This window comes from Zea mays, chromosome 7 (assembly GCF_902167145.1).
Source record: "Zea mays cultivar B73 chromosome 7, Zm-B73-REFERENCE-NAM-5.0, whole genome shotgun sequence".
In the NCBI taxonomy this organism is placed as follows: Eukaryota; Viridiplantae; Streptophyta; class Magnoliopsida; order Poales; family Poaceae; genus Zea; species Zea mays.
Genome location: NC_050102.1, coordinates 40,700,699 through 40,772,787, shown reverse-complemented (window position 1 = coordinate 40,772,787; position 72,089 = coordinate 40,700,699). Strand labels below are relative to the sequence as shown.

Here is a 72,089-nt window from a genome sequence, read left to right as displayed (position 1 = left end):
TTTCCACTTCTCAACTACTTACAATAGCTCTAGCATTCAATTCTAGACACACCAAAGAGATCAAATCCTCTCCAAATTCCACACAACGCCCTAGTGATTAGAGAGAGAGATTTGCTTGTGTTCTTTCGAGCTCTTGCGCTTGGATCGCTTTCTTCTTTCTTGATTCTTTCTTGTGATCAAACACTCACTTGTAATTGAGGCAAGAGACACCAATCGTGTGGTGGTCCTTGCGGGAAGTTTGTTTCCCAAGTGATTTGAGAAAGAGAAGCTCACTCGGTTCGAGGGACCGTTTGAGAGAGGGAAGGGTTGAAAGAGACCCGACCTTTGTGGCCTCCTCAACGGGGAGTAGGTTTGAGAGAACCGAACCTCGGTAAAACAAATCCGCGTGTCACACTTCTTATTCGCCTACGATTTGTTTTCCGCCCTCTCTCGCGGACTCGATTATATTTCTAACGCTAACCCGGCTTGTAGTTGTGATTATTTTTGAGAATTTCAGTTTCGCCCTATTCACCCCCCTCTAGGCGACTTTCACCTTGCCAAAACGTTCTCGGATAATAAAGCCAAACTCCTTCCAAGACACTCTAGAAAGTTTATGTTCAACTGGCTGTACCAATCGAGCAGTAGAACCAGAGAAATTCATGGTCGCCACCTAAATGCAAACAACTGGATCTACCTCATACATGAGGAATAGTTTTTGCATCGAGACAACCACAATTTAGGATGCTCAACATCAAATCCAGGGAAATTTAGTTTAGGTAATTGCCCCAAATACCCACTAAACCGAGTACCATATGCATGACCCCCAAAAGGAGCAGAGGCGGGTGGTAACTATGGTCATGCACACCAGGAGGTTGATAATCGAGCAAGGAATTGAGATCGACAAGCTCTCGTGGTTGTGAGTTGATGCAGTGCCCCATTGGGTCGTTGACATTCCTCGCGGTGGTAGATGGGCGCCCCACCGTCGACTAGTGCTGGCCAAGGATGCCCGTCGACTATGGAGAGGTCGACAACGCCCCACTCTCCAGTAAGCACGACACCTTGGAGACGTCCACGCATGACGTCGACTAAATTCTAGATGCCATGAACTGTGGACTCAATCCGGGGATGCCAAGATTCAAAGATGGAGGTGATGTTTTCCAGCACGACCATGCAAGTGGTTGTGTCCGCAGTGAAGGTGTCCAGACGGTCCCACCCCTAGCCTCCATCGTGGAGACATGTGTGTCAAGGTGCTCTGCTAGGGAATGACTTAGATCTGCGTGGAAAGCGTCGATCTCCCCATCATCCAACTTAGACTGGATTGCGGCGATGTCATTGATATGAGTGACCACTTTCACCTTCAACAAGCCCTGTTGGTCCTGTGCTTCTCGCCATACACAGAGTTGTTGGAGAAGCTTCAACTGCTCCTACAAGACCACCAACTCATTTAGTCATTTGCAAAGGTTTTCACTTTGGCCATTTTAAACCAATTAATATAAATACAGTCTGAATTTAGTGGTGAAAGTCGCCTAGAGGGGGGGGTGAATAGGCAAATCTGAAATTTATAAAGTTTAAGCACAACTACAAGCCGGGGTTAGCGTTAGAAATATAATCGAGTCCGAAAGAGAGAGTGAAAACAAATCACAAGCGAATAAGAGCGGATGACACGGTGATTTGTTTTACCGAGGTTCGATTTTTGCAAACTTACTCCCCGTTGAGGTGGTCACAAAGCCTGGGTCTCTTTCAACCCTTTCCCTCTCTCAAACGGTCACTTAGACCGAGTGAGCTTCCTTTCTTGATTTCCCGGGTCACTTAGACCCCGCAAGGACCACCACACAATTGGTGTCTCTTGCTTTGCTTACAAGGCTTTGAGAGTAAGAATGAGAGAAAGAAGAAAGCCAACCAAGCAACAAGAACAACAAAGGAACACAAGTCAATCTTCTCACAAGTCCTAAAAACTAGAGTTGAATTATGGACTTCGATTTGATCGGAGGCTTTGATTTGTGTCTTGGAGTGTTGTGTATTGCTCTTGTATTGAATGAGTAGTGAATGCTTGGATACCTTGAAGAGTGGTGGTTGGGGGGTATTTATAGCCCCAACCACCAAAATGGCCGTTGGGGAAGTCTGCTGTTGACGAGCGCACCGGATAGTCCGGTGCGCCACCGGACACTGTTCGGTGCGCCAGCCACGTCACCCAACCGTTAGGGTTCGACTGTTGGAGCTTCTGACATGTGGGCCACCGGACAGTCCGGTGGTGCACCAGACAGGTCCTGTTCACTGTTCGGTGCGCCTTCTGGCGCCTGCTCTGACTTTTGCGCACGCAGTTGCATTGTTCACTGTTCGCTGTAGACTTTTGCAGACGACCGTTGGCGTAGTTAGCCGTTGCTCCGCTGGCACACCGGACAGTCCGGTGAATTATAGCGGAGAGGCAATCCCAGAAACCCAAAGGTGGCAAGTTCGGAGTTGATCTCCCTGGTGCACCGGACACTGTCCGGTGGCACACCGGACTGTCCGGTGCGCCAGACCAGGGCAGCCTTTGGTTGTCTTTTGCTCTTTTTATTTGAACCCTTTCTTGAACTTTTTATTGGTTTGTGTTGAACCTTTGGCACCTGTAGAACTTATAATCTAGAGCAAACTAGTTAGTGCAATTATTTGTGTTGGGCAATTCAACCACCAAAATTATTTAGGAAAAGGTGTGAGCCTATTTCCCTTTCAGTCTCCCCCTTTTTGGTGATTGATGCCAACACAAACCAAAGCAAATATATAAGTGCAAAATTGAACTAGTTTGCATAAGGTACGTGCAAAGGTTACTTGGAATTAAACTAATATACATTTTATAAGATATGCATGGATGCTTTCTTTTAATTTAACATTTTGGACCACGCTTGCACCACTTATTTTGTTTTTGCAAACTATTTTGGAAATTCTTTTCAAAGTCTTTTGCAAATAGTCAAAAGTATAAGAATAAGATTTTGAGAAGCATTTTCAAGATTTGAAATTTTCTCCCCCTGTTTCAAATGCTTTTCCTTTGACTAAACAAAACTCCCCCTCAATGAAATTCTCCTCTTAGTGTTCAAGAGGGTTTTAGATATTGTTTTTGAAAGGGGTCATACCAATTTAAAATTATATCAAAAATAAGATATCAATTGGAAAACTTCTTTAATACAAATTGAAAGACTACATTTTTGAAATTGGTGGTGGTGCGGTCCTTTTGCTTTGGGCTAATACTTTCTCCCCCTTTGGCATGAATCGCCAAAAATGGATACTTGTGAGTGAAATATAAGCCCTTTGTAAACTTTCTCCCCCAATGGCAAATAATAAGTGGGTGAAGATTATACCAGAGCGGAGAGGTGCGGAGTTACGGCGAAGGATGAATAATTCGATGGAGTGGAGTGGAAGCCTTGTCTTCGTCGAAGACTCCATTTCCCTTTCAATCTATGACTTAGCATGAAATACACTTGAAGAACACATTAGTCATAGCACATGAAAGAGATATGATCAAAGGTATAAAAATGAGCTATGTGTGCAAAATATCAATCAAAATTCCTAGAATCAAGAATGTTTAGCTCATGCCTAAGTTTGGTAAAAGTTTTCTCATCTAATGGCTTGGTAAAGATATCGGGCTAATTGTTCTTTGGTGCTAACATATGCAATCTCGATATCCCCCCTTTGTTGGTGATCCCTTAAAAAGTGATACCGAATGGCTATGTGCTTAGTGCGGCTGTGCTCAATGGGATTATCCGCCATGCGGATTGCACTCTCATTATCACATAGGAGAGGGACTTTGGTTAATTTGTAACCATAGTCCCTAAGGGTTTGCCTCATCCAAAGCAATTGCGCACAACAGTGGCCTGCGACAATGTACTCGGCTTTGGCGGTTGAAAGAGCTATAGAATTTTGTTTCTTTGAAGCCCAAGACACCAGGGATCTTCCCAAGAACTTACAAGTCCCTGATGTGCTCTTCCTATCAATCTTACACCCTGCCAATCAGCATCTGAATATCCAATTAAATCAAAAGTGGATCCCTTGGGGTAGCAAAGACCAAACTTAGGAGTATGAACTAAATATCTCAAGATTCGTTTTATAGCCCTAAGGTGAACTTCCTTAGGATCGGCTTGGAATCTTGCACACTTGCATACGGAAAACATAATATCTGGTCGAGATGCACATAAATAGAGTAAAGATCCTATCATCGACCGGTATACCTTTTGATCTATGGATTTACCTCCCGTGTCGAGGTCGAGATGCCCATTGGTTCCCATGGGTGTTTTGATGGGTTTGGTATCCTTCATCCCAAACTTGGTGAGTATGTCTTGAATGTACTTCGTTTGGCTGATGAAGGTGCCCTCTTGGAGTTGCTTGACTTGAAATCCTAAGAAATACTTCAACTCCCCCATCATTGACATCTCGAATTTTTGAACCATTATCCTACTAAACTCTTCACAAGTAGATTTGTTAGTAGACCCAAATATGATATCATCAACATAAATTTGGCATACAAACAAATCATTTGAAATTGTTTTAGTAAAGAGAGTAGGATCAGCTTTTCCGACTTTGAAGCCATTAGCGATAAGAAAATCTCTTAGGCATTCATACCATGCTCTTGGGGCTTGCTTGAGCCCATAAAGCGCCTTAGAGAGTTTATAGACATGGTTAGGGTACTCACTATCTTCAAAGTCGGGAGGTTGCTCAACATAGACCTCCTCCTTGATTGGTCCATTGAGAAAGGCACTCTTCACGTCCATTTGATAAAGCTTGAAGCCATGGTAAGTAGCATAGGCAAGTAATATGCGAATTGACTCAAGCCTAGCTACGGGTGCATAGGTTTCACCGAAATCCAAACTTTTGACTTGTGAATATCCCTTGGCCACAAGTCGGGCTTTGTTCCTTGTCACCACACCATGCTCATCTTGCTTGTTGCGGAAGACCCACTTGGTTCCTACAACATTTTGGTTAGGACGTGGAACTAAATGCCATACCTCATTCCTTGTGAAGTTGTTGAGTTCCTCTTGCATTGCCAACACCCAATCCGAATGTCTTAATGCGTCTTCCACCCTGTATGGCTCAATAGAAGACACAAAGGAGTAATGTTCACAAAAATGAGTGACACGAGATCGAGTGGTTACCCCTTTATAAATATCGTCGAGGATGGAGTTCACGGGGTGATCTTGTTGTATCGCTTGGTGGACTCTTGGGTGTGGTGGTCTTGTGCCCTCATCATCTTCCTTGTCTTGATCATTGGCATCTCCCCCTTGATCATTGTCCTCCTCTTGAGGTGGCTCCTCTTGATCTTCATTTTCATCATCTTAAGCTTGATCCTCATTTTGAGTTGGTGGAGATTCTTGCATGGAGGAAGATGGTTGATCTTATGCATGTGGAGGCTCTTCAGATTCCTTAGGACACACATCCCCAATGGACATGTTCCTTAGCGCGACGCATGGAGCCTCTTCATCATCTAGTTCATCAAGATCAACTTGCTCTACTTGAGTGCCGTTAGTCTCATCAAACACAATGTCACAAGAGACTTCAACTAGTCCAGTGGACTTGTTAAAGACTCTATATGCCCTTGTGTTTGATTCATAACCAAGTAAAAAGCCTTCTACAGCCTTAGGAGCAAATTTAGGTTTTCTACCTCTTTTAACAAGAATAAAGCATTTTCTACCAAAGACTCTAAAATATGAAACATTGGGCTTTTTACCGGTGAGGAGTTCATACGATGTCTTCTTGAGGATTCGGTGAAGGTAGAGACGGTTGATGGCCTAGCAAGCGGTGTTGATTGCTTCCACCCAAAACCGGTCCGAAGTCTTGTACTCATCAAGCATGGTCCTCGCCATGTCAAGTAGAGTTCTATTCTTCCTCTCCACTACACCATTTTGTTGTGGAGTGTAGGGAGAAGAGAACTCATGCTTGATGCCCTCATCCTCAAGGAAACCTTCTATTTGAGAGTTCTTGAACTCTGTCCCATTGTCGCTTCTAATCTTTTTGATCCTTAAGCCGAACTCATTTTGAGCCCGTCTCAAGAATCCCTTTAAGGTCTCTTGGGTTTGAGATTTATTTTGCAAAAAGAACACCCAAGTGAAGCGAGAATAGTCATCCACAATAACAAGACAGTACTTACTCACGCCGATGCTTATGTAAGCTATCGGGCCGAATAGGTCCATGTGGAGTAGCTCAAGTGGCCTGTCGGTCGTCATGATGTTCTTGTGTGGATGATGAACACCAACTTGCTTCCCTACCTGACATGCGCTACAAACCCTGTCTTTCTCAAAATGAACATTTGTTAGTCCTAAAATGTGCTCTCCCTTTAGAAGCTTATGAAGATTCTTCATGCCAACGTGGGCTAGTCGGCGATGCCAGAGCCAACCCATGTTAGTCTTAGTAATTAAGCAAGTGTCGAGTTCAGCTCTATTAAAATCAACTAAGTATAGCTAACCCTCCAACACTCCCTTAAATGCCACTGAACCATCACTTCTTCTAAAGAAGTTAACACATATATCCGTAAAAAGACAGTTGTAACCCATTTTACATAATTGAGAAACAGAAAGCAAGTTGTAATCTAAAGAATCTACAAGAAAAACATTGGAAATAGAATGGTCAGGTGATATAGCAATTTTACCAAGTCCTTTGACCAAACCTTGATTTCCATCCCCGAATGTGATAGCTCTTTGGGGATCATGGTTTTTCTCATAGGAGGAGAACATCCTTTTCTCCCCAGTCATGTGGTTTGTGCACCCGCTATCGATGATCCAACTTGAGCCCCCGGATGCATAAACCTACAAAACAAATTTAGGCCTTGTTCTTAGGTACCCAAACGGTCTTGGGTCCTTTCACATTAGAAACAAGCACCTTGGGTACCCAAACACAAGTCTTTGGGCCCTTTTGTTTGGCCCCAACATATTTGGCAACTACTTTGCCTGATTTGTTAGTGAGCACATAAGAAGCATCAAAAGTCTTAAATGAAATAATAGGCTCATTTGATGCAATAGGAGTTTTCTTTTTAGGCAATTTAGCATGAGTGGATTGCCTAGAACTAGATGCCTCACTCTTATACATAAAATCATGATGAGAGCCAGAGTGAGACGTCCTAGAATGAATTCTCCTAATTTTGTGTTCGGGATAACCGGCAGGGTATAAAATGTAACCCTCGTTATCCTGAACCATGGGAGCTTTGCCCTTAACAAAGTTAGACAATTTCTTAGGTGCATTAAGCTTGACATTGTCTCCCTGTTGGAAGCCAATGCCATCCTTAATGCCTGGGTGTCTCCCACTATAGAGCATGCTTCTAGTAAATTTAAATTTATCATTTTCTAAGTCATGCTCATTAATTTTAGCACTAAGTTGAGCTATGTGATCATTTTGTTGTTTAATTAAAGCTAGGTGATCATGAATAGCATCAACATTAATATCTCTACATCTAGTACAAATAGTAACATGCTCAATGGTAGATGTAGAGGGTTTGCAAACAGTTAATTCATCAATCATAGCATGTAGAATATCATTTTCATTCTTAAGATTGAAAATAGAAACATTGCAAACATTTAAATCTTTAGCCTTAGCAATTAATTTTTCATTTTCAATTTTAAGGCTAGAGAGAGATTCATTTAACTTGTCAATCTTAGTAATTAAACTAGCATTATCATTTCTAAGGTTGACAAGAGAATCATCACTAACATTTAATTTCTCAACCTTAGCAATCAATTCATCATTCTCAAATCTAAGGTTGGAAATAGTGTCATGGCAAGTGCTTAGCTCACTAGTTCAATTTTCACATTTTTCTATCTCCTGAGCATAAGCATTTTTAACTTTAACATGCTTCTTATTTTCCTTAATAAGGAAGTCCTCTTGGCTATCCAAGAGTTCATACTTCTCATGAATAGCACTAATCAATAAATTCAATATTTCTTTTTGTTGCATGTTTAAGTTGGCAAAAAGGGTGAGCAAATCATCCTCATCATCACTAGAGCTAGCCTCATCACTAGATGTTGCATATTTAGTGGAAGCTCTAGATTTTAACTTTTTTTGCCGTCCTTTGCCATGAGGCACTTGTGGCCAACGTTGGTGAAGAGAAGGCCCTTGTTGACGGCGATGTTGGCGGCGTCCTCGTCGGAGGAGGAGTCGGTGGAGCTCTCATCGGAGTCCCACTCCCGGCAAACATGAGCATCGCCGCCCTTCTTCTTATAATACTTCTTCTTTTCCTTCCTTCTTCCCTTCTTGTTGTCGCCCCTGTCACTATCACTTGATAATGGACATTTAGCAATGAAATGACCAGGCTTACCACACTTGTAGCACACTTTCTTGGAGTGGGCCTTGTAGTCCTTCCCCCTCCTTTGCTTGAGGATTTGGTGAAAGCTTTTGATGATTAAATCCATCTCCTCATTGTCGAGCTTGGAGGCGTCGATGGGGAGTCTACTTGATGTAGACTCTTCTTTCTTCTCCTCCGTTGCTTTGAAGGCAACGGGTTGCACCTCGGGTGTGGAGGTGGCGCCTTGCTCGATGATTTTCTTGGAGCCTTTGATCATCAATTCAAAGCTCACAAACTTCCCTATCACTTCCTCGGGAGACATTAGTTTATATCTAGGATCACCTCAAATTAATTGAACTTGAGTAGGGTTAAGAAAAACGAGTGATCTAAGAATAACCTTGACCATCTCATGGTCATCCCATTTAGTGCTCCCAAGGTTGCGCACTTGGTTCACCAAGGTCTTGAGCCGGTTGTACATGGCTTGTGGTTCCTCCCCTTGGTGAAGCATGAATCGACCGAGATCCCCCTCGATCGTTTCCCGCTTGGTGATCTTGGTCACCTCATCTCCTTCGTGCGCGGTCTTGAGCACGTCCCAAATCTCTTTGGCGCTCTTCAACCCTTGCACCTTATTATACTCCTCTCGACTTAGAGAGGCGAGGAGTATAGTAGTGGCTTGGGAGTTGAAGTGCCGGATTTGGGCTACCTCGTCCGAGTCATAGCCTTCATCCCCCATGGATGGTTCCTGCACTCTAAATTCAACAATGTCCCAAATACTAGCGTGGAGTGAGGTTAGATGGTGCCTCATTTTATCACTCCACATACAATAATCTTCATAGTAAAAAACTGGTGGTTTGCCTAGTGGGATGGAAAGTAAAGGAGTGCGTTTGCAAATGCGAGGATAGCTTAAGGGGATCTTACTAAACTTCTTGTGCTCATGGCGCTTAGAAGTGACGGACGACGCGTCAGAGCCGGAGGTGGAAGGCGACGAAGAATCGATCTCGTAGTAGACCACTTTCTTCATTTTCTTCTTCTTGTCGCCACTCCGGTGCGACTTGACGCGGGGAGGTGATTCCTCCCTCTTCTTGTTGCCGGACTCCCCCGATGGAGCCTTCCCGTGGCTTGTGGCTGACTTGTCGCCGGTCCCCATCTCCTTCTTGGCGTGAGCTCCCGACATAACTTCGAGCGGTTAGGCTCTAATGAAGTATCGGGCTCTGATACCAATTGAAAGTCGCCTAGAGGGGGGGTGAATAGGCAAATCTGAAATTTATAAAGTTTAAGCACAACTACAAGCCGGGGTTAGCGTTAAAAATATAATCGAGTCCGAAAGAGAGAGTGAAAACAAATCACAAGCGAATAAGAGAGGATGCCACAGTGATTTGTTTTACCGAGGTTCAGTTTTTGCAAACCTACTCCCCGTTGAGGTGGTCACAAAGACCAGGTCTCTTTCAACCCTTTCCCTCTCTCAATTGGTCACTTAGACCGAGTGAGCTTCCTTCCTTGATTTCCCGGGTCACTTAGACCCCGCAAGGACCACCACACAATTGGTGTCTCTTGCTTTGCTTACAAGGCTTTGAGAGTAAGAATGAGAGAAAGAAGAAAGCCAACCAAGCAACAAGAACAACAAAGGAACACAAGTCGATCTTCTCACAAGTCCTAAAAACTACAGTTGAATTGTGGACTTCGATTTGATCAGAGGCTTTGATTTGTGTCTTGGAGTGTTGTGTATTGCTCTTGTATTGAATGAGGAGTAGTGAATGCTTGGATACCTTGAAGAGTGGTGGTTGGGGGGTATTTATAGCCCCAACCACCAAAATGGCTGTTGGGGAAGTCTACTGTTGACGGGCGCACCGGACTGTCCGGTGCACCACCGGACACTGTCCGGTGCGCCAGCCACATCACCCAACCGTTAGGGTTTGACTGTTGGAGCTTCTGACATGTGGGCCACCGGACAGGTCCTGTTTACTGTCCGATGCGCCTTCTAGCGCCTACTCTGACTTCTGCGCGCGCAGTTGCACTGTTCACTGTTCATTGTAGACTTTTGCAGACGACCATTGGCGCAGTTAGCCGTTGCTCCGCTGACACACCGGACAGTCCAGTGCTACACCAGACAGTCTAGTGAATTATAGCGGAGAGGCAATCCCAGAAACCCGAAGGTGGCAAGTTCAGAGTTGATCTCCCTAGTGCACCGGACACTGTTCGGTGGCACACCGGACTGTCCGGTGCGCCAGACCAGGGCAGCGTTCGGTTGTCTTTTGCTCTTTTTATTTGAACCCTTTCTTGAACTTTTTATTGGTTTGTGTTGAACCTTTGGCACCTGTGGAACTTATAATCTTGAGCAAACTAGTTAGTCCAATTATTTGTGTTGGGCAATTCAACCACCAAAATTATTTAGGAAAATGTGTGAGCCTATTTCCCTTTCAAGTGGTAGTAGATAAATGATTAGCAAATAAGAATGCACCTCTTGGTAGTACGACTATCTATCCTAAGCCTAGCCAACTACTTCTCTACTCAACCTTAGGCTAGTGAGATAAAATGCTCTACAAATATATCTTTGCCTTGCACATTCAATTCCATCTCTATGTTGGTGATGCCTCATATGCACCCAACCTCCATTTTCATCATCACCAACAACAAATGATGAACAATGGTGATAAAAATTGTAGCCAACCATGCCCTTAACCATTATCCATAGCATGAAGATCCTTTATCTTCATTCCATTAGCCACTTGATAATTTGATATCAACATGATTCTTCACTTGGTTTGATCTCCATGAATGATATGTTCCACTTCTTAGCTTCACATAACCTTCATAGTCGAGCAACCTTAGCCTTGCTTGATCTTCACCATTGGTCCATCAAAACCAAGCCTCTACTCACTTGATCACCTTAGAGATATGTTGTGTCCCTAGCCTCTAGCCAACCCATCACTCACACACAGTCCTTCACACCTAAGCCTTGCCTTGATCTTCACCACCTTGCCATATGAGACTATATGATGTCTTATATTCAATAAGCTCCTCTTGATCACCATGTTGATCAAGTCATCTTCATCAATCTTCACTAGTTGAGCACTTTCATCACATGCTTACACTGTTGATCCTCTATGGAAAACATCTCTTCCTCCACTTAGAGAAACTCTAGTAGGACCCTACTTGAGCCCCCATAGAAAAATACGGATGCCTAGGTGAAAAATACAACACCAACAAGGCTCCTACTATGGCCCTAAAATTTGGGTGGGCACCAAATATTTCCTCTTGCCCTACTCCCAAAGAACAGTTTTTGATAATTTTCCTATGTGCCACCGCGACTAAGACTCCCTCTTCTAGTGTGACAACCATGTCTGTCACTCGAGAGCACACACCAAGGTCTCCTTGTGCGGAGCACCTCGCCCACGCCCCTCCTCAGTTGGAGCACACACGCTAAGGCCACATGATGTAGAGCCCCTCGACCATGCCCCTCCCCGATTGGAGGGCGCATGCCAAGGCCACCAAGCGTGGAGCTCCTCACTCATGCTCCTCTTGGATCAGAGTAAGTCCCATTGGTGTGGAGGCCCTGATCGCACCTATTTGTGACCAAAACACTCAAGTCTCTTCTCAGTCCATGCAAGAACGATGAGGCATTCCCTTAGCGGAGCTCCTCACCACGTCATTCCCAGCCATAGTGAGACCTTATGGTGGGGAATGCCTCATGCACACCCCTCACAAAAACTTGGTCTTGGTGGCCAAGTTCGTCGATGGAAACGAGAAGATAGAGTATTAATAAAGCAAAGAAAATGATAAGTGGGTCATATGTGTCATACTCTATCAGAATAAGTTTGAGGGCTATTTCTATAGGGCCTTAATGGAGTGTAGTTTAGAAAATACGATCTTCAAAACTTGAGAGAGCCTTCAAATAAAAATTAGAGGGCTATTTTGGGGGCTATTGCTAGAGATGCTCTTAGCTTGTAGGCTAAACACATGTTCATCTCACATGAAACTCATTAGTCCACCTAAGGTTGTCATTCGATTACAAAAATCAAACTAGGATTTTAGCTAGCACAAAGGCACATCATATATCTCTACACATACAACTATCTTAGATTGTTCATTTATGGCCTCCTTATTGAATAATGCTCATAGAGTTTAGATGAACTATATGTTTTTGAACTCTAACCAAAATATAACTTACCCATCACTTTTACAATTATTGGAGTGTGCATTATAATTTCCCACAATATACATGTCATGAAGGGATCTCTACCTAAACATCTACCATTAACTCAACCCCTTTGAAAGTCGCCTAGAGGGGGGGGGGATAGGCAAATCTGAATTTTATAAACTTTAAGCACAACTACAAGCCGGGTTAGTGTTAGAGATATAATCAAGTCCAAAAGAGAGGGCGAAAACAAATCAACCAAAGAAATAAAGCAGATGACACGGCGATTTGTTTTACCGAGGTTCGGTTCTTGCAAACCTACTCCCCGTTGAGGTGGTCACAAAGACCGGGTCTCTTTCAACCCATTCTCTCTCTCAAACAGTCACCTATACCGAGTGAGCTTTTCTCCTTAATCAACGGGTCACTTAGACCCCTCACAAGGACCACCACAACTTGGTGTCTCTTGCTTTGGTTACAAGTTGCTTGAGAACAAGAATGGGGAAGAAGAAAAGTGATCCAAGCGACAAGAACGCAAATGAACACGAAAATATCTCTCTCACTAGTCACTAATTGTTTGGAGTGATTTTGGACTTGGGAGAGGATTTGATATCTTGTTTGTGTCTTGGAGTGAAGTCTAGAGCTCTTGTATTGAATGCAAATGGCTGAAAACTTGGATGCCTTGAATGGTGGTGGTTGGGGGTATTTATAGCCCCAACCACCAAACCAACCATTGGGGTTGGGCTGCTGTCGATGGGCGCACCGGACACTGTCCGGTGCGCCAGCCACGTCACCCAACCGTTAGGGTTCTGACGGTTTCGACCGTTGGAGCTCTATCATCTTGGTGCACCGGACATGCGTTGTTCACTGTCCGGTGCGCCTCTGGCGCCTGCTCTGACTTCTGCCGCGAACTGTAGCTCTGTCAGGGCACTGTGCAGTCGACCGTTGCGCTGATAGCCGTTGCTCTGTTTGGTGCACCGGACAGTCCGGTGGCACACCAGACAGTCCAGTGAATTATAGCGGAGTTCGCCTGGAAAAACCCGAAGGTGAAGAGTTGGAGGTCGATCCACCCTGGTGCACCGGACAGTCCGGTGCGCCAGACCAGGGTCCTCTTCGGTTTCTTTTGCTCCTTTCTTTTGAACCCTAACTCGGATCTTTTTATTGGTTTGTGTTGAACCTTTTGCACCTGTAGAACTTATATTCTAGAGCAAACTAGTTAGTCCAATTATTTGTGTTGGGCAATTCAACCACCAAAATCATTTAGGAAAAGATTTTACCCTATTTCCCTTTCAATCTCCCCCTTTTTGGTGATTGATGCCAACACAAACCAAAGCAAATATATAAGTGCAGAATTGAACTAGTTTGCATAAGGTAAGTGCAAAGGTTGCTTGGAATTAAACCAATTTATACTTTCATAAGATATGCATGGATTGCTTTCTTTCTTTTAACATTTTGGACCACGTTTGCACTACGTGTTTTGTTTTTGCAAATTCTTTTGGAAAATCTTTTCAAAGTCTTTTTGCAAATAGTCAAAGGTATATGAATAAGATTTCGAGAAGCATTTTCAAGATTTGAAATTTTCTCCCCATGTTTCAAATGCTTTTCCTTTGACTAAACAAACTCCCCCTTAATGAAATTCTCCTCTTAGTGTTCAAGAGGGTTCTTACCATTTGAAAGAAGACCAAATATTTTATTTTAGATACCAATTTTTGAAAAACTCCTCCTTAAAATATAGATACCAACTGAGATAGAATTTCTTAGAGGAATACTAATTTCAAAGATACCGATTGTAAACATTAAAAACTTTATCTCGAATTTTTTTTGAAATTGGTGTGTGGTGGTGCGGTCATTTTGCTTTGGGCTAATACTCTCTCCCCCTTTGGCATTAATCGCCAAAAATGGAGTCTTTGGAGCCCTTTTACTTTCTCCCCAATGGTATGAGTAATGAATATGAGTGAAGATTATATCAAAGTGGGGAGTGGTGCGGAGTGACAGCGAAGGGTAAATGATACCGGTAGAGTGGAGTGGAAGCCTTGTCTTCGCCGGAAACTCCATTTCCCTTTCAATCTATGACTTGGCATAAGAATTTACTTGAAAACACATTAGTCATAGCACATGAAAGAGATATGATCAAACATACATAAATGAGCTATGTGTGCAAAATATCAATCAAAATTCCTAGAATCAAGAATGTTTAGCTCATTCCTAAGTTTGGTAAAGGTTTTCTCATCTAATGGTTTGGTAAAGATATTGGCTAGTTGTTCTTTGGTGCTAACATAAGCAATCTCGATATCCCCCTTTTGTTGGTGATCTCTCAAAAAGTGATACCGAATGGCTATGTGCTTAGTGCGGCTGTGTTCAACGGGATTATCCATCATGCGGATTGCACTCTCATTATCACATAGGAGAGGGACTTTGCTGAATTTGTAGCCATAGTCCCTAAGGGTTTGCCTCATCCAAAGCAATTGCACACAACAATGGCCTGCGGCAATGTACTCGGCTTCGGCGGTAGAAAGAGCTACTGAATTTTGTTTCTTTGAAGCCCAAGATACCAGGGATCTTTCCAAGAACTGACAAGTCCCTGATGTGCTCTTTCTATCAATTTTACACCCTGCCCAATCAGCATCTGAATAACGTATTAAATCAAAAGTGGATCCCTTGGGGTACCAAAGACCAAACTTAGGCGTATGAACTAAATATCTCAAGATTCTTTTCACGGCCCTAAGGTGGAGTTCCTTAGGATCGGCTTGGAATCTTGCACACATGCATACAGAAAGCTTAGTATCCGGTCAAGATGCACATAAATAGAGTAAAGATCCTATCATCGACCGGTATACCTTTTGATCTACGAATTTACCTCCCGTGTCGAAGTCGAGATGCCCATTGGTTCCCATGGGTGTTTTGATGGGATTGGCATCCTTCATTCCAAACTTGGTAAGTATGTCTTGTATATACTTGGTTTGGCTGATGAAGGTGCCCTCTTGGAGTTGCTTCACTTGAAATCCTAAGAAATACTTCAACTCCCCCATCATAGACATCTCGAATTTTTGAATCATTATCCTACTAAACTCTTCACACGTAGATTTGTTTGTAGACCCAAATATGATATCATCAATGTAAATTTGGCATACAAACAAATCATTTACAATGGTTTTAGTAAAGAGTGTAGGATCGGCTTTACCGACTTTGAAGCCATTAGTGATAAGAAAATCTCTTAGGCATTCATACCATGCTCTTGGGGCTTGCTTAAGCCCATAAAGCGCCTTAGAGAGTTTGTACACATGGTTAGGATACTCACTATCTTCAAAGCCGGGAGGTTGCTCAACATAGACCTCTTCCTTGATTGGTCCATTGAGGAAAGCACTTTTCACGTCCATTTGATAAAGCTTGAAGCCATGGTAAGTAGCATAGGCAAGTAATATACGAATTGACTCAAGCCTAGCTACGGGTGCATAGGTTTCACCGAAATCTAAATCTTCGACTTGTGAATATCCCTTGGCCACAAGTCAGGCTTTGTTCCTCGTCACCACACCATGCTATCTTGCTTGTTGCAGAATACCCACTTGGTTCCTACAACATTTTGATTAGGACATGGAATAAGATGCCATACCTCATTCCTCGTGAAGTTGTTGAGTTCCTCTTGCATTGCCAACACCCAATCCGAATATCTTAATGCATCTTCCACCCTGTATGGCTCAATAGAAGACACAAAAGAGTAATGTTCACAAAAATGAGTGACACGAGATCGAGTGGTTACCCCCTTGTGAATATCGCCGAGGATGGAGTTCACGGGGTGATCTCTTTGTATCGCTTGGTGGACTCTTATGTGAGGCGATCTTTGACTCTGATCATCTTCCTTGTCTTGATCAACTTCATCTCCCCCTTGATCGTTGTCCTCCTCTTGAGGTGGCTCTTCTTGATCTTCATTTTCATCACCTTGAGCTTGATCCTCATCTTGGGTTGGTGGAGATGCTTGCATGGAAAATGATGGTTGATCTTGTGCTTATGTGGGCTCTTTGGATTCCTTAGGACACACATCCCCAATGGACATGGTCCTTAGTGCGACGCACGGAGCCTCTTCATCATCTAGCTCATCAAGATCAACTTGCTCTAATTGAGAGCCATTAGTCTCATCAAACACAATGTCATAAGAAACTTCAACTAGTCCAGTGGACTTGATAAAGACTCTATATGCCCTTGTGTTTGAGTCATAACCAAGTAAAAAGCCTTCTACAGCCTTAGGAGCAAATTTAGACTTTCTACCTCTTTTAAAAAGAATAAAACATTTGCTACCAAAGACTCTAAAATATGAAACATTGGGCTTTTTACCGGTGAGGAGTTCATAGGATGTCTTCTTGAGGATTCGGTGAAGGTAGAGACGGTTGATGGCGTAGCAAGCAGTGTTGATTGCTTCCGCCCAAAAACTGGTCCGAAGTCTTGTACTCATCAAGCATGGTCCTCGCCATGTCAAGTAGAGTTCTATTTTTCCTCTCCACTACAAAATTTTGTTGAGGGGTGTAGGGAGAAGAGAACTCATGCTTGATGCCCTCATCCTCAAGAAAGCCTTCAATTTGATAGTTCTTGAACTCCGTCCCATTGTCGCTTCTTATTTTCTTGATCCTTAATCCAAACTCATTTTGAGCTCATCTCAAGAATCCCTTTAAGGTCTCTTGGGTTTGGGATTTTTCCTGCAAAAAGAACACCCAAGTGAAGCGAGAATAGTCATCCACAATAACAAGACAGTACTTACTCCCGCCGATGCTTATGTAAGCGATCGGGCCGAATAGATCCATGCGGAGTAGCTCAAGTGGCCTGTTGGTCGTCATGATGTTCTTGTGTGGATGATGGACACCAACTTGCTTCCCTGCCTGACATGTGCTACTAACCCTAACTTTCTCAAAATGAACATTGGCTAGTCCTAAAATGTGTTCTCTCTTTAGAAGCTTGTGAAGATTCTTCATCCCAACATAGGCTAGTCAGCGATGCCAGAGCCAACCCATATTAGTCTTAGCAATTAAGCAAGTATCGAGTTCAGCTCTATTGAAATCAACTAAGTATAGCTGACCCTCGAGTACTCACTTAAATGCTACTGAATCATCACTTCTTCTAAAGACAGTAACACCTGTATCCGTAAAAAGACAGTTGTAACCCATTTTGCATAATTGAGAAACTAAAAGCAAGTTGTAATCTAAAGAATCTACAAGAAAAACATTGGAAATAGGATGGTCAGGTGATATAGCAATTTTACCAAGTCCTTTGACCAAACCTTGATTTCCATCCCCGAATGTGATAGCTCTTTGGGGATCATCGTTTTTCTCATATGAGGAGAACATCCTTTTCTCCCCAGTCATGTGGTTTGTGCACCCGCTATCAATTATCCAACTTGAGCCTCTGGATGCATAAACCTACAAAACAAGTTTAGGCCTTGTTCTTAGGTACCCAAACGGTCTTGGGTCCTTTCACATTAGAAACAAGCACCTTGGGTACCCAAACACAAGTCTTGGAGCCCTTGTGTTTGCCCCCAACATATTTGGCAACTACTTTGCCTGATTTGTTAGTTAAAACATAAGATGCATCAAAAGTCTTAAATGAAACATTTGGTTCGTTTGATGCAATAGGAGATTTCTTTTTAGGCAATTTAACATGGGTTGATTGCCTAGAGCTAGAAGCCTCTTTTTTATACATAAAAGCATGATGTGAAACATTATGAGGTTTCCTAGCATGAATTCTCCTAATCTTGTGCTCGGGATAACCAGCAGGATATAAAATATAGCCCTCGTTATCCTGAGCCATGGGAGCCTTGCCCTTTACAAAGTTAGACAATCTCTTAGGGGCATTAAGCTTGACATTGTCTCCCTGTTGGAAGCCAATGTCATCCTTAATGCCAGGGCATCTCCCATTATAAAGCATGCTGCGAGCAAATTTAAAATTTTCATTTTCTATCTCATGCTCATTGATTTTACTAGTTAGTTGTGCTATGTGATCATTTTGTTGTTTGATTAAGGCTAGGTGATCATGAATAGCATCAACATTAATGTCTCTACATCTAGTACAAATAGTAACATGATTAACACCAGATGCAGAGGGTTTGCAAGCATTTAATTCATCAATCTTAGCATGTAATATGTCATTTTTATTTCTAAGATTGGAAATAGAAACATTGCAAACATTAAAATCTTTAGCCTTAGAAATTAATTTATCATTCTCAATCTTAAGGCTAGAGAGTGATTCATTCAACTTGTCAATTTTAGCAATCAAACTAGCGTTATCATTTTTAAGGTTGACAAGAGAATCATCACAAACATTTAATTTCTCAACCTTAGCAATTAATTTTGCATTTTCAATTCTAAGGTTAGAGATAGTGTCATGGCAAATGCTAAGCTCACTAGTTAACTTTTCACATTTCTCTACTTCTTGAGCATAGGCATTTTTTACTTTAACATGCTTTTTGTTTTCCTTAATGAGGAATTCCTCTTGGCTATCCAAGAGTTCATCCTTCTTATGAATAGCTCCTATCAATTCATTTAAATTTTCTTTTTGTTGCATGTTAAGGTTGGCAAAAAGAGCAAGCAAACTATCTTCATCATCACTAGAGTTATCATCATCACTAGATGTTGCATATTTAGTGGAGGCTCCAGATTTTACCTTCTTCTTTTTGCCGTCCTTTGCCATGAGGCACTTGTGGCCGACGTTTGGGAAGAGGAGGCCTTTGGTGATGGCGATGTTGGCGGCGTCCTCGTCGGAGGAGGAATCGGTGGAGCTCTCATCGGAGTCCCATTCCCGACACACGTGGGCATCACCGCCCTTCTTCTTGTGGTACTTCTTCTTTTCCTTCCTCCTTCCCTTCTTGTCGTCGCCCCTGTCACTATCACTTGATAATGGACATTTAGCAATAAAATGACCAGGCTTACCACACTTGTAGCAAACTTTCTTGGAGCAGGGCTTGTAATCCTTCCCCTCCTTTGCTTGAGGATTTGGCGAAAGCTCTTGATGATGAGAGCCATTTACTCATTGTCGAGCTTGGAGGCGTCGATGGGGAGCCTACTTGATGTAGCCTCTTCTTTCTTTTCTTTCGTCGCTTTGAATGCGACGGGTTGCACCTCGGGTGTGGAGGTGGCGCCTCGCTCGATGATTTGTTTGGAGCCTTTGATCATCAATTCAAAGCTCACAAACTTTCCTATAACCTCCTCGGGAGACATTAGCTTGTATCTAGGATCACCACGAATTATTTGAACTTGTGTAGGGTTAAGAAAAACGAGTGATCTTAGAATAACCTTGACCATTTCATGGTCATCCTATTTTGTGCTCCCGAGGTTGTGCACTTGATTCACCAAGGTCTTGAGCCGGTTGTACATGGCTTGTGGCTCCTCTCCTTGGTTGAGGACGAACCGACCGAGCTCCCCCTCGATCGTCTCTCGCTTGATGATCTTTGTCACCTCATCCCCTTCGTGCGCGGTTTTGAGCATGTCCCAAATCTCTTTGGCACTTTTCAACCCTTGCACCTTATTATACTCCTCTCGACTTAGAGAGGCGAGGAGTATAGTAGTGGCTTGGGAGTTGAAGTGCTGGATTTGGTCGACCTCCTCCGAATCGTAGTCCTTGTCCCCTACCTTCGGTACCTGCGCTCCATACTCAACAATATCCCATATGCTTTTGTGGAGTGAGGTTAGGTGATGCCTCATTTTATCACTCCACATACAATAATCCTCACCATCAAAAAATGGTGGTTTGCCTAGGGGAACGGAAAGTAATGGAGTGTGTTTGGAAATACGAGGATAGTAGAGGGGCATCTTACTATACTTCTTGCGCTCATGGCGCTTAGAAGTGACGGACGTCGATTCGGAGCCAAAGGTAGAGGGGGGGATAGGCAAATCTGAATTTTATAAACTTTAAGCACAACTACAAGCCGGGTTAGTGTTAGAGATATAATCAAGTCCGAAAGAGAGGGCGAAAACAAATCAACCAAAGAAATAAAGCAGATGACACAGCGATTTGTTTTACCGAGGTTCGGTTCTTGCAAACCTACTCCCCGTTGAGGTGGTCACAAAGACCGGGTCTCTTTCAACCCTTTCCCTCTCTCAAACAGTCACCTATACCGAGTGAGCTTTTCTCCTTAATCAACGGGTCACTTAGACCCCTCACAAGGACCACCACAACTTGGTGTCTCTTGCTTTGATTACAAGTTGCTTGAGAACAAGAATGGGGAAGAAGAAAAGCGATCCAAGCGACAAGAACTCAAATGAACACAAAATTCTCTCTCTCACTAGTCACTAATTGTTTGGAGTGATTTTGGACTTGGGAGAGGATTTGATCTCTTGTTTGTGTCGCGGAATGAAGTCTAGAGCTCTTGTATTGAATGCAAATGGCTGAAAACTTGGATGCCTTGAATGGTGGTGGTTGGGGGTATTTATAGCCTCAACCACCAAACCAACCGTTGGGGTTGGGCTGCTGTCGATGGGCGCACCGAACAGTCCGGTGCGCCACCGGACACTGTCCGGTGTGCCAGCCACGTCACCCAACCGTTAGGGTTCTGACGGTTTCGACCGATGGAGCTCTGTCATCTTGGTGCACCGGACAGTCCGGTGCCGCACCAGACAGGCGTTGTTCACTGTCCGGTGCGCCTCTGGTGCCTGCTCTAACTTCTACCGCAAACTGTAGCTCTGTCAGGGCACTGTGTAGTCGACCGTTGCGCTGATAGCCGTTTCTCCGCTTGGTGCACCGGACAGTCCGGTGAATTATAGCGGAGTGCTCCTGGAAAAACCTGAAGGTGAAGAGTTGGAGGTCGATCCACCCTGGTGCACCGGACACTGTTCGGTGGCACACCGGATAGTCCGGTGCGCCAGACCAGGGTCCTCTTCGGTTTCTTTTGCTCCTTTCTTTTTAACCCTAACTCGGATCTTTTTATTGGTTTGTGTTGAACCTTTGGCATCTGTAGAACTTATATTATAGATCAAACTAGTTAGTCCAATTATTTGTGTTGGGCAATTCAACCACCAAAATCATTTAGGAAAAGGTTTGACCCTATTTCCCTTTCACCCTTTATTATACTAGACGTGGACCTTAGATATAATCCTAGCTTTTCCTTCTTTCACCACCTACTCCCCATCATCCAAAAATATCTATGACCCAAAAGAAGTTGTTAGCTTCATCTCCACCATATGCTATGATCTCTAACACTCATAGGGTTTTTGACATTAAAATCTGAAGGGGGCATGAGGTCTAATAGGAGGGATGTTGAAATAGGGTTCCTAAAGAGTAAAATACCAATGGCCTCAAAACCTTCTTATCAAAATATAGGCAAGATATCTATCTAGATGTGTATGGTGTGGAAAACTAGGGGCTAGTTGTTCCGCTCGCCAAATACGAGAAGGGCATGGTGATCTCACTTGGCCTGCGAGAAGAGTGTGAGATAGAGAAGGCACAAAGGGTCACAATAGTAGAAGAAACAGTGATGTGGCTCACCTCGATGCCCTGAAGGGACTGGCCTCCCCAACAGTCGTGGTAGGAGCGGTGGAGTGGTGTATCACCTGGAACTCTCCTGGTGGCAACGTTGTGGGGCACATGGTGCATGCATTAGGGCCACACGAGGGACACTGGGATCTAGTGCGGCGCAATGCGCACATAATTGGCCACCACGCCTAGGCATACACTATGCTCACCGTCAACGAAGACCACCAGCTTATGGTGGTTGCAACCACAGGTTGTAGGGCAAGGTCGTCGTGAGCTCCCCCATGTTGATGCTCCTTCATCTTCTAGCTTTCGCACCAGATGAGCGCCCCGTGCGGGCAGTAGCTCGCGGGTGAGGCGTCAGCGTAGAGGCCGTCTCTAGCCGCTAATGCAGAGATAGAGGGGCAAGTGTGGGATTGAGTTGAAGGGGATCAAAGTGACATGCGACATTGAAATGATAGATAAAGCTGATGAAAGGTTGAGGCTATATGCTTTAATAGAAATAAGACTATTTAGAAATGTCTTATAAATAGCCCTATTTATAGAGATCGATCTATAAGAAGTCTCGCCTCACTAACGGACGGAGTGTTTATTTGAGATTATAATCTGCCTAGGTTATATGATCTAATAATTTTTTAATTAAGTGTTAGTTTAAATTTTTTAGATTATATAATCTTGACACATTATAATTCCAAACAAACATGCTCTAAATATATTTTCAAAGACGGATATATTTTTTAGTGTCATCTAAAATCTACCCTTCTAAATTCTTTCACAGATACACCCGTCTCTAAGAATAAAAGCCTTTGTCTTCTAAACTGATCTGTGTAGCGCGCAGTTCAATCTACGTTACCTCTTGTCTCTCCCCAACCGGCCACCCCACACCCATGGTTTCTATGCCTTGTACCAGTCCTTAGGCCCAAGCATCCTGCTAAGCTGAGCTCTCCACGTATGCACAATGCCCGGCCGAGAAATAGGATCGATGTCGTCCTAAATTTGGCAAGCTCGACATGCGCCTGATATGCCGATAGCGCTCTGAGCTTCCACTCGTGCATGGAGACCGGCCGGTGACAACGCTGGTTCCTGCTGATGCCTCTCGCGTTGAATTCCCCGTCCATTCTCGACGCCCCCAACGGAGCTGCTAATAATCTAGCTGGGGGCACCAGCCAACAATCATCCGCCGCCGCCGCCGCCGCCGTCAGGAGAACGTCGCAGGAGCTGGCGGTCACGATCACCGGGAACTCTCCAGCTGATAGGCCTTCTTGATCACAGGTAAGCTAGAATTTTGAATTGAAACGGATCGCGCTTGCGTTCTGTTTTGAAAATATTGTTGGACTACGTTTGAGTTACTTTTTTTCTTCTCGTATAAGTACAAATACAATAGAAGAGCTGTGCATGTATCGTTAAAATTAAAGGGAGAAAAGGTCGGGCCTTGCAAATCCGGACCGAGTTGTGAGGTGCTGTGTGATACGAGAACAGAAGAGCTCTAAAAAAAGGGAAAAAACGAGAAAGGTAGGACCTGACAAACTCTGTGGACATGACAAACTAACACAAACGCTATGTTTGTTTATGAAACCTAGTCAGACAAAATATACATAAGTCCACATGATTAATAGGCCCATACAATAAGCCATAAATAACATGTCATCAACAGCTCTCACTAGCAAATTCGCTAATCCATGCTAACTTGTAGTCGTATGAAATTTAACAAAAACTATAGCCTTTAAAAGGACGATCAACCAACCAAGAATAATACTTGGATTTAAGCTCAAGCTCAAAACCTGAAATACTGTCCACACATTCAAACAACCCATCTGGCAAGGTGCTATCTTCATCTACTTTTATTATGGCATTGGCTACAGTCTGAGTGCCACGTTCAAATGCTCCAACCAAAGGATCATCGGGGCTGTTTGGTTCGTGCCTAAATGTGCCACACTTTGCCTAAGGTTAGTCGTTCGAATTGAAGAACTAACCTTAGATAGAAAAGTTAGGCAAAGTGTGGCAACTTAGGCATCAAACCAAACATGCCATCTTTATCAACATTCTTGACTCTTTTCATTGGTCTACTTGTTGCAGATGTTGTCCCAATGCCATTTTCTTCAGTGGCTTCCATATCTTTTTCGCCGGCGCCCTTCCACATCCACAACAAGGGGTTCATTTGAGGTCTTCACAAACTGTCCTATAGTAGCACTCCCGCCAAAGATTGTAGCTAGATCACCATATTATGGGAAAAGCTTGTTTATGAATCCATCATCACTTTTATTCCTTTCACACTAACAGAATAGTAAACAATTATTTGAAAGGGACAAAATCATAGACACCACTTAATATAAATGAACAACAATAATTTGTACCTCAATATGATTGGTGTAGTGTCATGATCAAGAGTAATAATGAACATATTTTCATTCCAAAGTGTAGCACTCAAGTTCCTAAGTTGGTTGATCCTGGAGTACATTTTCTTCAATGTTTTCAAGTGATTAGCAATATTGTCACAAGTCCTACTAAGCTTAAAAGTTTATTCAGAGCCTTAACACATGCATTGAGATGAACTTTCTTGAACCCAGTAGATGTTTTAGTGACATCTGCTACAATATTGGTAAGTGTGCAGAAAAGTAGATTGATTTGATGTTCACATAGTTTGTCCACCTTTCTTTTGCCCCAGCTCCTTTGATAAAGCTTTGTATGGAAACAAGTAAAAAAATTCAACAACAACAAAATATGGGTTGAAGTAAATTTCAGCAACAAATGATGGTATAGATGACCACACATACAAGAGCAAAAGTACATGATTCATACAAATCAAAGGTACATTTCCATACAAAATCAAAGGTACATATCACCACACATACAAGAGCAAAGGTACATGGTCCATACAAAACAAAGGTACACCAATTATTCTTGGAATATAATTTTGCTAGTTCTACCACATGGCATTAGTAATTTCATGCCTGAAATTAACCATTAAAGCATGTTCCAATGCTTGTCCATGTGATGATCTTTGATGAGAAATGAAAGGCAATGCCTTGTCCTCATTAATGACGAATTCATCACCTCTATCTTATAACCTAATTGTGAATAATACAACAAGCAACCACAATATAAAGTTGTGTAGGAAATGGAAAGAATGGAGAACACCATCGAGAATTTTGATCCTCCTTTTAATGACCCAAATGTGTGTTCTACTGTTTGGCGAAGAGATGAGTGCCTATGGTTGAATAATTTCTTCTCATTTTGTACAAGATTGTTGCCCCACTCATTTAAATGGTACCATACACTATGATAAGGGGGCAAAAATCCTAATTTAGCTCTATATTCGGCATCCACTAGGTAGTACTTGCCTATCATAAAATGGAGATTTTTTATAGTTCTATAATGGCTACATGTCATGATTAAAAAGTGATGTGGCCTATATGTTTAATTTTATCTTGTGGGATACCAAGCCCATTTTCCCGTTCTAAAGCAAACCATAAAAATGAATGCATCCTAGGTTGTACCCTCCAACTGACCAAGACAAATGTGTACTGAATGATAGGCTCTTCCTACCAAAGAATGAAGCCTCCAAATGCATCGTATGCTGTACCCTCTAAACCGACCAAGACAAATGTGTACCGAATTATAGGCTCTTCCTACCATAAAATCCACATATACCATTACATTTTGAGTGGGGTGACTCTTCCTACAAAAGAATGAAGCCTCCAAAACTTAGGAACATAGGCTCGTACATGTGTACCATCAATAGCCACAATACAATCCTTTTTAAGCATTTAAAGCCACAAAACATAAGAAACTAGAAGTTTACATAACCATTAAAAATAATAAGAGGTAGGACATAATCTCACACCTTGAAAAAGGATCCCATATTGGATTCCTGACTATTTTAGATGGTGTTAATAATGTAGGTGGCCTAATGGAGTTGGTTCATACCTCTCCAATGGCATGCTATACTTTGTTGATATAGATCCCAATGGTTCCATCAAGCCTACCAAAATTGTGACCGAGTACCCTATTCCTAAGACTGTGACTAATTGTGTTAAAAAACATTGCAACCCTCTACACACAAATATATGGTGTCTCGAAACAAGCCTAATCCCTATCAAAATAAAGGTGCCCTATTGAGCCTAAGCATATTGACACAAGTGACATTATTCTTCCATATCTTGTTAATTAGATAGTTCATTCTAACATGATCCCTCTCATGAATTCGAGCATAGGTAATTATTTATACAAGATGCATGATGTTTTCTTTCCTAGATTGAATAACCATAACGATCATTGAGAGCAACATATGTGTTGGAGTTACATAAACTAAAAGATTATTCTTCTTGTACATGCATAAGAAAGATGACATCAATAATTGGCAACATACACATGCAAAATTTTGGAATTACCTTTAGTTCGCTCTAAACTTCTCAATATGATGTTCCTGCAAAGGAAATGAGAAAACACACAAAATATGCAAATTTATTGTCCTACATAAAGAAGGAAGGAAGAAATGATAAGTAACTATTGGATTTGCCACCATGCACACAAAATGAGAATGGGAAGCATTGTTTTGGCTATCGACGGGCCGCCATGGGGCACTGATATTGGGGCCCAACCCCTGGTCGTGCTGAAGGCATGGACAAGGCACAAAATGACATAGGTGGAGAGGTTGGCCATCATGCTATCATGGCCATGGAGATAGAGGGATGCCATGGCCATGCTAAAGGAGAAGGAGGGAGGAAGGGGGATGGACAAACCTATAGGGGGTGCATCAAGGACAGACGTTGGTGGATCTAGATGTGGTCGAGAAGGAGCTCGCTATTGGTAGCCAGATTGCCTCCTAGCGACACAGAAGGAGGTGAAATCGGGGGAGGTCGAGAGTTAGGACTCACGGGTGGTGCTCATAATGTTTTTGAGGAAGGTTCTTTGGACATGAACACTCACAAGTGAAAATGTTTTATAGTTTTTGGGAGCGGAGGGATTCAACATATTAGGTGAAGATTCTCTTTTTGGAGCCACTTTGTTCCATGATTCCCTCAATTGAACACTACTAAAGGTAGAACAGAGCCACTCCATTTCACCTCGCTTTTGAACCAAACACTACTAAAAAATCCCATTGACTAATAATTCTCAGGCCACACGAACCACTAGACATTTTGTTCCTCACTGAATTGGTAAAACCAGGGTGATTACAATTGGTTGTTCTCTTATGAAGACGACACACAATTTCTTCTGTTTCCATAACAATAAACCCCCAAGAACTAATGTCTGCTTCTCCAAAAGTTGGGACCCCATCACATGCCACCTCTAGGTGTTTACCCAACACGATAATATCTCTAGCGATTTTTCTAACAAAGTGTGCCACCCCATTCTATTCTATTTGATTGGTAACAGACCCACCTCTATTGTCATTTGAGTAGAGACATACACATGTCACACCACCATGGGTAGCACAGAATGACACCTTGGATGCCGATGCATCTACGTAGGGCATGGTGGGCTATCCACCTAGCTTTGGTATGGTCAAGCCCACATCAGCCATTGACCTACTCAATATGCTGCTCTAGGATGGTCATCCGGCCAATAATAGCAACAACACCACCATAGAACGCCTCAACCAAGTGCATGGAGAAGGTTGACTTACTACTAATTCGTCATCCCCAAGCAGTTGTCACATGCTAAGTCACTGCTCCCTCTAAGGAGCAAGCATCTAGCGACTCGAAGTCTCTCTCAGGTGCCTACGTTCAAGTGCAATAAGATCCTACTCTTGTAGTGTATGGGTTTGTCATAGATCTACCAATGCCAAACCTGTCAGGACAAATGGCCTATGAGGGGATCCTCGACGTTAGGATGAACAATATTCCAATAGGATCGCACTGGCAACAACAGTGACACAAAGTAACCTTTTAGGTACTATTGATGTCCACATCTTGTTTCTATACTATTTGTATAATACTAAAACTTGAATATGTAAGTCAGGATGATCTAGCCTATGGATGTAAGCATGTAGACCTCCTAGGGCACACTCATCGACAATGTGCCATTTGTATGTTAAACTCCTTTATCTTGACTATAATGATGAATAAATCTTTTGAGCATTTAAGAAAAAAAAATTACCTACATGTTTGCTAGCCTTCTTCCACCAAGTCATGAACGTTTGATCAAGATGTCTAGGGATGCATGATAAGAAGTCATGTGGAGCCAAGATCATGAAACAGAAATTGCACGCAACACATGAAGTGAGAATGTGTTGCATAGTCTTCTCTTTCTGGTCATATAAGATAGAATTATTTAGGTAAGGGAATTCTCTCATCCAAATTCACCACCATGGTTCAAATGTAGTGAAGCCATTAAATAAAGCTTAGTAGGCAACTTGCACTACTTGAAAATCACTCTCTTTCAATGGGCAAAAATAATGGCAAAAAGCCATAAATTGTGGCAAGTTCTATCATTTGCCATAATGTCACTTTCGTTGCCAACCATTGGTGAAAACAGAGTGGCAAAAGATCATGGCAATTGTTTTTCATTCCATTGCAATAGCTCTAGTTATCCCAACAAAAATAAAATGTTGCAATACATATTAATTGCATCGAGCAAATAACACTAAAAAAGAAAAAATGTCGCAATACATATTAGTTCCATCGAACTCAAGTTTCACAGTTTACAATGAACTACTCTACCACTAGACTACTTCATTTGTTTTGTTAATAAAAATAACTAATTATATTAAGACACTAATTTCTAAGAGTGCATTATAACTTTTGCAACAAAATTGGTATATATAGCCACCATTTAGATCTTCGTTGCAATATACATCAAGATTTTGCAACAATTAGTAGGACCATAGCAACAAAAGATATTTGTGGCAACATAGGTAACTATATTGCAACCATTTTTTGTGGCAAGAAGCATCACAATTTTGCAAGGAAATTCAGTAGTATTGCAACCACATGAAACTTGTGGGAATATGGATTAACATATTGCAATAGTTTTGCAATTTGTGGTCATAACACCAGCCTCTCGCAACAAAACTAATAATTATTGTAAGGCAAGATATTCGTGGTAATAAACTATACACATGGCAACCACGTTTCAAAGTTGTGGCGATAACACATTGCTATTGCAATGGAGTTTGTGTTGTTGCAGTACGATCTATGGCAATAGACTGATTTTATGCAGAAAGATAGGTCCAAGAATACCAATCCCTTTGATAATGTGAACCATAAGTTGTTTCATAATATCAAAGAATAACAGGGGAAAAATTAGTTTACAATTGGCAAGGCATTGCATAACGTCGTTATGTAGCTTATTTAGGCTTCATGGATCAATTACTTTCTATGACACCACATTCAAGAAAGTGCATAGATTTGTGATTGTTTTTGTAACATTGATAGAAAGGACACCCCTTAGCACGATCGAAAGCAGTTGTGTCATTAACACATGACAGTCATGAGACTTTATGTGCACAAATTTCTTCTCCTGCTTATTTATCAGCCTTTTTACATTAATGTAGTCAGTTGGGACTTTGATACTATTGAAGCATTCAAACATATTGTCCTTATCATTCTTACTGAGAGTATATCAGGATGACCTAGATAGTGTCGTCCTGCATCCCTCTCTTCCAGGTGCAGACCCTCTCATTATTTCATAGCTTTCAAGTCCTCCCATGATTCAAGTGTATCTTTGTCCTTCCCATATGTAAGTATGTTAACACAAAGATTCTTTGTATTTTGCATTACGCCGATTGAGTGGCAAACATCTAAAATTGCCTAATAAGGTAGTTGCCAAAATATTAAGTTATTCTTCCACATTATCACATTTACATCTTCACTCAGAGCAAGTTTGCGACCAGATCCCTTTTCGAACACTATGTTTATGTTATGTACCTTCTAGAATACAAGATTGCTACTTCAGTGAATTCACTTGGCACGATGGTTTGCTTGACCCTTCCAATGCTTACCTTTTATTCTTAATGGGTGCTTGGCCATACCAAAGCAACAATGACCCATGTAAACAACTTTTCTATAGTGATGTAGATACAAACTATAAGCCTCATCTAAACAATGGGTGCATGCCCTAAATCCCTTGTTGGATTGTCCTGATAGATTTGAATGTACATGCGAGTCATTGATGATTACAAATAAGAAAACACGTAGGTCAAAAACCTCCTTTCTGTTCTCGTCTCACATACGTACACCTTTGAACCACAACTGCAAAAGTTCACCCATCAACGGTTTTAGGTACACATCGATGTCATTACCAAGTAGCTTTGGCCTTGAATAAGTGTCAGCATGTCACACCCGGTTTTAAGGAACAAAGCCGGGTGCATCTCATACATGCGCCAAAGAAGACAACATATATAACAACAGAGTGTATAGAGATAAATGTCACAATAAAATCAGAGTACTTATTACATAGCGGAAGTCTTACAAAATAAAAGATGAATATAGCAGGAACTAAAATCTATCCTTGGCGCTAGAAAGCTGACTGGGAAACGCCACCTAGATCAAGTCAAAAGCCTCAGAGTTAGGCGGCTCCTCTTCGACCACATGTTCTTCTCCTGTGGGGGGTGTGAGACAGCAAGGGTGAGCTCACATATGATCATAGCTCAACAAGTCGTGGGGAATAATGTGCATGAACTCACCAAAGGTGGGAGTTCATGTGAAGTGTAAGGCTGATCAACAAAGTAAGGGCTGAAGCTGAGCATTGCTTTTATAAGTTGGTCAAAATTTTATTAGCAGTTACTAAGTATAAGTAAATACCAAACCTTAGTAATAATAAAGAAAGTAATAGTAAAATAATCCCAAATGCGATGCAAATGTCAAATTAAATTTAAGTTCCATAAATTAATCATGTGAGGGTCCGAGCTGCTCATGACCGTGAGCACGGCTAGTATACCAGTTTTACACTCTGCAGAGGTTGCGCATCTTTACCCACAAGTCATGTTACCCATCTGCCAAGAGATGGCCAATCCCATACACCTCTACCGAGGAGGCGAGGCAGGGTAACACTACGAGGCCTTTACAAAGTTCCACTAGCTTCAGAAATCCCGCTACAGTTTATAGGAAGCTCCAGTGCAGGAATCCCTCGCCTGACCGCCATCGCAGCAAAATCAACCCAAGGACCTCCCTACACTGACCACTCCCCTACTGCCCTTGCCCCTTTCAGGTAAGGAAGTCATCCACTAGCTTTCCTAGTTAATCAGCCAAGGGCGTCCCATTATACCCTTGTGGTAGCACTGTTTTCCCGGGTGGTCGCTCCATGTTCCCATTAACATAATGATCTTAACATGAGCAGTAATAATAAAAAGATAATAAAAATGTAATTATGAATAGTGTATCTCCATACCCAAATCCACATAAAGCAATAGCAGGTACTACCCAAAAATATTTCAGTGGTAAACAAGGTATAAAGATAACCAAAACTGGGGTAACCTATTGGATCCCATCAAAATTAACCTATGCAGATCATTATAATTAATAAGAACATGGCTAGGAAAAAGTAAGTGATCAAGGGCACAACTTGCCTTCAATGAGCTCCTGCTCAGCTACTTCTACTTGCTGAACTTCAGAATCTACAGTGGCTTGCTCGTTTACTCGCATCAACACAATACATACATAGTATAGCAAAAATTAACATTCCACCAAACATGTGAATAAAATACTCAATAAAAATCTACACATTAAAATAAGAACCTAGGAATAGGAATCATTAATTTTGGAGTTATAGATTTTGAATTATGAATTTCCAAAGGTTTAATGTGTTTGAAATGGAATTACATGAGAAATAAATTTTCTTTCTGTGTTCATGTCAAAAAAGAGACTCCAGGTGATAGACATTAATATAAAAAAATTAGGAATTGGAATGGATCGATTTGGATTAAAAATGAATTTTCTATGCATTTTACAAGTTTCTAGATTTTTTTGTATTAAAAACGAATTTCATACTTATTTCTCTCTTTTTAATCATCTCTGGACTGGGCCTCGATTTCTGGTAAGCTCAGGGACCTCGGTGTAAGATCCCAGAGACACAATGAATAGTACTCTGAGGACTGCGGGTTGTTTCCAAAGTTTGGCGGGGTCTCTTTTGCGAAACATACAAGCCGAAGGGGTATTCTTACGTATCGGTCGCCCAATCAGCTTCCTACGGTCCAGATTAAATCTGTGGCCCGCACGAATCGGTATGCGCCCACGACTGTCGGATCAGAAATCAACCGCCCGGATCTAATACTGCCCACGGTGAATCCTATGCGCCCGATTAGAGACGGACGGACCGGATTGTTCCCGCCGAACCGGTACCCTAACATCTAATCGTGACCGAACACAAGCAGATCGACGGTCCACGGTCGTTCTTCTTCCTTCGCCGACCGGACACCGCCAGCCGGACTCCTTGCGGCGGCGCAGCCACCGGCGTAAGGCGAATCCACGAAAGAACGACACCAATCTCAAAGCCCTATTGCCCAAACGATGCGGAGCCTCCAGCGAGCATGATAAGGGTACCCACATGGGCCCCCGTGCAGGGACACGCCCCAGCCAAGGCGAGGAGGGTTGAGGGGAACAAATTCTACTTCCGCCGAGCGATTGGTAAGCTACCAGAGCCCTACACGATCCCCGCACGATCGCAATAGAAGATCAACACAGGACAAAGCAAGGGGGAGTTATCTCACCAAGTGTAGAGGCGTAATTTGCGCAGGGCACGACGGGCGACGGAATGTACCCCGGAACTCCGATGAGGAATTGGGTAACCGCAGGCCGGTAGATGTCGAGGCAATCCACTCCTACGCGACCCCCGGTGACACGCGAACTCCCGTAGCCGGTCGCAGCGACCCAGACAGTGCAGACCAGTGGCAATCGCAGGCGAGGGTGCGGCGGCGTGGTTCCACGGCTAAAACTCTGGCGCCCTGAGTTCTCGACGTACCAGGGAACGGTAAATTGGGATGGGAGAAGTGGGTCGCGAGGCCGGGGAGTCTTATGCCCCGATGTAGGATCTAGGACACCGGCTAGAGGGGGGTGAATAGACGGTTTTGACTAAAATCAACAATACTAAATAAATTTAATCAATACAACAAGAGGAATAAATTATCTAGTGTCAATAAGTAAACAATGTATGAAAAACAACTACGGAGATTGAATACTTGAAGAACAATAAGCAAATCACTAATCAATTGCAAGGCAATAAGTAATGCTAGAAGGAATAGACACCGAAATTTATCCCGTGGTATCGGTGATTTGCCGATCACCCCTAATCCACGTTGAGGTGGACTTCAAGCTCTCACTTGCTCCTCTATCAAGACACGACTTGATCTTTGAGCCAAGTGGACAAGAAATCACTCAATACCTCGATTCCACTAATGTCACCTTTGCCGCTCCGGCGAGGTAGGCGCGAACCCCTCACAATCCACACCGCGGCTTCTCCACAATCTTCTTGGAGAGCTCGACGGAGACAATCACCCGAGCCGTCTAGGAGGCGGCAACCTCCAAGAGTAACAAGCCAACGACGCTTGCTCGGTGTACCACCTAGTGCCTCAAGAATCACCAAATGATGCAAATGCACTAGGAACCCTCAATCTCTCACTAGAATGCAATCTCAAGCAAAGAGTGTGAGAGAGTGAGTTGGAGGATCACAAATGAGCTCAATGTGTGCAAGGAATGGCCAAAGAGAGCTCTCTCACACGAGCTACCCTTCTATTTATAGTCCCCCATCTAAAACCAACCGTTATGTGCAAAGGGGGGCAGTTCTGCGCACACGCGGACCGTCCGCGCCCTAGGGCCGGACGGTCCGCCGTACATATAACGGCTATAATGACCGTTAGAAACATGTCAGAGCTGACTCAAAAGGTGGGTCCGGACAGTCCGCCCTTCAAGGCCGGACCGTCCACGACCTGGCAGATTCAAACACCCGAGCCTCGGATCAAAAGAAGTTAACACATGCGGACCGTCCGGCTATAAATCCCGGACCGTCCGCGACCTGAGACAGTACTGTCCGGACTAGTCCCCCGGACAGTCCGTAGTACAAATCTATAAAAACACACAGTCCCTGGCCAAAAACGAGTTTGACACTTGCGGACCGTCCGCCCCTCACAGGCGGACCGTCCGCCTATAATTCAGGGACTGGCCCGAAGCCACCCTCCTCTGGTCATGACTGCGGACGGTCCGGCCCTAAGGCCCGGACGGTTCGCAGTGCAATAGAACACAGTGTCAATACAAATGGTCAGACTTCGGACCCCTCTGGTGGATCGCGGACGGTCCGCCCCTATGGCCCGGACAGTCCGCGCGTCCATGACTACGCAATTTTTTAAACATGCTTTTGAAAGAACTTTTGACTCGCGAAATGAGAAGCGCTGTTAGTCCTCATGCAAATGCAACTACTTGATGCTCTATGAGGCACTAAGTTTTACACAAATCTAAGTCATTGACCCCTCTTAATAGTACGGCTATCTAGCCTACTAATCCGGTCAGGTATCTTCTCTAAACTCCTTAAGACCGGCAAAAATGAAACCTATATAATACCTTTCCCTTCATCTGATCCACAACCAATGCGTATGATTCTTCAACATTTCCTGTTCTATGTGGTCCAACCCTGCATTCTTATTTCTACAAGAATCGTTAGTGCACAAACAGTTGTCATTAATTACCAAAACATTACCAAAGGGGCCTAGATGATTCACAATCTCCCCCTTTTTGGTAATTGATGACAACAACACATGGTATATTAAAGAGAAGTTTAGTTTTTCCAAATCTCTCTCATACCTAAGGTATAAGATAGATCTTGGAGATGAGTTTCATAGGACTTATCTTGGTTTGGAGTTCTGTCCGAGAGATAGATAAATCCCAATAAAAACTCAGTATGTAAGAAAGGCTCCCCCTAAGTGTGTGCATGATTATTTGAAGCTGAAGATATAACACACATAATTTATTGGAGTTTGATGGAGACTTTCCTACAATCATGGTTATCGAGGCATACAAGAGATGATTCGTAGAGTGAGCGCAGCAATTATAATCACTCCTCGATTAACCACACATAGAGTAATTTGAACTAAAACATAGTTCATCCCACAGAATATTACAGATAATAGTCCACAGACATACGACATAGAGTTAACAGTTCAAACCAGTTCCAAATGGGTAAGACATAAACTAATGCAAGCGGCATAAAAAGGTAAAATGCATATGCATGGTCTTAATGTCCACATAGAACCACCAACTCCCCCTGAAGGAGACGCCAGACAACTTCTCATCACTTCTCTCCCCCTTTGGCATCAATTGCCACAAAGGAGAGGCCTCACTGATCACTCGGTGGAGGATGCATATTGTAGTAGTGAGTGCTGAAGGTGTCAAACAGGGAGGAGAACTGGCCAAAATCCTGCTGGAGCTGCTGCTGCCTCTGACTTATATCATGCATGTTGTCATTTGTAGAAAGATTGTCAAATTGACTGGAGAGAGCACCCATGTTATCTTGAAAACTCTGTTGCATATTATTCAGCCCGGACATGATGGGATCAGTGACATTAGTGTGAATTTGATCACGAAACTCAGAAAATTCAGAGTTGAGTGCATCCCAGTTACTGTCAAAGCGAGACTGCATGTCATCGAGGCGGTGATCCACATGTGTCATCAGGCCCTCAAAGCGAGTATTAATATGAGTTTCAAGCCCTTGCTGCATATTGTGAAAATAAGGATCAAAGTATCCTGGAGCAGGCTCCCAATAGTGCTGAGGCTGAGGAGGAGGTGGAGGAGGAGGCATCTGCTGGCCCTCAACATTAGGAGCTGCTCCACCCTCATAGCCAGGGTCTTCCTCATCATCTGGGAAGGGAGTGAGTGGCCTGGTGAGAAACCCTATCTCATTCTTAAAAGGCCTGAATGGGGTGTGAACAATCTCGCATGGGCCCTCAAATCTTGTCTTGGATTTGATGAGAGCCATAATGTAAGGAGCATATGCCAAATTTTGATTCTTGTCCATTTTCAAATCATTAAGCTGCCTCATCATGAAAAGAACAATATTCATGACTTCACCATTCATGATGTGCTGGATGATGTTCCAGAACTTATCCCGTATTTTACTCTTATCACCACTCTTGGGAAGAATGGTGACTCTGGCAATCTTGTTGATTACAGCAGGATGATGTCTGAGTCCTGCTGTCTCTCCAAACCTCCTGGGTATACCAAGCCTGGCTGGCTCATAAAACTGCACAAAATCCTCAAAATTATCTTCAGTATAAAGATCCAGCCCAGCAGAAATGGTGCCATAGTCCAGACTATTGGAAGCGGCAAAGTCAGCAAAAGAAGCAGAATAGCGCTTGAAGCCAGTCATCCAGGTGATAGATTCTTCTTCAATATCAATCTCTGAGGTAGCCAAGAATTGCTTAACAGCCATTTCATTGAAATCTGTGCGTTGTCCCATAAACTGATATAATCCACATGTTTCAAACTTAGGGATGAGACCCTCCATGACTGATTGACTGAGCAAGAAGGACCAATCAATCACCTGATGCTTGTGAAAATTGGTATCCACCAGGGTGCCCCAAAAGACATCAAACTGCAGCTGAGTGTGGAAAAACTGGATATTTGTATCAGATGGCAGAGTATACTGGTTCACAGTCCGTCTAGAGCAGTACTCAGCCATAGAAAATCTCCGCTTGGGGTAAGTCCAGCCTTAGGTATCAATGGGATAATCGAGATGAACATGAGGAAAATCTTCAGCATCCATGGATTCAGTGCCCCCAGCTGAGGATTGGGCCTCTGAATCAGTGGTTGGTGTATAGTCATCACCATTTCCACGAGGGCGCTTGGATTTAAAGCGACCTGCAAGTTTCTTGCGGAGACCACCAAAACCACTGCAACAATGTGACATACATCCATAGATAAATAATTGATACCAATCACCACTATAAAAAGGAATGGAACTGAAATGCTCTGCCAGGGTCCGGACGGTCCGCGCTAGGGGGCCGGACTGTCCGCGCCAGAGGCCCGGACGGTCCGCGTCCACCAGGCGGACGGTCCGCGACCGACCAGGGGCGATTCCAAAGAACCCTAGCCGCCACAAAAGTTTTAATTTGATGATTTTGCAGAGAATACGCATCCAAACAAGTTCAAAATTTTGCATAGCATTCACATTGAGGAGAACTAACAATCCCACCAATCAGATTTTGAAACCCACTGCTCAATTTCAGATCAGAGAGGAAACCCAAATAATCTCAAAATAGAAGAGATTTGATGAAATCCACAAGATTTGAAGATACCATGATGAAGACATGTTGATGGAATGTTGCTACAAGCTGTCGGACTGTCCGCGCACAACTTCACTTCACCGTCCGCGCACACTCGACACAGGAGTGTATTTGGCGAGTGGAGAGCAAGAGAGAACAAGCGAATGAGCGCAACTGACAAGTCTGCGGCCACTGCCCGTTTTTACTGCCCTGTCGCGGACGGTCCGCGCTGGGGCGGCGGACGGTCCGTGCCCTGATGATTTCAGACTATCTGCGAGGCTGATCGGACTGTCCAGTTCCTGATGCTGCGGACGGTCCGTGGTCCATGGGCGGACGGTCCGCGACCTGATACTCATTTTTCCAATTGCTGTCCACTTGCTGATTTTGAATTTCGAATCCGAATTGGTGCTCATATATGGACATTTTGACCAATCCAAGAGTTAGTATGCATGCATATACATATGATGTAATTGAGTAATGCAAATTTTTTTGAATTAAACTATCTAGAGCAATTCGGAATGAAAAATGCACCAAAAATACCAAATAAATAGCATAAAGAGCATATTTAGACCCGAGTTGCAATACGACACATGTGTGATCAACTTCAAGCCACATTTGAGAGATCGATCACATTCATTTCACTTCTTAGAGAACAAAATCTTGTTTCATCCAAAGGCTTTGTAAAAATGTCTGCTAATTGATCATCCGTGCCAATGGAATAAATAGAGATATCTCCCTTGCCAACATGATCCCTTAAGAAGTGATGTCGTATATCAATATGCTTGGTTCGTGAGTGTTGGACCGGATTGGTAGCCAATTTTACCGCACTCTCATTATCACACATGAGAGGCACATTCTTGAAAATAATTCCATAATCCAATAAGGTTTGTTTCATCCATAATAGTTGAGCACAACAATTTCCGGCCGATATATATTCCGCCTCGGCGGTAGATAGAGCAACCGAATTTTGTTTCTTAGAAGACCATGAAACAAGAGATCTACCAAGAAATTGACAACAACCGGAGGTGCTTTTTCTATCAACTTTGCACCCCGCATAGTCCGAATCCGAATATCCAATTAATTCAAAGTGAGCACCTTTGGGATACCATAGACCAATATTGGGAGTATACTTCAAATATCTTAGAATTCTTTTAGCGGCCTTCAAGTGAATCTCTCTAGGTGAAGCTTGGAATCGAGCACACATGCATACACTAAACATAACATCGGGCCTAGATGCGGTAATATAAAGTAAACTACCAATTATTGAACGATAAAGTTTTTGATCAACCATAGTACCTCCTTCATCTAAGTCTAGATGACCATTTGTTGCCATTGGAGTCTTGATAGGTTTAGCATTTTCGAAACCAAACTTCTTGAGCATGTCCTTCAAATATTTTGATTGACTTATAAAAATTCCATCTTTCAATTGTTTGATTTGAAGGCCAAGAAAGAAGCTCAGTTCTCCTATCATAGACATTTCAAATTCTTTTGACATCATTTTTCCGAACTCCTCACAAAATAATTCATTAGTAGATCCAAAAATAATATCATCAACGTAGATTTGACAAACAAATAAGACTTTGCCAATTCTTTTAGTGAATAGGGTAGTGTCAACCTTCCCAATTTTGAAGTCTTTGGAAAGCAAGAAATCCCTAAGCCTTTCATACCAAGCGCGTGGAGCTTGCTTAAGCCCATAGAGAGCTTTAGAAAGCTTGAACACATGGTTAGGTCTTTTGGGGTCCTCAAAACCGGGAGGTTGTTCAACATACACTAGTTCACTAATCTTACCATTTAGGAAGGCACTTTTTACATCCATTTGGTAGAGCTTGATATTATGTGCACAAGCATAAGCAAGTAGAATCCGGATTGCTTCTAATCTTGCTACGGGAGCGAATGTCTCCCCAAAATCCAATCCTTCAATTTGAGTATATCCTTGTGCAACTAATCTTGCCTTGTTTCTTACTACCACACCATCTTCATTGTGCTTGTTGCGAAACACCCATTTTGTACCAATAACATTGTGGTTCTTTGGTCTCTCAACAAGCTCCCAAACTTCATTTCGAGCGAAGTTATTTAATTCTTCATGCATTGCATTCACCCAATCAACATCAAGTAGAGCTTCATCTACACGGTTAGGTTCCATACAAGATACAAAAGAGAAATGTTCACAAACGAAGCTATGCGAGAGCGAGTTTGAACACCCTTACTAATATCACCCACAATTTGATCAACCGAGTGATCCTTCACAATAGAATGATGAATTCTTGATACCGTTTGATAATTGCTTGTTGAAGCATTAGGAGGAACCGAAGGTCTTGAAGTACCTTGATCATGAGTATCCATGGTTTCATTGAGTTGTTGGCTTTGGTGATCTTCCTCATTTATAGTTGAGGATGAAGGAATGGCAACCACACTATTTTCATCATCATCTTCCTTTGGTTTTATTTCACCAATGGCCATTGTTTTCATTGCATTTATCAATTGAGTTCCCCCAACATCATCGAGATTATCACTCTCATCTTGAGACCCATTTGTTTCATCGAATTCAACATCATATGCTTCCTCAATAATACCATGAGTTTTGTTGAAGACTCTATAAGCCTTACTATTTGATGAATATCCAAGAAGAAAACCCTCATCACATTTCTTCTCAAATTTAGAAAGCCGGCTCCCCTTTCTCAAAATATAACATTTGCAACCGAATACCCTAAAATATGAGATATTTGGCTTTCTACCAATGAGCAATTCATATGGAGTTTTCTTCAAGAGCTTGTGACAATATAGTCTATTTGATGAATGACAAGCGGTATTTATTGCCTCGGCCCAATAAGAATCCGATATACTATATTCCGCTAACATAGACCTAGCCATGTCAATAAGAGTTATATTCTTTCTTTCAACAATACCGTTTTGTTCCGGGGTATATTTGGAAGAGAATTCATGTTTGATACCCTTGTCATCACAATATTGATCAATTCTTGCATTTTTGAATTCCGACCCATTATCACTTCTAACCTTTTTGATGTCGAAATCAAATTGATTTTGAGCCAATATAGCAAATGACTTGAATGTTTCAAACACATTGGATTTGTCTCGTAGAAAATAAACCCAAGTAAATCTTGAATAGTCATCCACAATCACAAGACAATAAGAATTACCACCAATACTTACAAAAGATGTGGGCCCAAATAAATCCATGTGAAGTAATTCCAAAGGTCGATGAGTGGACATTTGACTTTTATTTGGATGAGTATTTGCCACTTGCTTACCGGCTTGACAAGAGCTACACAATTTGTTCTTTTCAAATTTCACATCTTTTAAGCCTCGAACTAAGTCATGCTTGGTTAACCGATTGAGTTGCTTCATCCCAACATGACCAAGTCTTCTATGCCATAACCAACCTAGTGAAGCTTTTGAAAATAAGCAAGTTGTGAGCTTTGCCTCATTAGATGAGAAATCAACAAGATAAAGATTTTCATGTCTAAAACCTTTAAACTTAAGATTGCTACCATCAACACTAGAGATAATAACATCTTCAACCGTGAAATTGCAACAAAATCCTAAATCACATAATTGAGCTACGGAAAGTAAACTAAAATTCAATGACTCAACCAAAAGCACATTTGATATAGAATGATCATTTGAGATAGCAATTTTACCCAAACCTTTAACCTTTCCTTTACGATTATCTCCAAATGTGATACTATCATAATTTGAGCAATCTTCCTCACTCATTTGGGTAAACATCTTCATATCCCCGGTCATGTGTTGAGTACATCCACTATCCAACACCCAATGATTCCCTCCCGCCTTGTAGTTTACCTACAAAAGGAAATCAATCTCTTTTAGGTACCCAAACTTGCTTGGGTCCTTGGATGTTAGTGACCAAGGTCTTTGGTACCCAAGTAGCTTTATTTTTGTTTCCAACAATTGAAGTACCAACAAATTTAGCATGAACACCTTTTGCATTATGAGAAAGAACATAACAATGCTCAAAACAAGTGGAGGATACATTTTTGAACTTGGAACAATTTTTCTTAACATGTCCCTTTTTGTGACACTTGTGACACACTTTGTCACATTCTTTCACAAACAATGTCTTTTGCTTTACAAAAGCATTCTTTCCTTTCTTGGGAACATATCCAAGACCTTCACGGTTAAGAGAGCATCGTTGACTTCCCAATATGAAATCCAATTTAGTCTTACCACCATATGCCTTTTCTAGGTCATGAGTTAGAGTATTTATTCTATCTACTAACACTTCATTCTCAACAATAATTTTTGATTCATCAAGAGCAATGTTATCATTGAGAGAAATTTTGCATTTATCACAAATAGAGTTAGTAGGTAGTGGTTCACTCGTAAGACTATCAAGTAAGTCACAAGTGACTCCAACATCCTTAGTGACCACCTCAACTTCATGCACAATAGATGATTTTTGAGCATCCGCAAGCTTCTCACAATTTTCTTTGAGGTCATTGTGAGAGGTCTTGAGCTCCTCAAAAGACACTTGGAGGTTTTTATACAATTCCTTCAAGGTCTTAAATTTTTCTTTTTCTTTGTGCATGTAGTCATCGGCCTCATCTAACATTCTAACAAGATCATCATATGAATAGCCATCATCATCAACATCATCGATATCATCATCATCTTTTATATCATTTAAATCGATGATGATTTTTACCTTAGCATCTCCCTTTGCCATGAGACAATGGGGGGATGAGAAGAGTGAGGGAGCTTCCTTGATAGCAATTCCGGCATTAAGCTTGGATGAGGTGGCATCATCATCATCATCCGAGCTATCATCCGAGTCCCATTCAACTAAGTAGGCTTTGCCATCTCTCTTCTTGTTATAGTATTTCTTTTTCTTCTTGTCACTTTCATCTTTGCCCTTCTTCTTCTTGCTTGGGCAATTCATGGCAATGTGACCGGGTTCCCCACACTCAAAACATTTTCTATCATTGAAAGCATTTCTTCTAGATGTTTGACCTCTTCTAGGTTGACCTCTTTTCATCTTCATGAATTTATTGAATTTCCTTACAAATAAAGCCATGTCACCATCACTCTCACTTTCATTTTCTTCATCATTGCTATCTTCCTTTTCAATTTCCTTTGAGGCCTTGGCCTTGAGAGCAATAGATTCATTTTTCACCTTCTTTGCCAAACTTAAAGCATCGGCTTGTGACTTCTTAAATATATCTTGAGTGAGAATTTCTCCCAATACTTCGGTTGGAGAAGTTGTAGATAGATCACTCCTTACTAGCATTGTCACAATAGTCTCATATTTCTCCGGAAGTGATCTAAGGAACTTGTGTGTGAAATCCACATCCGGTACATTAAAACCAAGTCCTTTGAGTTCATTTACTATCTCATTCAACCGATTGAACATATCGGATACACTCTCATCTTCTTTCATAATAAATTGCTCAAACTTCCCTTTGCACACATATAGTTTGGCACTCTTCACAATTGTAGTTCCTTCATGAATTTCCATTAGTTTTATCCAAATCTCATGAGCGGTTGTGAGATTCTTGATACGATTGAACTCATTTATATCAAGAGCATCATAAAAGACATTCATGGCTTGATCATTTGTGAGGATATTCTCATTATCACTAACGGATGGTTCATCTTCCTTCAATACAACAAATCCATCCCTAACAATTGGCCAAATTTTTCCACCCATTGCTCTAAGATGCATTGACATTCTTATTTTCCAATAATCATAATTGTTTCCATCAAAGTGCGGTGGCTTCCCAATGTGCACATTGTTGTTACTAGCCATTTTGTCCCACTCCGGGATGATTAGATCCACAAACAATGGAGTCCTCGGCTTTGATACCACTTGTAGGATCTAGGACACCGGCTAGAGGGGGGGTGAATAGACGGTTTTGACTAAAATCAACAATACTAAATAAATTTAATCAATACAACAAGAGGAATAAATTATCTAGTGTCAATAAGTAAACAATGTATGAAAAACAACTACGGAGATTGAATACTTGAAGAACAATAAGCAAATCACTAATCAATTGCAAGGCAATAAGTAATGCTAGAAGGAATAGACACCGAAATTTATCCCGTGGTATCGGTGATTTGCCGATCACCCCTAATCCACGTTGAGGTGGACTTCAAGCTCTCACTTGCTCCTCTATCAAGACACGACTTGATCTTTGAGCCAAGTGGACAAGAAATCACTCAATACCTCGATTCCACTAATGTCACCTTTGCCGCTCCGGCGAGGTAGGCGCGAACCCCTCACAATCCACACCGCGGCTTCTCCACAATCTTCTTGGAGAGCTCGACGGAGACAATCACCCGAGCCGTCTAGGAGGCGGCAACCTCCAAGAGTAACAAGCCAACGACGCTTGCTCGGTGTACCACCTAGTGCCTCAAGAATCACCAAATGATGCAAATGCACTAGGAACCCTCAATCTCTCACTAGAATGCAATCTCAAGCAAAGAGTGTGAGAGAGTGAGTTGGAGGATCACAAATGAGCTCAATGTGTGCAAGGAATGGCCAAAGAGAGCTCTCTCACACGAGCTACCCTTCTATTTATAGTCCCCCATCTAAAACCAACCGTTATGTGCAAAGGGGGGCAGTTCTGCGCACACGCGGACCGTCCGCGCCCTAGGACCGGACGGTCCGCCGTACATATAACGGCTATAATAACCGTTAGAAACATGTCAGAGCTGACTCAAAAGGTGGGTCCGGATAGTCCGCCCTTCAAGGCCGGACCGTCCGTGACCTGGCAGATTCAAACACCCGAGCCTCGGATCAAAAGAAGTTAACACATGCGGACCGTCCGGCTATAAATCCCGGACGGTCCGCGACCTGAGACAGTACTGTCCGGACTAGTCCCCCGGACAGTCCGTAGTACAAATCTATAAAAACACACAGTCCCTGGCCAAAAACGAGTTTGACACTTGCGGACCGTCCGCCCCTCACAGGCGGACCGTCCGCCTATAATTCAGGGACTGGCCCGAAGCCACCCTCCTCTGGTCATGACTGCGGACGATCCGGCCCTAAGGCCCGGACGGTCCGCAGTGCAATAGAACACAGTGTCAATACAAATGGTCAGACTTCGGACCCCTCTGGTGGATCGCGGATGGTCCGCCCCTAAGGCCCGGACAGTCCGCGCGTCCATGACTACGCAATTTTTTAAACATGCTTTTGAAAGAACTTTTGACTCGCGAAATGAGAAGCGCTGTTAGTCCTCATGCAAATGCAACTACTTGATGCTCTATGAGGCACTAAGTTTTACACAAATCTAAGTCATTGACCCCTCTTAATAGTACGGCTATCTAGCCTACTAATCCGGTCAGGTATCTTCTCTAAACTCCTTAAGACCGGCAAAAATGAAACCTATATAATACCTTTCCCTTCATCTGATCCACAACCAATGCGTATGATTCTTCAACATTTCCTGTTCTATGTGGTCCAACCCTGCATTCTTATTTCTCCAAGAATCGTTAGTCCACAAACAGTTGTCATTAATTACCAAAACATTACCAAAGGGGCCTAGATGATTCACACCCGAGCAGCAACCCTGCGCGAGTCTGTCGCCGATAATCTCGCTGCGGCGAGCGACGAATCCGCCATGATTCAGCTGTGTGGAGGCAACGGAGGTTCCTTATGACGACTGGGCCCTACAAGTCAGTGGAGAACACCCATCGGCCACGGCGCGCGCACGGAGTTGTGGGCCACGACGCCAGTGAGAGCCTCATCAGCCCACGCGCGACGGATAGCTGACACGTGGTTCCCACATGTCGGCGCAAAAGTGACTTGGGCTGCAGAGTGGAGCCGGTAGTGGGCCGCGGTAGCAAATTGGGTCCAACTCGCCCTTTCCCCTTTTTTCTTTTCTTTCTATTTTCTTCTTTTCTAAGTCTAGTTTGAATTCCAATTTAAATTTGAATTTGGGCTAGATTCATTCTCTATGATTTTTGTGAAGTTAAAAATACCAATTTTAGGAATATAATTATATTATTCATATTTTTATATCATTTCTCTTCTTCTCATTTTCAAAACCCTAATTCCCATTTAGGGTTTAATTCAACTTCTAATAATTATTATCTTATTATTATTACCTTATTGTTTTTATTTAATGCACAAACATATAACTCCAACATGATGCATATTTTTTTATCATTGTTTTAATTCATCTCTAAATTTTATGTATGCTCTTTTTATGATGCAAATGAGGCACATAAAATGAGGAAATCCAATATAGTATTCCTGTATACATTTTGGGTATTACACAACATCATAATTAACTTTCTTTTTAAACATAGATAGGGAGGTAGGATGTACATACATAGAGTCACAGGCTAAGTGCTATGACCGTTTCTCTGCTCATCGAAAGGGTTCATGTCATCGGTGCTTAAACCAAACCTTACATCTCTCACATACTCTAAAAACTCTAGAAACATTCTATCAATTTTATGTCATTGTAAACCATCACTGGGTGTCTCAACATAGCATCCACGTTAAGCTCCTCTTTGTGCCACTGCATCATTTTGGTGTGCTCTTTGTTATGAAACAAATGCTTCAAACGTGGTAGTATACGGAAGTACCACATGACTTTAACATGTATTCTTTTACTGTGGGGTTCACCTTGAACATCAAAAGGATTGTTATGCCTTATCTTATATCATGATGCCTTTCAAACCTCGCAAACTTCCAATTTGTCCTTCACCTCACCACAATATAGTATACATTCATTAGGACATGCATGTATCTTTTGTACTTCCAAACCAACAGGGCAAACGACCTCTTTGGCTTCATATGTTGATGATGACAATTTGTTTCCCTCTAGAAGAAACCTTTTGATTAGTCTTAATATCTCATTGAAACCCTTATTAGTGATACCATTTGTTGCCTTGTACTGCCACAATTCCTATGTGCTACGTAACTTTATGTAGCCCTATTTACAATCCGAGTATAACAAAGTATTATTGTTCTCTAACATGCACTCTAGTTTTTTTTCTAACTTTTTCAATGTCATAGTATTTCTTTTCACCATGCAACATTTATGCTAGAGCATCGTTATCTTCAACCTCACCCATTATCACATCTACAACGGAACAATAGATATCATAGTTTGAAATTGTGTCGTCATACTCCTTTTCTTTGTCCTCTAGAACCCATATTTCTTCATGCTTTGTCAAATAAATATAGTTAGGCATGAAACCCCTTTGCAGTAAGTGGAATTGAATTGGTGGTGATGGATAGTATTCTCTCTCGTTCTTATAGTCTCTACTAAGAAAACACATGAAACATCTAAGCTTGTGTCTCTCGACCATCTTCAGAAAATAGTGAACGCCTCCAATATATATTATTTAGAGTGTCGATCCATGTTGTACATCCATTAACGGTCTATCTACATTATTTATATAAAACATTGTTGACACAAATCTTTTGTAAACATATAACAATCATAAAATTCAAGAAATGTAAACAAAGAAATAACTATTTCAGCTATACAATTTGAGAGGAAGAATTTGGTACCCCTTTTCACACTTAAATGAGCGAAATCTTCAACAAATTCTTCGAAGAAAAAATGTACAACTCCTCACCTTTTTGAAGCTTATGGCGACATATATGAGAGGATTAACTCACAAAATTCAAGAAATATTACACACCAATCCTCTAACTTATGTAGCCGATGAAAAAGCTTAAACCTGATTTGCTAGTAATTTATATTACATTCATACATATTGCAACATATATTATAGGATGAACTTACTAATTTTTCCCCAAATTATACAATCAACCATAAATATCAAGAAATCTAAACAAAGAAAAAACTATTTCAAATATATTATTTGAGAGGTTGTACTTGGTAACCTTTTTTCACACTTAAATGAGTGCTATTCAACAAATTCTTTGAAAAACATTGGACAGCACCCTCACTCTTTTCAGCTTCTGGCAATATAAACAGAGAGCTCATATGTTTTCTTGGCGCCAGCTCAAGAAAGGAAAGAGCTTATAAACCAAAAACATTAGTACATGTTGGAAGTTTCAACCGGTACTAATGTCATGACTTTAGTACTGATTGGTGTCTTCAATCGTATTAAATCTCTGGGCAATTAAAAGTGGTACTAAAAATGTTGATGGTGCTTTCTTTATTTAATTTCAGTATCAGTTCTCAGGAAATCAATACTGAAATTAAAGGATGGAAGCCCCGTTCTCCTGTTATCCTGTAGAGTTTGAAATAAATTATCGATACACGAGTTGCTCCAGTTTATATATTTCCAAAAGAAAACAACATTGTTGGTAGAAACTACTCTCTGTTTTTCATGTATCTTGCGACAAATTTCAGGTTTCTAATCTGCGTCGCACAACATGGAAGGTGGCATCCACAAACCAGAGAGCACCGAGTTCAGGGACTTGCTCTACCTGACGTCGAAGCAGCCTTTCATACTTCGCCTTGCCTTCTCCGCCGGCATCGGTGGCCTCCTCTTCGGCTATGACACAGGCCCGTCAAACTATATATCCTTTTCTTAGTCCACTCTTTTCAAAATATATATAACGCGTGACCCGATTTGCTCCTTTTTTCTTTCACGGATACGTTCTATTTATCAAAATATAGTTATTTCTGAGTATCTTTTTTCGTCCATGTTCTAATGAGTGATAATAAAAACAAATATATATACACACTACATTCGTAGATTAATTAATGATTATATGTTTAATATAAAATGTATGATATTTTGGAACAGATGAAGTATTTCATTTAGAAGTAGAGTCATAATAGAACTGACAGCAGCCGAAGGGCGAGGAGCCCTTAGTTTATGCAAAAATGCATCACACCTTTATTATGAAACAAAAAGTGCAAGTTACTTTTCCAACTATCATAACACCCTAAACTAACTTTTAATTCAATTTACTTCCCATAACTATTTCAATCTGTCCAATCTAACTCTTAATAAGGTTTATCTTTTTTCTCTACAATATTAAAACATCAGTTTCAATGGTCGATATTTTTTAAAAAAACCATACATTTCTTTAGAATCAACCCGCACTCCTATAATCTCTTCTGTACTACTATAATAGAAGAGTTTATGTAAAAAAATAAATTAAACTTATGTATAAGTGAGTGTTTTAACCTTGGTTGTTGGCTCCACATTCACACCCACCTAATCAATAATCTAATCAATAGAAAACATATATTTTATATTTTATGCTTTATCAAAACAAAATTTATCCTACGTCACATATATAAAAACAGTAGCAATGCACAGGCATATGACTAGTATTTATATATGTACGAGTTTGTTTCAAGTTAAAAAAATTTAAAGTGATAACACAAATAAAAAATCATTTCAAAAATATTTTTTTTCTTAATCATGTTTGTATATGTAAGTCTATTTTGTTATTATGTCCTACTAACATATCAAAATATTGATGAAAAATATATAATTTTTTTTGCAAGATACATTTTGTTAAAATAAAGTATGCATGATGTTTGGTACCTCATAAAAAATTAACTTAAAACTCACCTTGTGAGTGGAGAAGCTAAAATCTTATTATGGGGGTAATCTAGAATAACTAAAATAGTTTGAGCAGTAGATTGAAAAACTACTTTAAGGCTTACGTGGATACATAAATGGTAGAGTAATTTAGATTTTTTTTAGTGGAGACCGGAGAGAATAATTCTTTCAGGGCTAGTTTGGCATCCCCATTTTTTCATGGGATTTCCAATTTTCTAACGAAAAATAAACTAATTTTCCTTGTGAAAATAAAAAACCCTTCGGAAAATGAGGTTCCCAAACTAGCCCTTAGAAAGAAAGTCACAGTGTCATCTGCCGCTAATGCTTACAATCTCTACGCAGGCGTCATATCAGGAGCTCTCTTGTACATCAGAGACGATTTCGAGCAGGTCGAGAAAAGCACCGTGCTGCAGGTACTTGATTCTTTTTTCTTTTTCTTTTTGATGAGATGAACTTGATTCTATTCTTCTTATTTGCTCATGATTCCCGAGCGACGAATAAATCGAAGAGACAAGTATGCAAGAAGAAACTAACCCTGGGATGCTCCACCATGGCAACATCATACTTATTCGGATATTTTTTTTATCTTTTTTCATATGAATAATTGGACATAGAGTATACTATGTAACTTTGTATTCTTAAAGATTCATAAAAGTTAAATTTCAATTTTATCATATAACTTCTCAAATGATAGATATAAAGTTTCAATATAATTTAGATACGGATACATATATATTTTTAGCTTTTTCTGTTGTAAGAAGAAAATGATTTATACAAAATTTTATTCTTATTTGTAATAATGTGCTTGATAACATAAGACAATATCATTATTAAATTTTTATATACATCTATTTTAAAATATTTATAACAATTGGGATAGGCACTTTCATCTTACAGGAGACGATTGTGAGCATGGCAGTGGCCGGGGCAATTGTTGGCGCTGGCGCAGGCGGTTGGATGAATGACCGGTTCGGGCGGCGACCGTCGATCCTCATCGCTGACCTGCTCTTCCTGGCTGGCTCTATCGTCATGGCTTTTGCGCCTACGCCCGCGGTCATCATCGTGGGCAGAGTCCTGGTCGGCCTTGGCGTCGGGATGGCCTCCATGACGTCGCCGCTCTACATCTCCGAGGCGTCGCCGGCGAGGATCCGGGGCGCGCTGGTCAGCACCAATGGGTTGCTCATCACGGCGGGGCAGTTCCTCTCCTACCTCATAAACCTGGCCTTCACCAAGGTGAGCGGGACGTGGCGATGGATGCTCGGGGTGGCCGGCCTACCAGCGCTCCTCCAGTTCGTGCTCATGCTGGCGCTGCCGGAGTCACCGCGGTGGCTCTACAGGAAGGACCGAAAAAGGGAGGCCGAGGAGATCATGCGCAAGGTGTACCCGCCGGAGGAGGTTGAGGGGGAGATTGAGGCGCTGCGTACGTCGGTGGAGGACGACATGGCCCAGGAACGGTCCCTCGGCGGCGCGGGGCTCGCCGGCACACTCAGGAAGGCGTTCGGCAGCGTGGTGGTTCGGCGCGGCCTCACTGCGGGCGTGCTTTGCCAGGTGGCGCAGCAGTTCGTCGGCATCAACACCGTCATGTACTACAGCCCGACCATCGTGCAGCTCGCCGGGTTCGCGTCCAACAGCACGGCGATGGCGCTGTCGCTCGTCACCTCGGGACTCAACGCCGCCGGGTCCTTGGTGAGCATGTTCTTCGTCGACAAGGCGGGACGGCGGAGGCTGATGCTGCTCAGCCTCATGGGCGTCGTCGTGTGTCTCGGTATGCTGAGCGGGGTCTTCTTCGCGGTGGACAGCCATGCGCCGGACGTCAGTCTGGCCGGGACAGCGCTCTTCGGCGCCAACGGCACGTGCCCAGAGTTTGACCTCGCCGCCGTGGCCGGGGTGGAGTGGACCTGCGCCCAGTGCATCAAGGCTCCCTCAGGCTGTGGCTTCTGCGCGGACACCGAAAAGCTCCTGCCCGGCGCCTGCCTTAGGACGTCGGACGCGTCGCGGCGCGCGTGTCGGGCGGGGCGGCGCGAGTGGTACATGCGGGGTTGCCCGAGCTCATTTGGCTGGCTGGCGCTGGTGGCGCTGGGCGCGTACATCGTGTCCTACTCCCCGGGCATGGGCAGCGTGCCGTGGCTCATCAACTCGGAGGTGTACCCACTCCGGTTCCGGGGCGTCTGCGGCGGCATCGCGGCGGTGGCCAACTGGACGTCCAACCTGCTGGTGACGCAGACGTTTCTCAGCCTCACACAGGCGCTGGGGACAGCGGGCACGTTCCTGCTCTTTTGTGGTGTGTCGGCGATGGCGTTCCTGCTCATATTCCTTCTGGTGCCGGAGACTAAGGGGATGCACTTCGAGGAGGTAGAGCAAATGCTAGGGAGCAAGGACTACAAGGCCTGGAAGAAGTTCAATTCCAAGGCCTAATAATATATGTAAACATAATTTGATGACTTTTCACTTGAAACCAAATTCGATAGGGGTAACCAGTTTGCTATTGCTTTGCTTGTATCCATCTTTTATTTCAACTAACTGTAGAGAAATCGTTGTATAGACTATGGAGTCAATAGCTATTTTGGTAAAAGAAGAATATTCTAAATTTATTAGTATAAGAGTAGCCCTACACAACAGAAAAAAGACAAAAGTCTGATGGACAGCTTATGTCCGACGGCTTGTCCTGTCAGCCGTCGGACATAAGCTTATGTTCGACAGTGGTCAGAGCAAGCCAACAGACATAAGTTTATGTTCGACGGCTCAACCCTGACATCCGTCAGAAGTGAATAGATGTATAGAACGACGTGCCCACGCCACTCCACTCTATTTGCTCGCTCACACTCACGCCTTGAGACACATACACTCGTGCTCGCTCCGCCGCCCTTGACCCCGCTCACCGCCTCGACGTCGGCTAGCCCAGCCCAGCCCCGCCCACGGTCGACTGCCCCAGCAGCACCCGACACTGGTCGCCCTATCCCTACCCGTGGCTCCACTCGACACTGGCCGCCACGACCCCGCCCTCCAACAGCCGCCTCGAAGCCAGCCACCCTAGCCCCACCCACGGTCGGCTGCTCCCGCACCACCTGACGTTGGCTGCCCTATCTCCGCCCGCGGCCTCGCTCGACATCGGCTGCCCTAGCCCCACTCGACGTTAGTCGCCTCGTCCTCGCCCACAACCCCGTCTGCTGCCATCTTCCTGTGAGTTCACTGGGCAATGATCTTTGCTCTATTGTTCTTATGATCAACGAAGTCAAACATGGTATGCTCATTATACATTGCATAATATGCTTTCATTGAAATGCAACATAAATAAAGCTCGATTGAACTGTGTCAAGCATCTGATTAAGGTAATAAACATTTCTTACATTGATTCAAATTACATAAAATTTGTCTAGGGAATGAAACACTAGTATCCACCATGGTCTTTGTAATTTTAGAAATAAACACTTGCATTAGTTTGAGGCATAAATGACATTTTCTGTATCAAATTGGTGCTGATGTGATGAAGGGCATTGATAAGTTTACACCGTTAACACTTGCTGCATATGAGGGCTTAACAAATTTTTATGAGTGTTTACTAGAGGCTGGTGTTGATCCTAATGTTCAATATGATGTAAGTTTTAGTTTTATTTTTTTAGTTTCTTATCATATTACATATGAAGACATGTGCATGGATCTTAAGTTTGTTTAAGATACAGTAGTAAGCCAGCTTAAGGATAAAAATTCTACTTTTTATATTGTTATTGTCTCTAGACATGATTGGGCAAAATGATTGAGAATTCGATGTTACAATAAATCAATACTATAAGGGAAAATTGTAAAACTGACATCATTTTAATGATGTGTTACTTCAAATCCTCTAAAGCTCTGGTTCGACTTTAGTTAGGAGAAATGATATGCTTGTCGGCGTTTCGACCTCGGGGGGTCCCTGGACCTACGAGTAAAATTGTCGCTGCGTGCCCCAGCCCAGATGGGTTGGCGCGAGATGGAACACAAAGGGGGGGGGAAACCGCGGCTCGTGTTATCCTGCGCTAGAGGAGGGTGCGCTTGCAGTAGGGGTTACAAGCGTTCGCGAGGGAGAGAGAGAGTGTGTGAGCCGGTTCGTCAGCCCGTCCTCCCGCGCGACCACCCTCTCGTATGAGGGCCCTGGCCCTTCCTTTTATAGATGCAAGGAGAGGGTCCAGGTGTACAATGGGGGTGTAGCAATATGCTAACGTGTCTGGCAGAGAGGAGCCAGAGCCCTATGTACATGCCAACGTGGCTGTCGGAGAGGCGCTAGAGCCCTGTGTACGCGGTGTCGTGGCCATCGGAGGAGCGTTTGAGCCCTGTAGAAGCACAGCTGTCGGGGCTGCTGGGACCTTGCTGATGTCTCCTTGCTTCCGTAGGGGGCTGAGAACCGTCGTTGTCATGGACGCACGCGGGGAGCCATCATTACTTGTTACCGGGGCGAGCCTGGATGGGATGCCGGTCTTGATCCCCCGTAGCCTGAGCTAGCTAGGGGTAGGGTAATGATGTATCCTCCGTGGCGCGGTCGGTCCGAGCCCAAGGTCGGGCGAGGCGGGGACTCCTCCCGAGGCCGAGGTCGGGCGAGGACGCGATTCCTCCCGAGGTCGAGGTTGAGGGCGAGCCCTGGGGTCGGGCGAGGCGGAGACCACCTTCCGAGGTCGAGGTTGAGGCCGAGCCCTAGGGTCGGGCGAGGCAAAGACCACCTTCCGAGGCCGAGGCGGGGGCCGAGCCCTGGGGTCGGGCGAGGCGGAGACTTCCTCCTGAGGCCGAGGCCCAAGGTCGGGCGAGGCGGAGCTTCCTGTTGCACCTGAGGCTGGACTCAGCTGCTGTCAGCGTCACCCTAGCGGGTGCCACAGCAGTCGGAGAGGGGCGAGCGACGCTGTTTTCCTGTCAGATCAGTCAGCGGGAGGGCAAAGTGACTGCGGTCACTTTGACCTTGCCGACTGAGGCACGTGTGTCAGGATAAGGCGCCAGGCAATCCTTGTATTGAATGCGCCTGCGATACGGTCGGTTGGTGAGGTGATTTGGCCAAGGTTGCTTCACAACGAAGCCTGCCCGAGCTGGGCTTCGGGCGAGTCGAGTGTGCGTCCGTTGCTTGAGGAGGCCCTCGGGTGAGGTGTGAATTCGCCTGGGACTACTGTTCTCGCTCGAGGCTAGGCTCGGGCGAGGCGAGATTGCGTCCCTTGAGTAGACAAAGCCTTGACCTGAATTGCGCCCATCAGTCTCTGCAGTTTGTGCTGATGGTGATTACAGGCCGAGTTTAGGAGTGTTGGGGGTACCCCTAATTATGGTACCCGACAGTATCCCCCGAGCCTCAAAGGGAGTGTTGGTACTCGCTTGGAGGCTTTGTCGCACTTTTTTGCAAGGGGACCGGCCTTTCTCGGTTATATTTTGTTCCGGTGGGTGCGCGCGAGCGCACCCGCCGGGTGTAGCCCCCGAGGCCTCGGAGGAGTGGTTTGACTCCTCCGAGGTCTTAATGCCTTTCGTGATGCCTTGGCCGGTCTATTTGTTCCCTCATGCGATCTGATCGTAGCCCGGGTGCATGGTCAGATTCCGAGTTTTCAGGCGGGTTTGTTGACGCTGTCAACGGTTTGGCCGTAGCCGGGTTTGCGAGAGCAGCCCCCGAGCCTCTGCACGGAGCGAGAGGACGATCAAGGACTGACTCGACTTTTATCATACGCCCCTTCGTCGCCTTTCCGCAAGGAGGAAGGGGGGAAAGCGCCATGCTGCCCTCGGAGGGCGCCAAACATGGTGTCTCCAGTGAGTTGCTAACGGGTGATCCGAGTGGACGCCCGTGCCCCGTTTGATAAGGGTCGGCTAGTGTCCCAGAGGCACGCTCCAAAAGTACCTGCAGGTGATTTGCCGGACCCGGTCCCGTTCGATAGGGTCTGAGGGCTCGATGCCTCCCTCTGATGGGATTCCGTTACAAAATCGCTCCTGCTGGTCTCGGAAATGTCTTAGGGTACCTCGGGAGCGTAGCCCGAGCCTCGGCCATGTATCGGACGTACCCAGAGTCATCCCTCGCTCTGCGTGCTCTTGGGCGACTATCGAACCCTTCCGAGGGGCCAGCCTTCGAACCCCTGATCAGTAGTGGGCGCGGAGCCCGACTGCTCTGAGGCGGCTATCGAACCCTTCCGAGGGGCCAGCCTTCGAACCTCTGATCAGTAATGAGCCTGAAGCCCGAGTGCTCTGGGGCGGCTGTCGAAACCCTTCCGAGGGGCCAGCCTTCGAACCCCTGATTAGTAGGAGGGCTCGGGGCCCGCTTCCTTCGTGGAGAAGGATCCCTTTTGAAATATCCCCTTTCCCAGTCCCTGTGGCAAGAGATAGAAAGGGGAAGAGGAAAAGGATACGAATTTAAACGGTGTGGCACACCTTCTTTGACGCGGTCGTCATGGCGGAGGTGAAACAACGCCTGCTTCGCCTGCCAAAGGTGTCGCTTGCCTTGCCGCGGAGTTAATGCGACGGGACGGGTGGTTCGCGGGGCGGCCGTTGCGCGTGCGTGAGTTATTCGAGGAACGGGTGTTTCGCCTTCGAGTTTGAATTTCGCGGCGGATTCGGGCGAAGTGTTGAATGGGTCTTGCCCGGGCCTTTATATACCCAGAAGAGGGGCCGGCAGTGGTTCTTTACTCTGCTGCTCGCCTTCTGCTTTGGTTTCCGCAACCTGAGAGAATAGCCAGAGAAAAGGAAACCGCGCACCTTTTTTGTTCCGCCTCCACCCCCTTCGTTCGGCGATGGCCGACAAGGCGACCGTCGTTCCGCCGTGCGATCCGTGGCCTTTCTCCACCGTCACGATGGGCGATCTGGAGGCCCTCATCGCTGATGGTTTGCTTCGTCCCCTCTCCGGTGACCCACAGCCAGAGTGGATGGCCCCCGCGAGCGAGGCCGACCCGGCTCCGCCGCGGGGGTATGTGGTCAGTTTCGTCTCCTTTCACGAGCGGGGGTTTGGAGTGCCAGCAAGCCGCTTCATGTGGGCGCTCCTGCACTACTATGGGGTGGAGCTGCACAACCTCAACCCCAACTCCATTGCGCAAGTGGCCATCTTCGCGGCGGTTTGCGAGGGTTTTTTGGGGATTGACCCCCACTGGGATCTGTGGATCCATCTCTTCTCCGTAGAGCTTTTTGCCTTGACGACAGGGGAAAGGAAGGTCCGCATGGTGGTGCGGGCCGGTGGCTGCACCCTCTAGTTGAGGCAGGGGCGCGCGCATCAGTACATCCCCGCCATCCTTGTGACTTCGAACAAGGGGTGGCAGCGCCGGTGGTTTTATCTCCGGAACGACGACGGAAGGCTCCCGTCGTTTTCTCAACGAGTGGTGACCACCGCCGGCAGCAACTGGCGTTGGGGGGCCACGCGCAAGAAACAAGAGAATCTCCAGCCTCTTCTGGAGGCCTTGCAGAGGTTACGAGATGGGGGGCTCACCGCTGCGGGGGTGGTCACCGCCATCCATCGCCGGAGGGTGCTCCCCTTGGCAGAGCGGCGGTTGCCGCTCTCAGAGATGAAGCCGAGGGTTGATTTGGAGGGCTCGCAGATGTCCTCGGCTCCCCTCTCCACCGACGACCTCCGCAGGCGGATAGCGGGCACGGTAGGGAGGCTGGACGCCGGCACCCTTACCCAGCCCGTGATGCGTCCCGAGTGTGGGTACGTGTCCCTGGTGAGTGTCCGCTCCTTCTCTTATTTTGCGCTGAGTTGCCTTTGATTCTCACTGTCGGGATTTCCGTTCGTCTCTAGGGGTTGGGGTTTCACAAGCCCTCCCTGCCACGGGTCCCGGAGGACGCGGTGGATCGAGCCACGCGGAGGGTCGCCGTGGAGAAGAAAAAGGAGAAGAAGGACGCGGAAAAGGCCTAGGCCCGCAAGCGGATGCGGGCTCGGGACGCCTTGGAGAAGCGTCGTCGAAGGCAGGAGAGGGACGGGCTCCCGAGGGAGCCGTCGCCAGAGACGCCTGACGACGATGACGATGATGATGATGACGTGGACGACGATATGGTGTCCCGCCTTGGCCTTAGCCCGGATCTGAGGCTGGGCCAGGGGTCGTCGAGCCAGCCTCCAAGTGGGCCGGCGCCGTCGGCATCTGGGGCCGGGACATCAAGGTCCCGGTCCGAAGAGCGGGGGCAGGCCGAGGGGGTACTTGACCCCTTGGCCGAGGTAGTTGAGGTGACTCTGGGGGGTCAGGCCGACCCACCTGTCCCCCAAGAGCAGTCGCCCGTGCCGGCTGTATAGGAGGTTGATCCTCGGGTCGTCGTGACTGCGCCTGGGCGGGCCGTCCCTTCGGCGCCCAGGGCGCCCGAGGCGGGAACGGTGCCAAAGCTGGTAGTGGGGCAAACCTCGGCAGTGCCTGTGGGGTCCGAGGCCCAAGGGGCCTCCCCGCAGGCACGATTGGCCTTGGTCCGGAGCGGGTAAGTATCTGAGGATACCTCTGTTTTGGCTCCTTCTTCGTGTATCCTGATCCTGCTTTATCTTTTCCTCTCAGCAAACGGAGGCATGGTTCGACCGATTTGGCTCCCCGGAAGGCCCTTAAGACGGCGCCGGCTTCTGTAGCCAGTGCCGCACCGTGCCACGCCGGTTGGCTGGCCTTCGCACAAGATGCCCTCAAGCGGGGGGCCCAGGCGGCACGAGTTGCCATGGGGGCAAGCCCCCCAGGCTGACCCCTCCGTCGGGGCGGCCATCGTGCCGGGGGAGGCTGTTGGCGTGGTCGCGGCCCTGAGCCCACCTGACGCGTTGTCGGCGCCGGCACCAGCTCCTGCCGAAGCCATTGCTGTTTTGCCCGTGGAGCCACCCGTCGCCGCTGATGCTGGGATGACTGAGGTGCCGCTGCTCGAGGTCGTCTCCGACCTTCCCAGTCTCGGCCACAAGGAGGGGGCGGCCGTTGTTGCTGAGGTTGGTGATCGGAAGCCCGCCTCCTTAGCCGAGGTGGTACCCGATGCGTCGATTGGAGGGGGTCCCGATGCCTTGGAGGAGGGTTGCGCCAAACCGCGACCCGTCTTGGGGAGCGGCGACCTCATCCCCGTGCGGCGCGATCCCAATGAGTGGCGTGGGTAGGCGCTCCGGTTCTGGACCCGCGGTGCCTCGAAACCCCTCTTTGTCCTTGACGATGAGCGGGAGGAGCGGTCTCGGGATGAGCTCCGTGAGTATGCCGAGGCAGCGATGGGGTCGCTTCGGTCGACCATGGAGATCCTTTCCAGGGATGTTCCCAGGGTCCTCCAGGTGAGGTTTTCAGGCATACTTTTCGCGTGACCAGGGCATTCTTTGTGACACCCTGCTTCCCTTCTTCAGGATCTGACGGATCTGAGCACCACCAAGTCGCTGTTCATCCGCCGCCAGACCGATGTCTAGGGTTCGCTGCGGTTCCTGAGGGCCGCGCTTATCGAGGCTATCGAACGCCTCGCCCAATGGAGCACCGAGGTGGCGGACCTTTGGTCGCTCTGTGATGAGCTAGAGGTGGAGGCAGCGGCGGCGCGGGCAGAGGTGGCGTCGGCACGGACGGAGGCGCAACAGCGGCAGCTGGAGCTTGGCCAGGTCATTGGCGAGCGGGACCAATCTCGGAACCAGGCTACCGAGGTTGTAGGCCGGGCAGAGGCCCTTGGGGCCAGCTAGCCGAGGTGTCTGCTCGGGCCGGAGCCCTTGCGGAGGACCTAGCCGTGGCGGTCGGGTCTGCCCAGTTTGCCCAAGCCACAGCCTCGGAGCAACGTGCTCAGGCTAAAGGTATGTTTCGGCCGCTTTGTGACTTCGATTCATCTTCATTCTTCAACTCATGTCTGAAGAATTCTGTTTGGCTGTTTGCAGAGTTCGAGATAGCTCTCAACGAGTCCGTCAAGGCACTTGCCCAGGCGGCTGAGCAGAAGGAGGCCGACCGCGTGGCCATGTCCGAAGCTATCTCGGCCTTCTGCCAGGTCTTTGGCCTCGATGACGTCCCCTCCGGTAGCTCCCCCCAGAGTCGCCTGCGGGCGTTGGGCGGCCATGTGCATAGCAGACTCTGCGAGGCGCTGCATCACGACGTTAGGCGGGCCTTCGCCGTGCTCGCTTCCCACTACGACGTGGATCTGGAGCGGGTCAGCGAGGGGTACTGTCTACCCGACGAAGATGAGGCTGCCTTAGCCGAGGTTCAGAGGCTTGACGCGGCTGTCGTGGGCCCAAGCGTGGTGCTGGCGTCGTCCTTCGAGGTGGAGATCCTTCCACTCGCGTCGCCGCCCGGGGCCGGGCCAGATCTCGCCGGGGGTGGAGACGGCGCCGAGGGTGGAGATGAAGCCGAGGGTGCCGCTCCTCCCCCGGGCGATGCCTGATTCTGCCGGAGTAGGCTGTTTGGAGCATGTATGTGTCTTTCGCGGCCACCGAGGCCTAAACACTTTGTTGTCGTGTTATAAAGCTGCGTTTCTTTTCCTCTCGTTTCGAGTATCCGAACCTGTTCGTCAGTAGCAGAATCGCTTATCCGAGTAAGAGTTACTTTTCGCGGAAGGTGACGAGTGAGGTATCCGTATCCCGGAGGCATAGGAGTCCCTCGGCTCGGTCGGCCTTGCCTCTTACGTGCGCTCTTATTCATTTTGCGGGATTATGTTATCGATATAGTTGGAAAGCACAAAAGTCGTTTTGGTAGAAAACTTTAGCGAGGAAAATTTTGACGCAGAGAGGGTGCCCCCTTCTAGCCCCTAAGGGAGGCTCGGGCTTTGCCGAGGCAAGGCTGACCCTTCCTTGACGGTTAGACTCTATTTGTGTATGTAAAGAAAACGATGTATATGAACGACTCGAAACATCTTAAGGGTAGAAGCGACGTAGCTGTCGGATGTTCCAAGCGTTGCTGTAGACCTCGCCTTGATCGTTGGCCAGCTTGTATGTCCCGGGCTTCAAAATCTTGGCGATGATGAACGACCCTTCCCAGGGGGGAGTAAGCTTATGGCGCCCTCGGGCGTCTTGCCGCAGCCGAAGCACCAAGTCTCCCACTTGGAGGTCTCGGGATCGAACCCCTCGGGCGTGGTAGCGTCGCAGAGACTGCTGATATCGCGCCGAGTGTAGCAAGGCCACGTCCCGAGCCTCTTCCAGCTGGTCCAGTGAGTCTTCTCGGCTGGTCTGGTTGCTTTGGTCATCGTACGCCTTTGTCCTCAGGGGAACCGTATTCTAAGTCTGTGGGCAAGATAGCCTCGGCCCCATAGACTAGAAAGAACGATGAGAAACCCGTGGCTCGGCTTGGCGTCGTCCTCAGACTCCAGACCACCGATGGTAGTTCCTTCATCCACCGCTTGCCGAACTTGTTGAGGTCGTTGTAGATCCTTGGTTTAAGTCCCTGTAGAATCATGTCGTTGGCACGCTCCACCTGCCCATTTGTCATGGGGTGAGCCACGGCGGCCCAGTCTACCCGGATGTGGTGGTCCTCGCAGAAGTCGAGGAACTTCTTGCTAGTGAACTGGGTGCCATTGTCGGTGATGATGGAGTTCGGGACCCCGAACCGATGGATGATGTTGGTGAAGAACGCCACCGCCTGCTCGGACCTGATGCTGGTTAGGGGTCGGACCTCGATCCACTTGGAGAATTTGTCGATGGCGACTAGCAGGTGCGAGAAGCCCCCGGGTGCCTTCTGCAAGGGACCAACGAGGTCCAGACCCCACATAGCAAACGACCAAGTGATGGGTATTGTCTGCAGGGCCTGAGCGGGCAGGTGCGTCTGTCTCGCGTAGAATTGACACCCCTGGCAGAAGCGTACAATCCTAGTGGCGTCGGCCACCGCGGTTGGCCAGTAGAAACCTTGTCGGAAGGCGTTCCCAACGAGGGCTCGAGGTGCTGCGTGGTGACCGCAAGCCCCCGAGTGTATCTCTTGCAATAGCTCCTGCCCTTCGGTGATGGATATGCATCGTTGGAGAATGCCTGAGGGGCTGCGGTGGTAGAGCTCCTTTTCATCACCTAGTAAGACGAACGACTTAGCGCGCCGCGCCAGTCGCCGAGCTTCGGCTTTGTCGAGGGGGAGCTCTCCTCGGTGGAGATATTACAGGTACGGGGTCTGCTAGTTCCGATTAGGCGTTACCCCATTCCGCTCTCCCTCGACGCGCAGTGCCTCACCCTCGGCGGCCGAGGATGCCTCGGGCTAGGCCGAGGCCTCCTCGGGTCGGGTCGAGACCTCCTCGGGCTGGGCCGAGGCCTCCTTGGGCTCGGGCGTGTCGTCGGTCTTGACGGAGGGTTGATGTACGTCTCTGGAGAAGATGTCCGGGGGGAACCGTTGTCCGCCCCGAGGCTATTTTAGCCAGCTCATCCGCAGTCTCGTTGTAGCGTCGGGCGACGTGGTTGAGCTCGAGCCCGTAGAACTTGTCTTCCAGGCACCGAACCTCGTTGTAGTAGGCCTCCATCTTCCTGTCGCGGCAGTGGGAGTTCTTCATGACTTGATCAATGACAAGCTGCGAGTCGCCACGAGCGTCGAGGCGCCGAACCCCTAGCTCGATGGCGATGTGCAACCCGTTAACCAGATCTTTGTACTCGGCCATGTTGTTTGACGCCGGGAAATGGAGGCGCAGCACGTAGCGGAGGTGCTTCCCGAGGGGTGAGATGAAGAGCAGGCCCGCGCCGGCTCCTGTTTTCATCAGTGACCCATCGAAGTACATGGTCCAGAGTTCCGGTTGGGTCGGAGCTGTTGGTAGCTGGGTGTCGACCCATTCAGCCACGAAGTCCGCCAAGACTTGGGACTTGATGGCCTTCCGAGGAGCGAACAAGATTGTCTCGCCCATGATCTCCACCGCCCACTTTGCTATCCTACCCGAGGCCTCTCGGCACTGGATGATCTCCCCCAGGAGGAAGGATGACACCACAGTCACCGAATGAGACTCGAAGTAGTGTCGCAACTTTCGCCGCGTCAGAATTACTGCGTACAATAGCTTCTGAATTTGCGGGTAGCGGATCTTGGTCTCCGATAGAACTTCGCTGATGAAGTAGACCGGCCTCTGGACGAGCAGTGCATGCCCTTCTTCTCGTCTTTCGACTACGATCGCGGCGCTAACCACCTGAGTGGTCGCGGCTACGTAGATCAAGAGGGCTTCTTCTGCAGCGAGGGGCACCAAGATGGGTGCACTTGTAAGGAGTGCCTTTAAGTTCCCGAGGGCTTCCTCGGCCTCGGGGGTCTAAGAGAAGCGCTCGGTCTTCTTTAAGAGGCGATACAAGGGTAGGCCCCTTTCACCGAGGCGTGAGATGAAGCGGCTCAGAGCCGCAAGGCATCCCATGACCCTTTGTACTCCTTTCAATTCTTTGATAGGCCCCATGTTGGTGATGGCCGCGATTTTCTCCGGGTTGGCCTCGATGCCCTGCTCGGAAACGATGAACCCCAGGAGCATGCCTCAGGGGACTCCGAAGACACATTTCTCGGGGTTGAGTTTCACGCCCTTCGCCCTCAGACACTTGAATGTCGTTTCAAGGTCAGAGAGGAGGTCGGAGGCTTTCCTCGTCTTGACTACGATGTCATCGACGTAAGCCTCGACCATTCGGCCGATGTGCTCTCCGAACACGTGGTTCATGCACCTTTGGTATGTCACGCCTGCATTCCTCAAACCAAATGGCATAGTAATATAGCAGTACATGCCAAAAGGTGTGATGAAAGAAGTCGCGAGCTGGTCGGACTCTTTCATCTTGATTTGGTGATACCCTGAGTAGGCGTCGAGGAATGACAAGGTTTCACACCCAGCAGTGGAATCCACGATTTGATCGATGCGAGGCAGAGGGTAGGGAACCTTCGGACATGCTTTGTTTAGACCAGTGTAGTCTACACACATCCTCCACTTCCCACCTTTCGTTTTCACAAGCACAGGGTTGGCTAACCATTCAGGATGGAATACCTCTTTGATGAACCCTGCAGCCATCAGCTTGTGGATCTCCTCGCCTATGGCTCTGCACTTTTCTTCGTCGAAATGGCGCAGAGGCTGCTTCATGGGTCGGGCACCGGCTCTGATATCCAGTGAGTGCTCGGCGACATCCCTCGGTATGTCGGGCATGTCCGAAGGACTCCACGCAAACACCTCGGCATTTGCGCGGAGAAAGTCGACGAGCACTGCTTCCTATTTAGGGTCGAGCTCAGAGCTGATCTGGACTTGCTTGCAGGCGTCGTTGCTGGGGTCGAGAGGGACGGACTTAACCGCCTCTGCTGGCTCGAAGTTGCCGGCGTGGCGCTTTGCATCAGGCGCCTCCCTGGAGAGGCACTCCAGGTCGGCGATGAGGGCCTCGGATTCGGCGAGGGACTCAGCGTACTCCACACACTCCATGTCGCATTCGTACGCGTGTCGGTACGTGGATCCGACGGTGATGACCCCGTTGGGGCCCGGCATCTTGAGCTTGAGGTAGGTGAAGTTGGGGACGGCCATGAACTTGGCGTAGCACGGTCTCCCCAGCACCGAGTGGTAGGTTCCTCGGAACTCGACCACCTCGAACGTGAGGGTTTCCTTTCGGAAGTTGGAGGGAGTCCCGAAGCAGACGGGTAGATCGAGTTGTCCAAGGGGTTGGACGCGCTTCCCGGGGATGATCCCGTGAAAGGGCGCCGCACCGGCCCGGATCGTGGATAGATCGATTTCCAAGAGCCTGAGGGTCTCGGCGTAGATGATGTTGAGGCTGCTGCCTCTGTCCATGAGGACCTTGGTGAGCCTGACGTTGCCGATGATGGGGTCGACAACGAGCGGGTACTTTCCTGGGCTCGGCACGCAGTCGGGGTGGTCGCCTTGGTCGAAGGTGATGGGCTTGTTGGACCAGTATAGGTAGACTGGCACCACCACCTTTACCGAGCAGACCTCCCGGCGCTCCTGTGAAGCGTCCCCAATCCTCTAGGACTCAAATGTGATACAATTACTAGTCCCAGGAGGCTAGTAAACACATTTATACATCAGATGATTCCAGATCTTCTTAAACGAGACAAACATATAAAGGTGGCGAACAACTTTAAGAGTTGGTCCACAACTCGGGACATATCATCAGAGTGGGGCTGAAGCAGCCCGTTATACGCAGCGAAGCAAATCAGGGGTCCAACAGCCACATGCAAGGTTGGGAACAGTCGTAACTCTTACCCGATCTCCTTTTTCTGAAAAACAACAAATAAGCAAGGGTGAGTACAAACGTACTCAGCAGCCCACCTTCACCCGCGGAATGGGGAAATCAGATATAATGCATGGAATATGTGGAGCTCAGAATATTTTGCAGAAACAACAATATTTTATGCAGGGCTGTTTTGAAAAACATTTTGTACTTTTGCAAAGCGCATCCTCTCCAAAAGGAGCAGGAAGTATTTCAGTATTATAACAAAATCCCCTGGACTAAACCATCCAGGTATCTCAGCAGTTTCCCACTGGTTTTCATTTCCAAAAACAGCTACTAGACTTCCCGTCCACCATAGCTCACGGCTCAACCGCCGAACCTTTTAAAAACCACTTTTCTCAACCGCACCTCTTTTTTGAAAACAAAACACTAATTGCCATACCACACCAGACTCGTCCATTCCTGTGGACATAGACTATTCGAATAGGTTTAAACTCTGCGCAGAGGTGTACACTTTACCCACTAGTCCGGCTCTGCGATCTCATAGCTAGTGAGACCCGAATCTGAATCTCTTTCTTTCCTCGCACGTCCTAACCTTAACGGTTATACCGGAAGGAGTCAGGCCACTGCCATGTCCAAACCGGACAAAACATTCCCCCTCCTTATCCTCCCGGTGCTCCCCAGCCTTCATAACCCTGGGGTTGGACCGTACGAGTTCAGATTGAGTGACTGCCCACACAGTCTCGAGTGGTTGTACTTATCATGAGTACAGGTAGTGGAAGATGACAAACCGGTCCTTATACGAGGGGACAATCCTTCTGCTCATGCCTAAACCAGCTGAGCCATCACCTTAGGCCCTCCCGTAAACCAGGGAGTCCCTGATTATCCCACTCACAAGGAGATAAGGGTGAAAACCCTTCATCATACACATGTTGAAAAACATTTTCTTTTGAAAACTCACCTTTTCTCAAATCATTTGTAACAAGCATATCAGGGATTGATTGCGGCAAGCGGCTTGGGTGGCCATAATAACTTGTCTCAAAATCATATCATGCATAAAATAACAGGCTGAGGGTTGTGGTTGAAAAACATAGGTAATTTATGCATCAAAGGGATCCAGTGAGCTTGCCGTGCTTATCCGGCGAAGGGGGAAGGAGAGCTCGCGGAACTGGCTTCTGGTTCCACCGCCTGGCGTAGACTTGCAGATCTGGCCTCCACGAGACGGCACGAACGCTCCGATAACTATGCAACATGAACAAGCAAACATACAAACAAGCAAGTATACCAACAAATATTTAGTATAGTGGTCAGAATAGTGATATATGGATGGGTAGAGTCTTGAGTAGAATCTGTGTCATGTGGTGTTGTGATATTACTGGTGGTGGAGCGGAGGTGCTTACCAGGAGGGTGGACTGGAGGCGAAGCGACACTATGCGTGTAGCCGGCAGAGCAGAGTAACTGATTGGGTGGGGCGTTTGCCTTGGCTGAGGGTGTTGAGTGTGTGTGGAGAGGGAGAGGGTAGCTGGGTGTATTTATAGCTGGGTGTATGTGGTGTAGCACAGTGAAGTTCACTATTGGTGAGAATAGTGACGAATGAATCGTCTGACTTAGTATGAACAGGAGAGTTATAGGCAGAATATGGGACAAGAGTATTTTGGGAGTTTTCTGGAATATGGACCATGCTTAAGGGATGACATGGTTGGATAGGGAATAGTTTGATAAGAATCTAGAAACGAGAATTATTGGAATCTGAGTTTGGGAGCCTGGTTCGAAGGAATCTCAAAGTTAAGCATGCTCAACTTGGAGAAACCTGGGATGGGTGACCAGATGGGAAGTTCCCACTGGAAGGAAAATCACAGTCACCGGAGTTCGTATGACTGGAATATGGGTCTGGCTGGTCTTAGGTGGACTGGATAGCATGATGTATGAGTAGTTGAAATTTGGGGTGATCGGCTAATCGATGAATAGTAACGCTGAATAGTAACGATGAATAGTGACGACGAAAAAGTTACTATAGATATCATCGATGAGTAGTAACGATGATAAATAGTAACGATGATAAATAGTAACGATGGTGAATAGTGTCGGTGAATAGTAACGATGAATAGTAGTTGTGAATAGCGATGGTGAATAGTTCGTATGAACGAACGATGACCGATGAATAGGAACTATGAACGAACGATAAACGATGAATATGAACTATGAACGAACGAATGAACGATCGAATGATCGGACGAACGAACGATCGAAATTTCGGCAGCATAACGGCAGGACAAAGATTATCTGGAAGAACGATGAATAGGGACTATGAACGAATGATGAACGATGAATAGGAACTATGAACGAACGATGAACGATCGAATGATCGAACGAACGATCAGAATTTTGGCAGCATAACGACAGGAAAAAGATTATTTGGATGAACGAATGGACGAACGATCGAATGATCGGACGAACGAACGATCGGAATTTCGGCAGCATAACGGCAGGACAAAGATTATCTGGAAGAACGATGAATAGGGACTATGAACGAACGATGAACGATGAATAGGAACTATGAACGAACGATGAACGATCGAATGATCGAACGAACGAACGATCGGAATTTTGGCAGCATAACGGTAGGAAAAAGATTATTTGGACGAACGAACGGACGAACGATCGAACGATCGGACGAACGGACGAACGAACCAAGAACAGGGGACGAACGATCGAAGAACGATCGAACGATCCTTGTGCTAGTGTGTGCTTGTGTGGAACATGGAGTGGGTGTGTGTGTGGGGGGGAAAGAGAGTTGCCATGAAATGGCTTGGGGTGGGATGAGAGGAGGCCCTTGCTCCTCTATTTATAGCCATGGTGGGGGGATTAGGGGGAGGGATGAGAGGATTAGTGGGAGGATGAGAGGATTAGTGGGAGGATGAGAGGATTAGTGAGAGATTAGCATGTATTTGTCTTGTATAAGTGAGATTAGCTTGTAGAGCTCACCGTATGACACTAGAGGCATACGTATATGTATGAGCATGAAGAAAGTTATGAAGAAAATATTTATAGGGACTTGAAAAATGATTCTAAAGGTATTTCTCAAGAGGAAAATACTTGGAGATATATCGGTGGAATATCTGGGCAATATTTCTGGAAAGAACTTGAGGGGGATTACTGAGGAAATATCTGGGCAGTATTTCTGGAAAGAATTTGAGGGGGGTCACTGAGGAAATATTTGTAGGATATTTTGAGGAGGATTTTGGAGAAAATATAGACCACTATAATTTATTTGTTGATATCAACTTGCAAACAAACATTTTGAAACGAAATTTGAAATTCATTTTGAATTTAGAGCGAGTTTGAGAAAATTTTAGGATTTGAATTTTTGGGATGCTACATCCTGCTTGCGGTGCCGAGCCGAGGCGTTCGCCACTCGCCCACCGTAGATCATGAAACAACCGTGGACCTCGGGGAACTCCTCTGCCTTGTCGCCCTCCTTCTTGTCGTTGTCTTGGCCTTTGCCACCTTCCGCCGGGGGCCCGGTCTTATGGAAGTAGCGTCGAAGCATGACGCATTCCTCAAGGGTGTGCTTGACGGGACCCTGGTGGTAGGGGCACGACTCCTTGAGCATCTTGTCGAACAGGTTGGCCCCTCCGGGAGGCTTCCGAAGGTTCCTGTGCTCGGCGGCAGCGACAAGATCTGTGTCGGCGGTGTCGCGTTTCGCTTGCGACTTCTTCTTGCCTTTCTTCTTCGTGCCGCGCTGGGCGGACGCCTCGGGGACGTCTTCCTGCTGACGTCCCTAAGGCTGCTTGTCCTTCCGGAAGATGGCCTCGACCGCCTCCTGACCAGAGGCGAACTTGGTGGCGATGACCATGAACTCGCTTGCCCTGGTGGGAGTCTTGCGACCCAGTTTGCTCACCAGGTCGCGGCATGTGGTGTCGGCGAGGAACGCGCCGATGACATCCGAGTCGGTGATGTTGGGAAGCTCGGTGCGCTGCTTCAAAAATCGTCGGATATACTCCCGCAGGGATTCCCCTGGCTGCTGGCGGTAGCTTCGGAGATCCCAGGAGTTCCCAGGGCGCACGTATGTGCCCTGGAAGTTTCCAGCGAAGGCTTTAAGCAGATTGTCCCAGTTGGAGATCTGCGCAGGACGCAGATGCTCCAGCCAGGCTCGGGCGGCGTCGGAGAGGAACAGGGGGAGGTTGCGGATGATGAGGTTGTCATCGTCCGTTCCACCTAGCTGGCAGGCCAGCCGGTAGTCCGCAAGCCACAGTTCCGGCCTTGTTTCCCCCGAGTACTTGGTGATGGTAGTCAGGGCTCGGAACCGGGTCAGGAACGGCGCCCGTCGTATGGCCCGGCTGAAGGCTTGCGGACCAGGGGGTTCGGGCGAGGGGCTCCGATCCTCCCCACTGTCGTAGCATCCCCCACGCCTGGGGTGGTAGCCTCGGCGCACCTTTTCATCGAGGCGGGCTCGACGGTCGTGGCGGCGGTGCTCGTTGCCGAGGCGACCCGGGGCCGCAGGCGTCGCGTCTCGCGTGTGCCCGGTGTGGATCGAGGCTTCCCGCATGAATCGGGAAGTCGCGGTGCGATGCTTCGGGGGGTACCCTTGCCTTCGGGAGGCAGAGCTCTCGGCCCGTCGGACCGCGGCATCCTTCAGGAGATTCTTGAGTTCTCCCTGGATACGCCGCCCCTCGGTGGTGGATGGCTCCGGCATCGCTCGGAGTAGTATTGCTGCTGCAGCCAGGTTCTGGCCGACCCCACTGGAAGCCGGGGGCAGCCTTGCCCTGGCATCGTCAGTGATACGGCGCTGGACGTCCTGGGCCTGATGACGCGCTTCTCCGGCTAGTGCTCGGCCTGCCCACTCCTGCTCGATGTTTTGCCGGAGCTGCACAAGTTGTCCTGCTTCCTCGTCGAGCTTGGCCTGCATCTCGCGGATTTGCTCGAGTTGTGTGTCCTGACCCCCCGCAGGGATTGGGACCACAGCTAGCTCCCGCAGGATGTCAACGCAAGGCGCAGGCCCAGGGGGATCATCGTCCTCCGGCATACCAAGGTGGTTGCCTTCGTCGTGACCCCCTAGATCGATGTGGAAACATTCGCGACTTGGGCCACAACCCTCGTTGTCAAGGCTGTGGCCATCATCGGAGCAATCGGAGAGGCAGTAGTCAATGCGGTCATGAAGTCTCGCATGGCACTAGGATTACCGAGCTCGGAGAAATCTCAACCAGAGTCGGGCTCGTCGTCTTCCTCGGAACCCGGGGGCCCGTAGGTCGAGACGGCCGTCAGTCGGTTCCAAGTTGACCACATATGGTACCCAGGAAGGTTAGGATATGCCTTTATGAAAGCGCTCACCGAAGCGGGATCGCTTGGTGGATCAAAGCTGAATCTAAAAGGCACAGGGTGGAAAACGGACGGTACCTCTCGATCGATGGACGGTGACGAGGTCGCGTCGGGGACAGACCGCACCGTTATCTCAGGTACGAGGCTAACGCCCAGCAAGTCTTCCGCGAGAGTGCTGGTGTCATCTGTCCGCTTGGGGTTGGCGTGTTGCGGGGAAACGACGCTCGTCGTCATCTCAAGCGCGAGGTCAACGCCCGACATGTGCCCCACTGGGGTGCCGGTGTCGTCGACTCGCTCGTCAGCTGACGAGGTGTCGCCTCCCGCTTGGCCACGGTTGCCCCGCCTCCTCCTCCTGCGGCGAGGAAGGCGACGGGACAAACCCGGATGCTGCTCTTCCGCCACAGGGGGAAAACGTCGCCGAGTTCGCCGCCGCCGAGCGGGCTGACGACCGTCGTTGTCGCTGCCGCGCTGCGGGGGAAGGAGTACCATGTCGTAGCTGCTGTCGAGGGACATGAACTCGAGACTCTCGAAGCGGAGCAGCGTCCCGGGCTGAAGTGGTTGCTGGAGACTACCCATCTGGAACTTAACGGGAAGTTGTTCGTCAACACGCAGCAGGCCCCTACCTGGCGCGCCAACTGTCGGCGTTTCGACCCTGGGGGTCCCTGGACCAACGAGTAAAATTGTCGCTGCATGCCCCAGCCCAGATGGGTTGGCGCAAGATGGAACACAAAGGGGGGAAAAACCGCGGCTCGTGTTATCCTACGCCAGAGGAGGGTGCGCTTGCAGTAGGGGTTACAAGCGTTCGCGAGGGAGAGAGAGAGAGAATGTGAGCCGGTTCGTCAGCCCGTCCTCCCGCGCGACCACCCTCTCGTATGAGGGCCCTAGCCCTTCCTTTTATAGATGCAAGGAGAGGGTTCAGGTGTACAATGGGGGTGTAGCAATATGCTAACGTGTCTGGCAGAGAGGAGCCAGAGCCCTATGTACATGCCAACGTGGCTGTCGGAGAGGCGCTAGAGCCCTGTGTACGCGGTGTCGTGGCCATCGTAGGAGCGTTTGAGCCCTGTAGAAGCACAGCTGTCGGGGCTACTGGGACCTTGCTGACGTCTCCTTGCTTCTGTAGGGGGCTGAGAACTGTCGTCGTCATGGACACACGCGGGGAGCCATCATTACTTGTTACAGGGGCGAGCCTGGATGGGACGCTGGTCTTGTTCCCCCGTAGCCTGAGCTAGCTAGGGGTAGGGTAATGATGTATCCTCCGTGGCGCGGTCGGTCCGAGCCCAAGGTCGGGCGAGGCGGGGACTCCTCCTGAGGCCGAGGTCGGGCGAGGACGTGATTCCTCCCGAGGTCGAGGTTGAGGCTGAGCCCTAGGGTCGGGCGAGGCGGAGACCACCTTCCAAGGTCGAGGTTGAGGCTGAGCCCTGGGGTCGGGCGAGGTGGAGACCACCTTCCGATGCCGAGGCGGGGGCCGACCCCTGGGATCGGGCGAGGCGGAGACCACCTTCCGAGGCCGAGGCGGGGGCCGAGCCCTGGGGTCGGGCAAGGCGGAGACTTCCTCCTGAGGCTGAGGCCCAAGGTCGGGCGAGGCGGAGCTTCCTGTTGCGCCTGAGGATGGACTCAGCTGCTGTCAGCCTCACCCTGGCGGGTGGCACAGTAGTCGGAGAGGGGCGAGCGGCGCTATTTTCCTGTCAGGTCAGTCAGCGGGAGGGCGAAGTGACTGCGGTTACTTCGACCTTGCCGACTGAGGCACGCGTGTCAGGATAAGGCGCCAGGCGATCCTTGTATTGAATGCGCCTACGATACGGTCGGTTGGTGAGGTGATTTGGCCAAGGTTGCTTCACAACGAAGCCTGCCCGAGCTGGGCTTCGGGCGAGTCGAGGGTGCGTCCGTTGCTTGAGGAGGCCCTCGGGTGAGGCATGAATTCGCCTGGGACTACTGTTCTCGCCTGAGGCTGGGCTCGGGAGATGCGAGATTGCGTCCCTTGAGTAGACGAAGCCTTGACCTGAATTGCGCCCATCAGTCTCTGCAGTTTGTGCTGATGGTGATTACCGGCCGAGTTTAGGAGTGTTGGGGGTACCCCTAATTATGGTACCCGACAATGCTATTATATTATTTATTGTTATTTTGGATTTTAATCAAAGGCTTATTGTGTAGCTACTGTTTCTTTCTTTTTTTTGTTTACTGTAATATATTTCTTTATTTTTAGCTTGTAGGGTTCATCTCTAGTTAATGCCATTCATGGTTTTAGTTTAATATTTAAAGTAATTGGAGTATAATCATTAACTTTTCTTCTACACTTTTGTTTCCTTTTATTCACATAATCGCATGTAGCATTTATTGAAAGCCACATTTAGTCCATGTTCTATTAATAGTTTGATATGGCATGCTCTAGTGTTGACATATCATATCTAATTGAAAATCATTTCTTATGCTCATGCTCACCGCCTATGTTTTGCACTGTAGTTATTTTTCGAATATTTTTTTTGCCTCAAGTGCCTGTTTTTTATTGCATGAAAAAATTGGCCATATAGTGCAACAACTTCTTATTTATGCCTAGTGCAATGACTGATGAACTACGAATTGATGCTACCTAACTAATTGTGACCATTTCCTTGTTTGAAGGCCTCACCACAATAACTTCTATTGCAATTTGGAACCTCAGTAGTTGGATGTCGACATTTTATTGATTTGAAACTATGTGAATGTGGATCGACGTCGTTCGATGTGTAAATGTGTGGAACTATGTGATATATGAATGAGATATGTAATATATTGAACTATATGAAGGAATTTTGGTTTGTGGTTGTGAATGTTGCTTTGTTGATTCAAATGTGAATTGATTTGTATGCGAAAATGGAACAATTATATATGATGTGTATAAATTGTGATGTGTTTTGGATTGTGGGAATAAACAAAAAGCAGGAAAGAATTTGAACTTCCTGCTATTATTTATTTCCAACTGCTAGCTTATTTCCAACGGCCTGCTTAGTAGCCCTCGGAAATAAGTTTGTGGAGTCCATTCTACGTCGTCAAGAACGTTAACTAGTTTTAACGCCGACAGTCACTAACGACCATCGGACGTCAGCTATTTTCAATGGCGACCGTCGAAAATAAGCTTATTTCCGACCGTTTACAATCGACGGACTCATGCCATCGGAAATAACCTATGTCCGATGGTATAAGTCTTATTTCCGACGGCAAAACCGTTAGAAATTTCTCTTTTTATGTAATATCCAAATTTTAATTTGTAAGAGATAATATAAAAGGAGAAACAATTTCACTTTATCTATGTGTGAGTTTGACCTTTTTGTACCATCACATGTGA

General features: G+C 46.1%; 1 protein-coding gene across 1 annotated transcript; it reads left to right on the top strand.

Annotated features, from left to right (window-relative positions):
* Positions 1 to 22,864: 22,864 nt before the first annotated feature.
* On the top strand, positions 22,865 to 50,967 carry LOC103632274 (inositol transporter 4). The gene is made up of 4 exons (XM_008654086.1): positions 22,865 to 23,069; positions 47,310 to 47,465; positions 48,823 to 48,893; positions 49,378 to 50,967. Exons 2-4 carry the CDS (start codon positions 47,333 to 47,335, stop codon positions 50,893 to 50,895), a joined length of 1,722 nt encoding a protein of 573 aa, XP_008652308.1. The 5' UTR covers positions 22,865 to 23,069; positions 47,310 to 47,332; the 3' UTR covers positions 50,896 to 50,967.
* The last annotated feature ends 21,122 nt before the right edge of the window (positions 50,968 to 72,089 follow it).

Excerpts from the sequence above, each read along its gene's own strand:
- LOC103632274 (XM_008654086.1), top strand. The coding sequence starts at position 47,333 with ATGGAAGGTGGCATCCACAAACCAGAGAGCACCGAGTTCAGGGACTTG. Across the intron at positions 47,466-48,822 it reads CCTCTTCGGCTATGACACAG|GCGTCATATCAGGAGCTCTC; the intron begins GCCCGTCAAACT and ends ATCTCTACGCAG. Across the intron at positions 48,894-49,377 it reads AGAAAAGCACCGTGCTGCAG|GAGACGATTGTGAGCATGGC; the intron begins GTACTTGATTCT and ends TTCATCTTACAG.